General features: G+C 32.5%; 2 protein-coding genes and 1 long non-coding RNA gene across 3 annotated transcripts; 2 read left to right on the plus strand and 1 right to left on the minus strand.

Annotated features, from left to right (window-relative positions):
* Positions 1 to 13,370: 13,370 nt before the first annotated feature.
* Positions 13,371 to 15,005, minus strand: LOC121124351 (cornifelin). Its single transcript, XM_040719505.2, has 3 exons — positions 14,865 to 15,005; positions 13,791 to 14,009; positions 13,371 to 13,737 (listed from the first exon to the last, which is right to left on the minus strand). Exons 2-3 carry the CDS (start codon positions 13,998 to 14,000, stop codon positions 13,639 to 13,641), a joined length of 309 nt encoding a protein of 102 aa, XP_040575439.1. The 5' UTR covers positions 14,001 to 14,009; positions 14,865 to 15,005; the 3' UTR covers positions 13,371 to 13,638.
* A 16,217-nt stretch (positions 15,006 to 31,222) lies between these two features.
* LOC121124649 (uncharacterized) lies at positions 31,223 to 37,774 on the plus strand. Its single transcript, XM_040719829.2, has 5 exons — positions 31,223 to 31,375; positions 31,443 to 31,631; positions 33,879 to 34,054; positions 34,117 to 34,301; positions 35,328 to 37,774. The coding sequence occupies exons 1-5, from the start codon at positions 31,341 to 31,343 to the stop codon at positions 35,565 to 35,567; spliced, it is 825 nt and encodes a 274-aa protein (XP_040575763.1). The 5' UTR covers positions 31,223 to 31,340; the 3' UTR covers positions 35,568 to 37,774.
* A 4,605-nt stretch (positions 37,775 to 42,379) lies between these two features.
* Positions 42,380 to 43,855, plus strand: LOC139906412 (uncharacterized). Its single transcript, XR_011781906.1, has 3 exons — positions 42,380 to 42,945; positions 42,997 to 43,136; positions 43,199 to 43,855. It is a non-coding gene; the product is annotated as an uncharacterized lncRNA (long non-coding RNA).
* The last annotated feature ends 10,630 nt before the right edge of the window (positions 43,856 to 54,485 follow it).

Here is a 54,485-nt window from a genome sequence, read left to right on the forward strand (position 1 = left end):
AAAGACGTATGAAAGAACAAAGATTTGCAAATATTGAGGAGATAAAGACTGCATCACTGGAAAAGCTCCAGGCAATACCGAAAAGCGGCTTACGAAAAGTGCATCGAGGATTAGAAAAAGCGTTTGTACAAGTGTAGGTATTATATCTAAGGGGGACTACTGTAAAGGGATAACATGATTTTTTTGAATACACCTCGTATATTGGCCATTTTATTATTTATATGAATAAATTTTGGCTATCATCCAAAAATACAAATGTAGGACCACTCTTTTATTAAAATATTTCCAAGCAATATTACAATACAGTATCAAATAAAATGCGTTATAGATTTTAATATTACGAAATTAAATATATATTGAATTCATTTAAAAATGTTGGGAAATAATATGTCAGTAATAGATTGGGAATACATATGATACTGAGCCAAATAAGTAAGTCATGCCAACTACTCTTTATCTCATAAGATTTGTGGCCTTTTTTCTGTTTCTTTTTAGAGGAAAGGTTGTGTGATACAATACAGTTAACGACATGTGAACGGAACCAACACTATTTTCATAAATAAACGAATTAATAAGTTACACCGCACTTATTTTCCGTTTCTAAAGGACCAGGAATACAATTTATTGCTGATCCATCGTCCTTTATGTAATATATATATTAGCCATTTTATTATTTATATGATTAAATTTTGATAATCATATAGAAATATAAATGTATAGCTACGCTTTAAAAATTACTCAGTAATATTATTTATAAAACATTATCAAATAAAATACTATGTAGTATTTTAATCTTATGAAATATATATGTAATTCATTTTAAAAATTGTGAAGAAATAATATGACACTGATAGTCAGGGAGTACAAAAGAGATAAATAACAGTTGGTGTGACTGACTTATTCTAACTTACAAATGATTTCCGGCCCTTTTCCACATAGAGTTTTTAGGAGGAAAGGTTGCGGGATCCTATAAAAGCAACGACGTGTTGTATTGTTCCGCAATTTAGGGATGGATTGTCATTTTATTAAAAAATTTAAAACTAAAGGAAATAATATACTTTCTTCGATTAAAACCATAGATTATTACAAAAGACAATTATAGGAACAAGAATAAATGCTTTCCTGCTATTCACTAGTCGTCATATGATATGGATTATTTTCTATAATTTAGTATACACAATTACTCCCTTGAATGTACTATGATTGGATATGTCAATATGTTTATTATTTTGAAGAACTGCTTGACTCTTAAAGCATATTACGCCTTGGATTTTAATTTTTTGTGAGAATGTCAGATCATTGTATTGCCCTGTATGTACAGTAGATCATCCAGGTTATGAAAAAAAACGAAGAATATTGATTGGGGCGAACTTACTCGTCCATCTGATGTGATATCTTTACGTGACTTTTCAAAATATGTTCCAACAAATATTCATACAATTTTGTATGAAAATGCTAGCAAATGACCCTCATGGAATCAGAATTTGATAATGATCATCGCTTTTACCAAAACATTCCTCTTATTGGAGGTAAAATGTTTAATTGTATGTCCAAAAAGTTTGATTTAGAAGTTAATGTTAACACCAATCGGACAAAAATCCTTGTAGATGCATATTTTATAATATTTTTTTTTAAATTATACATTGAATATTTTTCTATAATATAACCTATGATATTTCTCATAACCATCACTATGTATTATGAACAAACTATAAAGAAGAATGTCGTTTTTCTTCATTTGCATCCTAAAAATGGAAATATATCGAATTCAGAACAAGATATATATACTCAATAAAATTATATAATCATTTAAAAACACTATTACACAAGGTTTATTAATCCTACTTTTAATTGAAGGATAACTTTAAGGGTAAAAAATGACTCAAAGATTTTTTGGGCTGGAATTTATTTGTACTAAATGAGTTTTCTCTTATGTAATCATGCATAGTATTAAAATAATTTATGTGCATGTCTGATGTTCGTCCTGCTTGGAAGAACAATGATTAAACTTTAAAAACGGAGACAGATACATACATTAAATAAAAGTTGTTTATAATTCTAAAGTTATGTTTCAGTCTGGATTTCAGATTCATGGGCTCTGGAGAGCAAGTTTGTTCCAAAAAAGTAAATATTGTACCTACAAAAAAGGGAGAACGTATACAGGTGTGCGCGTCTAAAACTGAACACTCATTTAAATTTTACGCCATGCACATATTCGTGATTTTATTGAGTTAAAACCAATTTATACTTCAAGGCAAGTGTCTTGACTAGTCATAAACAAAACTCCAGCAAAAACTAAAAAGCAACAGGTAAACAACAGCCGATAATATGGAGAGACACCGAGTTGCAATTTTTGAACTTTCCGCGAGGGGGAAAACTCCCATTGAAATTGCCAAAGTTCTGAACTGCAGCCGCACTACCGTTTACAGCGTGGTAGCCAAAGGGACTCCTGAGGCGACCATAAGATCTAAGTCAAGGCCTCGAAGGTCGGACGAAATGGTTGCTGCCGTGAAAAAGTCTGTCAAGGACAAGAGAGGCAAAGTCACCGTCAACGGCCTCTCCAGGGAGTTCAGCGTCAGCAGAAGGACAATGGACCGGCTAGTTAAGAAAGATATTGGCCTTAAGGTCTACAAGAGAACCCCTCGTCAAGCCCTCTGTTATGTATTTAATATGTCCTTTCTGGTTTTTATCTTCCTGTATATTCGTTTATGTATTTAAGTACTGAGTTTTATGTATTATAAATAGTGTCGTCTTATGTAAATAAATTTAGAGTATAATTAGAACACACATGATCTAGTGTAGTATCATTCCTCCACGTCCTTCTTCCTCTCATCTCTCCCGGTCATCCTGGATGTCTCCTATTATAAATAAGCTTGCGTCTCTCCCTCGTCAAGACGCAACACCCTCAAGCCTGTAGACAAGGAAAAACACCTTAAATTTAAAGGAGTGTTCAGTTTTAGACGCGCACACCTGTATTAAATATGAATAAAAAAAAGGAATTAGGTAAATGTAGGAAGGAGAGGATTAGCAAGTTAGTCTTAGCAGTTATTTTCCTTCTTCATTATGGTTAGAGAAGGAACATGTCAAGATAGCATTGGAAATAGCAATAAATAAAACACAAGGTCAAACATTTGAAAAAAGTTCCTTTATATTTACCAAAATCAGTATTTCCGCATCGTCGATTATATGTTAGATTTCCAAACTTGTCAAAAGGGGGTGAATGTTTGATTATATTTACATCAAATGGGCAGAAACCAACAAAAAATGTTGTTTAAAAGGAGTTATTACAATAGAAATTTACATATTATATATTTATAGTGTGGTTCATTATAGTTTAGAATTTTAATATTAACAAACTAAATATAAATAAAATCTTTTTAATTTTTCATTGGCTTTGTTTAAGATAGTGTGTTTGCGCTCGTATGCATCAAAATAAGAAGAAAATCAATCCCAAAATTATCGAAATCGAAGGAATCAAAAAGCATAAAAATATTAATTGAGGAATAAATTGTCAATAAGCAATTTATATTCAAAGGACAGAATATATTTAATGTTCTTCATTGTTAATTGTTTGGTCAAGAAATACTTGATCAATAATAACATATAATAATGAAATTTAAAAAAAAAAAAACTATTATGAGAAGCATTATTTAAAATCGGTCATTAATTTATTTGCGTGGAGATCCTAGGCCTTGACCTAAGATACAATATATTATCCTACATGCATGCATGTTATAATACAAATGAGTACTAGAGAGACAGATTACTAGTAATGTTTCAATCTCCTGCCGTGTTTTTCTCCATCCTTGACCTTAGGGAATACAAAATATGTTATATCTTGTTCCCGACAGAGTTATCTAAAACCTAAAGATCGTCGTCTCTATAAGTTATATTTAAAAGAAGACATTCCCCCAAAAAATGATTTTTTTTTGTAAATAGCTCTGGATTTTTAATGTTTACAAATTAATTGTCGTGGGTGTAGGGATTTGAGGGTTAGAAAATAATTACTTCAATTTCTCATATCTAATTTTAGACTCATGTACTATGAATTTTCTTTCAAATTCTACAAATAGAGGAATTCATTTTTAAAGTAATTTTACTAGAGTAAATCAGGTTTGACCATGAGTGGGGTCTATGCTAAGGATAAATGGGCGGAAACTTATTGTTTTTTCAGCCCGACACGGTGGAAGCACCCTCAACTGTCTCTCAACGAAATCCTCGAGTCCTGGTGTTTTTATTATTGAGCTTTTATTTCTGCTGAATTATAAGTGTCTGCTTCTTGGGGAGCCTGAGTCGTCGGGCGAATAGGCACCAACCAATTTTTTGTTTTGAGCTCTAATTCATGTTCATCCATAATTTTCTCTTCCAGTTATCACTTAATCACATTCATAGAATAAATGTTAGAAGGACTCTCTGTGATCCTTGCAGAAGGACCTCTCCGTTACATATTTTTTCGACTTTTTGGCGAATAATGCTGATTTAGTGAGATGATATCGTTACAATTTCTCTCTTGAATCGGTGAATGGATTTTGAATGACCAATGGACTGATTTCCATCGGTCATTATGGATCCCTTTTTCAGTTCTATGTAGAATCGGGGGATTTTGATCCTTGGATTTTCCTGAGCTCCTTTCGAACATAATGAGAGCCTCCAAGGAAATTCAATGCAGGACATGTGGTCGCATGGTTGTTTTCATATGTCGTATGGAATTCATACGCCTGACCCTGGGAAAATTTAAAGAAACATGCTTAGGAATGAATTTGTTTGCCTTGTGGAGTCAATTTTCTAGAAAATAAAGGGATAAAAGTAACACACTATTTTCCTTTATTTAGGACTGAAGACGGCAGTCTGGCTCAGTCCAGTCCTAAAACTGATAAAGTTCGGCCCTTGATTATGTCACTCCACTTTATTTCCTCTTTTTTTAATCAGTTATAGAACTGATAGTTCGAAGGACCGTCAGTCTTAAAGACCAGTCTTATGGACTGATAGGATCGGTCCTAAGAGGTGACTGACACAACACTAATTTCCCTCACAAAATACCGAACAAATCATGCATTTACAGAAGTGGGGACTCGAGACTAAGGAATCAACTGGGACTTGTGGGCATATTTCAAAGACTTGAAAGAGAGTTTTGTCTGCAAAAAAAAGCAATGAAGTTGACGATTAATCACTCTAAATAAGGCATATTTGAATATAAATTCAAGTGTATTATATTGAGTCACCATATTTGAACTGCTAGCCACGCTTATCGCAATTTCAATGTATTCATTTACAATGAGTCCTTGAATAAATGTAAATATTTACGTTGTATAAACTGTAATTAACAGAGATTTAACACAAATAAACTCCTTATCATATTAGATATATTCAACATAAAATGCTGGTAGAAGGAGGAAATAATTTGGAAAACGACATGTAGGGTAGTCTCAGGAATGGTGCATCATATTCCTGATGCCATTTTTCACTCGCTGCGCTTAAAATTTTGCAAAAGAAGTTTTACGACTATTACACGCCCGTTGAGCATCAGATGAATAAAAAAAACTATGAAAGTTAGTGATGATAGTCGATCAAGACATAATGTTGTTTATATGGTGCCTAATGGAGACTACCTTCATTGTCATGACCTGTCAATCTGTTCGCTGGCGTGTCAAGGCTGTTGTTGCTTATGAATGAGAACATATTGATTAAAAGATATAGCTAAATATAGTATCTAAACTTATCAGAAATTGGGTTTGAGATGTATTTTCTTGATTCCATAAAAATCAAGTTTTTCGTTATAAATTCAAGCTACTACAAGTTTAAGGTAATCACTCTATATATTCATTAATTAATCCTTATCATTAACAATTTGGTTGAGTCACAAATTGCTCTTAAAATAACTGAAATTGAAATTCACAATAAAGGAAGTCTATATGAAAGGGATCATAGTCAATAGTTCATTACAAAATGATTTCGGTACTTCTCTATCTCTCTCTCCTTGGAGGCTAATTTTGAGGATACAATAAATATAATCCTCATTGGCTTTCCTTCAAAAATGGAATATAAGAAAGGACACACATATTGGGTGTCCAGGGGGAGGAGCTGGAGGGTCTAACTTACTTGTTCTTAATCTTGTTGGAGGTACTGGAAGCCGAACCCTTCTTAATCAAGTGAAGATTGTCAGGACAAATCATGTGTGTTTTGAGCTCAACCGAACCCCTGACTCAAGGAACCCTTAGGGATTGATTGAATCCAAGTTAAGAATAACTGGTCTAGATCATAGACGTACTGGAGCTCAAACAACATTAAAGATATCTAAAGTACATGATATGTTCTAGAAAAAATGCTTTTATTAACATATACAATTATAAATCATTCAGAATCTTTCCATCCATAGATTGCAATATGAAATTATAACCATAAAACGAAAATGTATAACAATTTGAGATTAGATATGCTTTTAATTTAATAATTGATAAGGATTTCGATCACTCTAAATTCACTAAGACCAGATTTGATGGACTTTTGTATTCCCCAAGAGTGAGAATCAAAGGGAAATAAAGGGAATTAAAAGAATGCACTTTCAACATGAGTATCCATCTCAAGAGATGACCAAATTAGGAGCTCTGTATTCCAGGAGGGACAGCAGAGGGAAATTTTGTTCCACCTTATCTCTGTTTAAACTTTGTATGACGTTATCTTTTTGAGTGATTTTGCTGGTTCAAAATGAGATCCAAAGTTTTCTTTGGAGAAACCTCATGTGTACGCTTCATCTAGTTGTAATTTACTAGCAAAATGAATATAATGTTCTTTCTCACTTGTCATACACCAACGTCTCTGAGGATAATAAGTATGATGTGCATTTTGTGTACAAGGTTTTAGATATTATCCTCAATGATCTCAAGGCAAAAATTCCGTTGAGTATGATTCAAGTCTTTAGAGATGGGTGTGCTGCACAGTACAAAAATAGAAAAACGCTTTTTAATCTCTGCCAGAGTGAACAAGAATTCGGTTCGAAAGCTCATTGGAACTTATTTGCGACATCTTACCTGGAATTTCCATGTGACGACTCACTGCAGCATAAATTCTAACTAGACCATACAATAAACAGATTTTGACAGCAGAAGATATGTTTAAGTTTTGTGAAAGTCATATACCTAAGTTAATATTCAAACTTGCTCATCAGAAGGAAATGAATCAGATCCGCACTCTTCATGCTAATAGGTATGCAATCATTGAAGATTCCATTCCTTGGTGAAGATCTTATCATCATATCATTCCACTGAGTCGTGACAAAATTGGAGCGAAACAATGCCTTAAATATGTTGAATTTGCTTGCACTCACAACTTTAATAAAGTGTTATGTCTAGAAGAAGAGATTGTTGTGGGATCATATGTTTCTGTATACCAGTGTTGATGGATTGCCTTGATCCTTCAGAAAAATGATGCTGAATGTGATGTTCAAGTGAAATTTATGCACTCTAAAGGTCCATCCCAATTCTTTGATTGACCTCAACGTGACCAAATGATTGTGTGCTTAAGTTGATTGGAGTACAAAAATTTTAAACTCTCGATGAAACTATTCCATTAATGATAAAGAAAATAATCAATAAATTCAACCTATTTTTAAGAAAACAATAGCCACATTATATTTATGAAATGATAACTATTCTCTAATTTTTTATATGGTATTAAACAGTATGAAAAGATTTCATTCAACTTATACTACATATTCTTGAACTACTTCTTTAGTGTTTTGACTTGAACTTTTTCTTATGAAAACGAATCAAAGATTGCATTAAATGATAAGTTAAAACTTTCTAACCAACTGATATAATTACTAGGCATAATATATTCATTAAAATAGATAATTTAATATATTTATATCCTATAACAAGCTCTCAAATTAGTGCATGGCAAGTACATAATTTAGTTCTCAACTTCAATCTTGAATTATGCAATAACTACAATTGTCTCCTTCATAATATCTTCCAAATAGTTACTTTTGGCTTTGAAGATAAAAATTTCATTAAAAAAACTGAAATTTTTTTGGGTGTGTTTTGAGATAATGACCACAAAAAGGGGTGCAGTCAATAAATCCGAAATCTGTAATTATCGATCATTTCCATTCCTTTATAGGACTAATAATGTGTTTTTTTCGAAATCTGCATCAAAAACTGAGGAGACATGCTTATTTTTATTTCTTCATGACTATTCTTTGACATAATTACGTCACTTTTAGTTTTCGGCGTACGGTGTAGTCAGAACATAATATTGGCCCCCGGGCCTTAACAAAAACGTCAATATCCTTAGAACCGTTTGTGCAAATGAATTAAACATTTGGCTCAGTTATCAACGTATAGTACTCTAGCACAAAACCTATTAGAACGTTCCCGTCTCATGTTTTAGAGGAGTTTCATTCTAAAATTCACCCTTAAGTTCCTTAAGGAGGATTAATTGAGTTTAAACAATCAAGGGGCGGAATGAGGTTTGCTTCCTTTCCTTTGGGAATCGGTTTTTGTACGCCCAAAAAGAAGTATGGGGCGCTCTCCTACTCTTAAGAAACAAAGTCCTTTACAAGATCCTTTTCATTCTAATTTTCATACTGGCTGTTTCTCGGAAAAGACCTTGGGTATTATTAAGAAGGAAACATCCTCTCATTTGGCCTCAAACTTCAAGGCTTCATTTTTAAATCCTTCATAAAATAATTTGTTAGGGTTTCTCCGTAGGTGGATAAATTGATGGAAATTCCTGAAGTCGGAAGTTGTAACAGCTCAATACTAGTCTACAAAGAGAACTACAGGTGACAGATATTGATGGGACCTCCAAGTGGAGCCTACAAAAGAGGCAGTTATAGAACTCGGAATTTAATTATGTTTTTAGAGTTTATCTCAGATGAAGGATATATACCCATATTTAGTTCAAAGTATCATTCATGATTTTCTACGTTTTTATATTTTTCAATAATAGCTATAGAGGTGGCTAGAGCCGCAGGACTGAAGGACGGAGGTATCGGTCCTTAGGACCGTTGAATGGTAAAAAAGATCGGATCGATAAACAAAAGATTGAAAGGTTAAAAAAAGACGGATTAGACAATGTGTCTTAGGACTGATTCTATAAGTTTGTTCACACGTAATATTTTCTCTTTCGAAATTGGAGACACCGACAGTAGAAAGTCTTAATTCAATTATCACAACCTTTTCATAATCAGGGAAATAACCTTACAAAGCGAAGAATATATTATTGAAATAGTAATAAGTGATCTCGACTTAATCGATCATAATTCCTTGAATAAGTTTCCACGTAGGATTCGATAATCATTGGAGTTTGTATATTATATTTCTATTTATGTTTGTTGATAGTAATTTTCTGTTTTAGGAGCAAATTGATTTGATGACATAGAAGTTCCTCTCCATGATACCTTAGATTCATCCTGTAATTATATAATAATGCTTCATGGTGGATAAGAGAAGAAAAAGTTGTAGTGCTTTAATTAATGAGATGAGACCCCTTCCACTCAGTCCACAGATCAACTCCGGATCCCTCCCCCCATAATACTTCATAAGGGATCAACTCTCTACCCCCTTTACATAATGAGATATTCCTCTTCTACTTTCGTGATCCTCCAAAGGATCGAATAAGTCGAGATCCCTCTCCTCCAATAATTCATTCTTCGATTTGCAAAGATATTTAATTGTTATTAAAAGGTTGCAATATTTGAATTTCAACTATCCAGTGTAACAGTCTTCAATTTTTGAGATAGGATGAGAAAGTATGACGTACGTACACTAATCATACAAAAATGGAATAAACAATGTAATTAAGCTAATAAAGGTGTACCAATTACAATGAGTATAATGAGAGTATGATTTTTTTTGTTAGATATTTTTATTACATATTATCTGATAATATTTCCTCTTGGCATAAAACCCTATTGATATTTTAAGGGGATATTCAAGAATGGACAGTGCTAAGAACCGGTTCTAATACTGGATTGAAGAAATTTGACTGACACAACACCATTAATAAGTAATTGATAAAATAATTAGGGTTATGAGTGTTTCCCATTGACGGCAACAGCGTTGTTGTCCGCCATTTTGGGAGCCTTAGCAAACCACGTTTTATAACAATAATAACTCTTTTTTCATATATTTTAAGGAAAATATCAAATTATTGAATGTCGAAATAGGACCAACAAATAAAAGGACTTGAATCCTCTCTGTCTATTAAAAATTTATCCATATAATGCCAAGTTTAACTATTCAGAATAAGGAATAAAATATTTTCCTCTAATCATCATATTCGTTCCTAATCAATAAATAAATAAAAAAAAGTCATAATTAGGGATTTTCAGAACATATGTAATATTTCTTTTTAATTCAAACATCACAGTGTATCATAGGCATAAAGTATTATTGTAGGTTTTAACTCTAATTTGATTACTAAAGCCATTTATTGGAGTTGCTTCAAGATTTATTGCAAATTTGTCCATTTTATATATTAAAAATATTAACTTTGAGCCCCGCAGATGCTGATTCCTTAAATTATGATGTAATAATCTATAGAGAGATCAACAGAGATATATATAAACCTTTTTGATGTTTTGTCGGCATTTTATATTAGTATACTCTCTCGGGAAGCACAAGGCAATGAGTGTTTCTAATTTATAGGAAGAATTACGTCACGAGATTTCAGCGCCCCCTCGTGACAGATGCCAAATGGCCCAAAAAGAACTTAATACTATAAATGAATAGTAAAAAAAATAGTTTTATTTAGCCTAATTATAATCAAAAAATGGACCAATTACTTTAATAATAATTTCTCTAACTTACTTAATTTCGCATAAACATTCTTCGTCTTCCGAAAGTAGAAGAAGCTATTCCATTTTCTTTGATAATTGCAGTTTGCATTCGTAAATGTATGTGTGATTCTTTTACTAGCATATTTAGACGCAGTCAAAAATAAAATTTTTATGTCATTTGGCGACATTCATAGACGACTTAATTAATGGAACCGCTACTTCAGTTATTGAGTTTACAATTTTTTACATTTTGAATTGATTTACATAAGATTTGAATAAAGCCTCTATTTTATCAAATAGATCCAAACAGTTCTTGGCGTAATAAATTAATTGGACAACATATAGTTCCTCAACGAATCTTAACTGAAGTGAATTATCGATGGTTTTATTAGACCACCAAAGGCGGATTTTGGAATGTGAAGACTTGTACCTTAAAAATGTTATATGGTTTAAATTAAATACCGAAGGGAAGCACAATTTTAAAGACTTAAACTTTGATTCTGCGTCCCAAATTTTGACATCTTTCTCCTTCAACTTATTCTTTAATTCCTTTATTTCTGCTTCATACACTTCAAGTTGGATTTGTATGTTGGTATTTATTTCCTTAAGATGTTTTACCTCAGGAGAAATATCTGTAATACATACAATTATCATTTTCTAAGGATAAAGTAACAAATGCAATATATATATATCATTACATATGAGAAGTTTCAACTTCTATTGTTGATGAAATTAGATTCATGTCCACTAAGTCTATTTTCGGAAGTAGGAGGTTCCCTATAAGGATTAAAGTATGTATGATTCTGAAATTGTGGAGATCTTTTTCTACCGGAAATTAGAAATAAAAAAGTTGCTTGAGATTTCCTTAATTATTAAATTTTCTTAGTTTCAGCATTGTTTTCCTGAATGAAAATGGGTTTGTTGGAGTTTTTGGTGAGACTTGGAACTTTAGGTTTTAAATGTTTAAACATTGTTGTAATGACTTTAGAGTTGGAATTCCTAATTTCTTCAAAATTTTAAGAGCATAATCGAGAATTATACTATGGGTTCCAAAGATTTAATTTCATTTTTAGGACACATTGCTTTCCAAGGAATGTTTCCCTTGGAAATGAAAAAAGGGTCATCCCCTCAACTCTAGAACGGTTCCTGTAATCCACGGCACTCCACAAGAGGGCATACTTGGGGTATTTTAACAAAATATATCGCCTTTGTAGCGTTCTTCACCTAAAATATAGTATTAAATTTTCAATGTTTTGGCCGTGACTCAAACACACGGTGAAGTCAGCTATCGTCGAAGCGGATAACCCGGTGACGTGACTCTACTTATTGGGTTCTACTTTTAATATTTGTAGTGGGGCAAGGAACAATCACTTAACCTCTTGTAGAGAGAAGGGTATTTTTTATGCTTAAAAATCAAATGGCAAAACCTAATTCACTTCAGGGGCGTTCGTAACTTGGGTGTGGGCTGTAGAAGCTGTAGCCCCCCTCCCTCCCAATATAATCCTGCGGTATGTAGTATCAGTTTCATTCAAATGATATTATATTTACTTAATAAATATTAATATTGTAATGATAGAATAATTAATTCCCTATTCTTTGTTTTAAGTATCTTTTTATTTCGTAGAATCGTTTATTTATATAATTTCGTCATTCAAAATATAAATTATGATTTAGATTATGTGATTCCAAATCCATTCGATTCTGTGTGTAAATACTCTACTCCCTCCTACTCCCTCCAAGGTCACTTCCCAACCTGGGTTATTCCTTCATTAGAATTATATTATATATTACTTAAAATGACTTTATGTTTATCAATTTAGGATTAGCGAAATCGATATAGTCCGAGCTCTAGTTCGACACCCAACAGAAACACTTTTGTTTACCATAATGAATGAAATTGATACAGCATAATCTTGTACAAACACGAACTGAACTTGATACTTTATTCTTAAGGGGCAAATTTATCTGTTTAAATAATTAGTTCAATTATTTTTTATAATAATTTACTTTAGAAAACCTTTTTAAAATATCTATTTTGATTTACCCCCAAATAGAAGAGTTAAATAAAACATCACGTGATGTTGATATAACACTACAACAACGACAAACTATTACTCTTTTATTATTTAACAAAGGTCATATAAGTTCACCATTAGGAATTTGTCATAAAAAGTGATGTTTATCACCAGAATAAGTTGCACGATTAGAACTAGTGTTCCCCCAGATAGTATTTGCACTCAATATAGATTCTCTACCCAAGTATGAAGGGAGTAATATTGTAACGTCTTTAAGGTTTTTCCCCATTTGATTTTTAACCATAACAAATACTCATTCCCTTCATGAGGTTAAGTGATTGACGTTTTGTCGGTTGTAGATATTAGTAAAACTCCTTGCACAAGGGCTCAGAGTATCCTTAGTTGTGAATCACTTGTATTTGATGTCATTAGATATACATTAATTATCGTGGAATTCAATCAAAAGTGTTGAAGAATAAAAGAATGTAATATATACTTTTCTAATGGGTATGACTCCCCCGAAGGACTATAAATCCTGTAGTTTTTGAAATATAGAGACATCCCTTCCACATTGATTAACATTATTTTTTAACTTTATTTATTAAAAGCAATATTTTTATCATAGATTAAAAACCAATTCTTGAGAAGGAAAGAAGTACATAAATTTTGTACATTGGACCATAATTGTAGGTTTCTAAGAGTTCAGTTAAAAACAACTTGGTTTCATAAAATATGTACACATTAATAAAAAATAATTAACAGGCACGCATCTACAAAAATATTTAAGCGCATATGCATAGATGTACATATAAAATCAAGGAGATTAATACTAAGTAATCCTCATTAATTACTATCTCCTCTTTCTTTAATCTCAGTCCCAGTTTGGCATTGTACACAAGGTCCACAGCAAAAGGCAGTCATGGCATCCTCACCAGTTGAGCCCTGAAGATATATATGAATAAATGGTTAAATGAATATAATTAGAGTAAACTTACTTCAATGCCATATTTCTCACGGGCCTCTCCTCTTAGAAGGAAAATAGGAATACAGGGAAAGATACAAGAGAGGAGACAGTAGAGGATCCCGGGTTTTCCAAGATTCTCCGCCTGTTGATATGTGAAACAAAGGCCGCAGAATGTTCCACAGCAGCATGTTTCCATGTCACCGCAGCATCCACAAAGGCTTTGTTTCCATGTAGTAGTCATTTTCTAACACTAAAATAGAATGATGATGTTTCAATAGTAGACGAGAAAAGCAGAAACAAGTGCGGAAGTGTATAATATAAAATATTGAATATGATAAGGTTTAATAATTCCTTGTGATTCATACCCCATGACATTCATTAAAAAAAAACCTCATCTCTGACTACTAATGTAGGTTTGGCCTATTAAGTGTATTGTATCCATTAATAGGGATGGAAATAATTGTTGTAATTGCGGTGAGTGTACAAAATATAAGTTTTAAAGACGGCATATCTGCTGCTCACAGAGTTAGTAGCCTAACAACACACACACACACAAAAACAACAACACTCTATTCAGTTGTTAGCCGTCGGTGTCTGGTTCTTTGCTCCTAATCAATGTTCTGATTGGTTGAATTAGAATTTGCTCCCTTTAAGCTCTGAACAGTTCCCCGCATTTATTATTTATTAGATAATAATTCCATAGTTAGAAAGAATTGGAGCCACAAACTGATTTTTGGCCTATTTTTATGTTTCTTTTCGGAGGGGGGAGGTTGCATGCAACAATAAAAATAACGATATGAGATATCCCTCCAACTATTGTGGTGCTCGCCGACACGTTGAATGTTCAAAATAAGAGCATTCATAGCCCTGCTCTTACCAGCATATACTTTTTCTAAATATACGCCCACCGCAATTTAGCCAATATTCACATCACTATTACTTGACTAGACAAGTGATGCATTTAATTGTTTTTAAACAAAGATTTTTGAAATAGAATCAAAGGCATGTTGCATCAATTGTAAAATAATAATATGAATAATTCAATGCGAATCCTAATAAATCTTCAATAATTACACATTAATAGATAGAATAATCAAATACTTACGTATTAACAACGTATCCCGTCCGTCCTCAAGGAAAAAATATCTGCAAGTGAGTCGACTTTCAGTTAGTTGTATATAAAAGCTTTTAAATATAAACTATAGTTGTCTATATACCTTAGGCTTACAGGCTGTATGCGTAATTTTAGTAGAAGTGGCTGATCTGCACTACGCTAAGGGAAAAAGAAGGGGGAACGAGGGTAAACTCCGTGTAGTAACTAGTAGCTCCACTCGTATAATGAAGGGAGTAATTACGTAATGAGCCAAAGGATTTTCCTTCATTACTCTAGCTCTACTCTAATCAACATCAACTTTTATTGGAACAAGATGTATAGTATGGTCATATTATTTGGGGAATCCTAACGTTGATCATTGTTATATATTACTACGAAAATAGGAGTTTTGTGGTAGATTTTGTGTTACTCGATCGTGTTTGTAACGTTTGAGCATTTGAGAAGAAAGGGAAGAGAGAAGGAGTGGTTCTTCTTCTTCTTCCTCTATTTTTTTATTATTACTCCTACGAAAAGGAAGAACATGTAGGGGTAGTCGTCTACTCTACAGGCTACAATTGAGCGAATTTACTACTTATTTTAAGGCATTTGCTTATTTTTTCACGTAACAAATATTTGAGTAGGGGAGTCCGGGACATTTGCAATACTTTGGAGTCGGAACTAGGATTGGATTAGTCTAAAATGATTGCAGTCCTAGGACTCATCCAATATGTGTTATACTTAATGTAATGAAGGTGTACGTATAACGAGTACTAGAGAAGTTGTTTGGACCGGGACATTAAGAAATTAAAATTAATTATGAACTCTTCTGCTTGACATAAAACAAAAAAATAAAGATCGTAAAATTTTACGACTTATTCTTGCTGTATGTTGGTATGTATATCTTTGCACCCATTTTTTTAAAAGGAGATCGAGTAGTTTTGCCCGGCATTGCACGGTACAATACAAAATTTAAAACTAATTTTGAACTCTTCAAGGGGCGTCTGCATATATATATTTTTTTGGGGGGGAGGGAGGGGCTTGGTTTTTGGTGGGTTTGTTTAAAAAACAAAACCAAAAATTAAATTTTTTTGAAAAAAATATAAAAATTAAAATTTTTTCAAAAAAATATAAAAATTAAAATTATTTAAAGAAAATTTAAGGATCCATCGCTCTTCACAAAAAGTTAATTTTTTGGTAAAAAAATTCAAAAATTAAATTTAAAAAAAAAATTCAAAGATCTATAAGTACTCAAAGAAAATTAACTTTTTCGGAAAAAAAATTAGAAAAATCATGTTTTTTTAAAAACATTTCAAAAATTTAATTTCAATTATCACATTTTGTTATATTAATCAACAGCAATTTACAGAAAATTAATTTTGTTCGGAAAAAAATTTGATAAAAATTAATTTTCAAATATGAAATTTTTCAAAAAAAATTTAATAAATTAACATCAATTTACAATAAATTAAATGAATTTATAAAAAAAATTCAAAAATCAACAGTCATTAACAAAAAATTTCAAACATGAACAGCAATTAATAAAAAATGTCAAAAAGTCTAAAGCTATTCACAATAATTTTTGATTTGCCTGAAAGACGAACATTTTTATTTAAGAGTAAAAAATCTCAATTTTTTTTACAGTCCCTCCAGTCGTATGTATTTTTGCACAATTTTTCTTCAAAGAGGTCATATGGTTTAGAGAAGAAAATATATCAAGTTCAACCATCGTTCGCTCTTTTTTCATATTATTGTCAAAAATTCTTTTGTCTTAATCTCTTTTCTTTTTTTACAGTATTTATCTTTACTTGTATGAAAAAGTCATTTTTTAGTCAAGAAAATAGTTTTTAGAAAAATGCAAAAAAAGGTACCAGAACCTTAAGAGCCTATATAAATATTTCTACAAAACACCTTCAATTAGTTTAGGCGTCATTAAATGACAAACATTTTTGGGGAAACCCAAGAATGTACAGTACCATGAGCCGGTTCTAACACTGGACAGAAGAAATATGGACTGACACAACACTATTAATAAGTAATTGAATGGATACAATAATAAGGGGTAAGAGTGTTTCCATGGTACGGCAACATTGTTTTTGTCAGCCATTTTGGGAACCATAGCAACCAAGTTTTATAGCAATAATCACTTTTCTTCCATTCATATTTTATTTAAGGAAAATATCGAATTTTGAATGTCAAAATAGGACCAACAAATAAAAGTACTTGGATCCTTTTTGTCTATTAAAAGGATACCCATAAATTGCCCAGTTTAACTATTAAGAAATAAAATTTTTGTCTCTAATTATTCGTTCCTAATCAATCAAAAAAATAAATCAATGTAGGTACTAACTGCCATTTGTTGGAGTTGTTTCAAGATTTATTGCAAATTTGTCAATTTTACGTAGTAAAAATATTTTCATTTACCAGCAATAATGGGTGGTTCATTGACGGCTATAATTTCTTATTAAGTACCCATTTTTTACTACTGTATTTAATCCCAGTGGGCGGGTAAATTTGAATCTAGCCTGTTTGTATGAGTACTTACTTTGTACACATGAGATGAGTCATCACTCATCAGTCCTTACATGACATCATACTTGAAACGCACAATATTCTTCCTCACATGACATCATCACTCTTCACTGGTGTTGTGTCGGTCCTTATTTATGATCATGGTCCAGACTTGTCCGGTCTTATCCAGTACATTCCAACTTGTCAGTCCTTAAAGAAGATGAAATTGATCCCTCGTGACGTCAATGAGGGTTTTTCCTTTTTTAATTAGTCTGTTATGTAGTTAAGGAATTCATTATATGAATCAGTAACAATACAATATGTTCACCTTATGTAAATAGTATTATCTACAAGAATATGATAAAATACTACGAATCTGTCCGTCCGTATGGTAATAAAAAGGGATTAACTAGGGTATTTATTTTACAAAGGGAGACAAATTCAGCCCAATAAACATGAAATACAAGTTGTTAAGAATTCTGAGTTATGTAACCAAGGTTATGTTTTATTCTGTTCAGAAGAGATTCCTGGGTTCTGGAGGGCAAATTTGTCTTTTTGTCTAATAAGTTGATTTTTTCATAAACAAAATGAATTCCCAATCTCTCAAAGTGTTTTTAAAGTATAGAATTCTAGATTTGAAAATTCCCCCCCAAAAATATAAATAAAAACAATAAAAAGGGAGAATGTACATATTAGTGTTGGATTTCGGTCTGAAATCCTAGACCGGTCAGTGAGCGTTAATTTTTTTGTTGGATCGATTAAATCGGTCAAAAAAAAAATCGGTCTGGACCGATTTAAAGGAAAAGTTCGGTCTAGATCGGCCCAAAGGTAAAGTTCGGTCGAGTTCGGTCTAAAAAGAAGAAAAAAATAGGATCTAGACCTACATATGTCATAGATAAATTGTTTTATAACATATGTATTTGCAACTACAATGACGTCATACGAAGTTTAAAACAAAGTGCGAGGAAATTGATTCTTAGTTGACTTATACGACGGATTACGTATTACTCAACTGATTTGGTTGAAAAATCGAATGAATAAGTAGATGTTATATGTATATTTGTACTAGAAACTATCGTGTACTTTAGCGATTTTTTTGAAAAAATCAATAACAGTTGATCTAGAAAAAAATAAATATTTGGGCCTCTCATAATATATGAGAACAAAAATATCGGTCCATAAAGTTAGATCAAAAAAATATCAGGGTATGAAACCCCGGTCTGGACCGAAATATTGGTCCAAATCGGTCTAGAAAAAAACTCTTAAGACCCAAGCGAAAAAAAAAAATTCGTTACTGGACCGGGTTTCAACTGTAGAACATATATTAACTACGAATGGAAAAAAAGGAATTAGGAAGATGATTAGCGAGTTTGTCTTAGTATGTATTAATAAAATAATTCGAAATATAATCTACATATAATACGGGCACATACTAGTATTGTATAAAAATATTTTTCGCAAGATATGTGCAATAATCTTAATATATGTTGTCATTATCATAAAATTGTCATCAGCTCCTTTTTTTGAACAGTTTCCCAGCACCCCTGTTGATAATATCGGTCCTTGAGACTATACTGGACCGAATAAATAAATACACAACACTGCTCATCAACAGGGGTGCGTGGAAACTGTTCAAAAAAAGGAGCTGATGACAATTTTATGATAATGACAACATATATTTATGCCACTTTATATCGCAACTTTATATAGTTATTGTTTAAAAAAAAAATGGATTGCCAATGACCTCTTGGCTCCCTTGGTCTGGTGTTCTACTGCTCATTTGTAAATTAGATTAATTAATTAGTTGTATAAGTAGATTATTCTCTATTTCTAAAAGGTTATTTTTAATGAAACTGTATATGTATGCAGCTGCGAAGGACAAAAAATATTCAGGTAAAAATACTCTGTTCTACCCGAGCAAAAAGTTCAATTACCCGTATCTACTCTGCTCTACAAAAAATACTCGAAACTCATCCCTATTGCATAGTATAACTAGGAATAGGCAACACGTAGAGAAAAATAACAGTTATGAGATTAGAAAATAAAACACGGTGAGTGGTGTTTTAACGTCCGGTACGACTTGCTTGTAGATGTAGGGCTTTAGTATTGTAGCAAGATTCAATAGGATTTACAGTGATGATTATGACTGTTCAAATATTATGAAATGTGGAAAATCTAGACTCAAAACAAAGGAGTTGTATGATTTTTTTCTGCAAAAACTCAATTTCCTTTTAGAGTTTAAAATTGGAGATCCTGTCAGGTTTTGACTTGATAGAGGGAGCCCTAATTGCTATTCTTGTATATCAAACAGTCCCTTCATTTTTTAATAGATTGCCATTCTCTTAAAATACTTTTGATGAATAACCGCCCCGTTTGGGGGTAATTAATACAAAAACTAATAAATAATAATATATAACCTATACAGGGCGAGGAGTCCAAAATTGAAATCCCCTTTGAAGCCGTCTAGCCTCAGTTTTAAAAGTCTGACAATTTTGTACTTTGCGCCATTCAAAAGAACTCACTACAAGCTATAATTTAATGTTGGTTTTGTGTTTGTGCATTGAAAAACGTCCGAGCAATAAGCAAAACGACAGAGGGGATGCGATCTCCTATACGGACAAGATTTTTCCCGAAAAGAAAATCTTCTCAGTGGACGCTATTCTGAACACGACAAATGATCGCTTCTTAGCTGAATCAAGAGCTCAGATCGAGGTAACCTTTAGTACGAAACATCCAGCTCAGGTCAAGGTTGTCAGCGTCGTCGGGTTCAAAGATACAAATATACTACTGCTTTAAGGCTTACGAGGAAGTCAACACGGACGTCTACTACAAGGTACTTGCCGTGGTTGAAGACTACGTTCCCCAGAGACATCTATGCGTTTACCCAAGAAGGTGCAGGGCACATATGTCCAAGAAGGTGCAGCATTTCTGCAGGGAGAATGACATTCTGGTCTTGGTCCTCACCCGACGTGAATCCCCCTGGACTACGTCGTTAAGTACATGGAGGGCCAAACGAACAAGAATCCTCACCCTGAAGCCCATGATCACGGAAGAGTGGAACAACTTGTCAAAAGGACTTCACCAAGGCCGGCTGTGCTTCTGTTTCTCCCATTATTGAAACCATCATTCAGAATGGAGGGGAGGCATATTGTATAAAAAGTGTTGAAAATTGTTGAATTTCCAACTTTTGGTTCAAAAGTTTGCCATAAAATGGCACAAAATAAAAATATGTATTAGTAAAAACAGCTTTTCATATATTTCAGCTTCCCAAAACCATATAACGTACAGCTGATGTTAACGATTTTCTTAATTCATTAGTCTCGCTCCCACCTTCTCCCCATGCTCTACGAAATGCCCATGCCAAGTCACACCTAGGGTTGTAAATCAATTTGCCTCTTTTATGTGTAAGTTGTTTAGTTGTTGGCAACCTGAGCTGTCTGTTTTATTTTCTATAACCTTTATTATTATTCTTGCCGAGGGAACATCTAAGCTTACAGTGTAAACCCAAAAAGTTTGTGTTGGTCCCTATTTATTAAGTCAAGTCCAGGAACGATCTTTAGGACTGTCAGCAATTCTTCTGATTAAAAAAGGATGACATAAAGTTGAGTGACGTCATCAAGGAAATAACTCTAAAAGTTTTTAGGACTGAAATGTAGTACAGAGCTTGAAAGAACTGCAGTCTGAAATAAAGACCAACACATCACTAACCATGGTCTGTATTCTTATGAAAGGTAGAGAGTAACCTTGAAAATTTATTGCGTGTATTTGTTAAAAATGAAATTTGGACTCATAATGGAATGGAGGATCGACATCGGAGTGATTCCTGCCTATGTCCTTGTTATTAGATGCAGAGTGAGATTTGTGTTTATTTCCTTCCTTCTCACAGCTAGTTAGTTATATCTGATCAAATGAAACGTCAAGAGCATTATTCTACCTCTCCTCCGAAACATTCTTCAAATTGTCAGGGTTACCAGGTAGATTTTCACTATTTTTTTTTTTATCATGCCCAAAATACACTCAATTTTCATCACTAATTGTTTTATACAACTGTAATTTTAGGTTATTTTATGTTCCAGAAAAGTCCTCCCTGTCTCCCCTACTTTGTCTACTTCTGCAACTAACACTTGTTCTTTCAGAAAATATAACTTAGTCATGCTAAAAAATCATTAAATGTTTTAACAAAATGGGCAGTATTGATAGTATACATACTATGTGGAGAAAAGGGTTTAAATTAATACACAGGTCATTGACAAGGAAGAACTATGACGTCATTCTTTCAAGTCTTCCTTTTTGTAAGCATATTTTGTATACAAAGGAGAAGGAAGCGTTATTTACAAAGAACTCATTTGACTGGAGCCATTGCAAGTCGTTGTCTTTGACTGCATCTCGCAACCTTTCTCAGGAAAAGAGAAAGGAAAAATGCTTAGAATCAGTTAATAATTTGTAGTGTTGAGACTCGGTGAATAGATATATATTTTTTCCCTGTCTCGATCTTAGATATATAGAGCTATTTTATGCTCACCCCTTATTTATCAATTATAGAAAATATGATTTATCCAACACATTTCACTTCATGTCACGCTATTGTAGGTCCATGTTCTCCATTTTACAACTTTAATGACGTCATTAACGGTTCCTCTATAGAAACCTTAAATCTCATTTAGGAAAACCCAATCAATTCAATGTTAAATCAACTTAAAGATTTTAGAGTCTCTCAATCTAAAGTTAATAAAGCAGTCGCAATGCTTGGTGGATGACTCTTTGGTAATTTTTGAAATCAGGGCGTCCACAGAGGGTGGACTAGAGTGGATCTAGCCCAACCCCAATTAAGGAATTTTTGCTTTATTCTAAAAAATGTAATATTTGAAATTCAATTTTTGACGTTTATTCAAAAACGAATTTTAAGAAGTCGATTTTAAAATTATAAGAGCTATTAAAAAAAAAAAAAAAAAATGGAAAAAACACAATCGGTTCATAAAGAATAGTTCTCTGAACATGGGACATAAACCGATCTTATATATTTATATATTATCTGTAAGCTACGTGAATGATTCAATCAGTTTTAAATTATTATCCAGAAGTAAAGTAATAAATGACTTTCTCAATTCATGTTTGTATAGTTAATTTCATATAAATTGAATGAAAAAAAACAAAAAAAACATACAAGGGTGTGTGGAGTAAATTGTCATATTGAGGATCAAATGTCATTGAATGAATTTTATTAATAGTTTTCCTATTGGGTAATAATTATAAGTATTACAATATTTTTGAAATGTATTGTTCTGTTGTTTGAGGAAAATATCCAAGAAGAAATTTAAAAAAGAAGAGATTGATCCATAAAAAAACACACTTACATTATATTTTAATATTCAAATATAAACATTGACTAGTATTACATTTCATTACTTAATTACTGTGTATATCTAGACACCTCAAAAAAAAATAAACAAAAAATAATACAAATAAGAAAATAATTCAATGGACAACGTCCTTTGGAGAAATTATTCTATTGAGACCAATGAGCGTAGGTTCGTGCTCCGGTTGTTCGGTTGTAATTTATGTGCATATATGGACTTCTTCCTAAGTCAGGTAGAGTAAGTGTATTACTATACATATAACTGATCAGTGCAACTCTATCTGAACAATTAAAGCAAAAAAACAATAACAAAATATTTTGTTATCAGCCTCTCGATAGTTCTGCTTCTTTTCTTCTAATCATTAGTAATGAAAATCTTGTGTATAATGGTCATGTTAAAAAAGAAACCGGAAAATGTTTTAGAGGAGATCAGCTACAACCATTTATGAGAAGGGAGGAAGGAGAAAAAGAAATAAAACAGGTCATTTGCTGGAAATACTCCTCCGATGTCAATTACCAATTCTACTCTGAGTACAACAAGGTCTTACAATCATAAGCCCGCAACAAATGCACAAGTTAACTCTCCATCTTTTGAGCCTACACGAATGCTCCTTCAGGTTTTTAATGTAAATGGGTCCATGTTCACTACTCAGTAACTAAATAATAATGACCGTTAATTTGGTCGAATTTGTTACCATGGATCCAAACCAACTACCCGGACATGAACCTGTTGTTCTATCAAGATGTTGTGCCTGCAAAAAGGCCCAGGGGTAGTTGGAAGACAACTTGCCTTTCTGGCCCTTCTACTCACCAGATTCCAACCCATTGGACTTCACTGTTTGGGTGCATGTTGAGTCCAAGACATGCACCCTCCGTTACCAAAGTTTCCGTAGGCAAAGTCAGTATTTTTGTCGACCCCTAATATCTCCGAGCAATATCGGGTTCTACTCCCTAGTAAGTAATATAAGTGTAGATTTTTTTTATATACCACGAGAAAAAGGCGAAATAGAGACATATAGTAGATCTGAATTGAGACTCTTGTTAATATCAGCTGCCTGTTTTAGTATTTTTGAGGGATAACTACTATAAAAGGGAGAACTTTCTACATTTAAGATATCATTAGGAAAATAATAAATATGATTAATATTTAATTTCATAAATATTTATTGTATTATGTACATTTCAATCAATGTACACGAAAGATTGGCGATAATTGTTCTTTTAAACGGAGATGTTAACACACCCACGACCTATAAAATAATGAAAAAAAGGAGAAAAAGCACCCGCATCAACTGCTTTTGCTTTTCTAATCCGTAAACTTAATTTTTTCCTTTACATTAATCCCCTTTTTGAATATAACTAACATAGGATAAGGGTGGAAATATTTACAACTGACAAGAAGAAGACATCATATACTAGATATAATGTTTGTGTTTTGATAACGAGATGAAACTTGATTCAATTTGTAATTGATTCGTTGAGCGTTTATATTCAATTAAAAAGAGTTATAATAATTTAATATTCTTCAATTAAAGACTGAGACGTGTCTAATCCATTTGAATACTTTGAAGAACATCAGAGTCATCAGAAGATCTCAAAAAGGGGTTTTCAATGCTTAGTCAATGAAAAAGTGTTATGAACTGCCAACTTTTAGTTAGGTATTTAAACCCTTGTTGAGTTTAATTTGTTTAACTTCTTACAACAATCAACACAAACAAGATTTTAACAGATTTAGAAAATATATAATCATGTTAGATTTCTAAATAGAAAAAACCACTCCTGTTTTCTAGGACATGTTTTATACACCTCCAGTGATGATACCCAGACTAGTTAGGCGTTCTTGTGACATGGTTGACCAAAGATAAGTTTTAATATACTTTATTTATGAAATGCTCCTCTTTGCGTCAGCAAGAGACTGGAAAGGTGAGACGATTGTTGAAAACAGTCTACATTCTCTTGGTCAAATTTCCGAAGCTTAAGCAAGGTTGTAAATCAGGAAAGTTCTTCAACTCCTGTACAAACTCTCTGCAATACAAATCAGATTGCCCTCACAATCTGAAGTGACGTACTAAGTGTAAGACATTGTCTTGCCAGCACGTAATCTCGGAGACTTTGGAAATGTGTTTCCACTCAAAACATCTATCCCATCTTTTTCACTATGAAATAACTAACCCTGAATAACTAATGTTGAAGCATCAACAAGAGAATTAAAAATTATCAACTTCAGTTTTTTCAGATCCTCAGTCATTAAATACCCTATAGGTATAGTGCACAATTATGAATCTCAACCCTTTTTGTTTTAAAAGAGTCTTCTCAATTAAAATGAACAATTTTTAAGTTGTCAACATTTCACAATAATTATTGAATAATAATTTATTAGTTGTGAAGAATTGGCAACCCAAGCACAGCATTTTGGGGTTTTTATTTCTTTGTTTTCGTCGTAACAAAGTTGTGTAATACATCGTGGTGGATTGGTCTAAGAAAATTTAAAAGACTGCTCTCCTATCTATCTGGTCCTAATCAAATTTTTCAGTCGTTATACTGGTCATTATCTACCTTTTGTAGAAACTACAACAACTGAATTTACGTGCTTACTACAAACTACGTCATTTGAGTCGCTGAAGTTGTATCATAATTCGTAAAGAGTAGTTATTTTTGCGTTTGCGTATCCCTTCTTCTATATTATTAACTAGGTGGTTCCGTATCCGTGCCTAAATACCATTTTTTTACATTATGGTTCTGTACTGCAATTATCCGTACCTTACAAAATTATTTATTACGAATCAAAGATATTCTAGTAATAAATATTTAAAAAGATCTCAAATATCAAGTATAATAATAGAAAATACAATTTTACTTAATGCATTATCTTCTAATAAATAAAATTATACCTTTATAATAATAAATACTTCATAATAATATTAAACAAAATATAAATAAAATATAACATTCAAGAGATATATTATAGTGAGAAAGGAATAATAAAAAAATCATATACACAATTTACAATTTTTCAAAAGCAAGTCAAATTTTCCCCATCATAAAGACTAGATTTTCAAAATAGCAGGAGGTAAAGGAAGACCCTTAGGATTGCAAAATATCTGAGTCCACACTAAAGAGCCTCTTCACGCCTGTAGATAAGGGCAAGGGTGTATTACACATACTGAACAAACAAGTCCATCCAGGCTACCATAAACTCCCCTGAAAAGTGGGGAAAAATTCGGGGAACTAATATGAACAGAGGAAACATTTTTCCTCTTATCTTCCAAGTACTTTTGAAGTAAATATATATTGATCATTAGAATTATGATTTGTAAGGAATCCCTCCAAAAATTGCTCATTTTTCTAAACCGGGGTTAAATCTGAATAGAAAATTTGGATTCTAGTTAGATTACACAACAGCTTTTGATGATTCTTTGATTACATGTTTGATGAAAAATCCACTTCCAAAAACTCTCCCTCATTAGGCTACCTTCTTTTGGAGTTAAAACTATCTATATAATGCAATCAGGGATTTTTTTCCATAATTGTATCTGATAAGGAGTTAGATACTGACAACAGCTAATAAAAAGAACGAGAGATACGACCCAAAATTGGATTTTGAATAATCCTCCTTGAATCTTGGAGTAAAAAAGAAATACTTTTGTACCAAATAGTAAAATCCTGATCTTCCATTTATATAAAAGGTTGGACGTATAGTCAGTAGTGATGATGATCAAATGCCCCCTTCTTACAAGATCCTTGAAGGCCTCACCAAGTTCAAACTTGCTTCAACTACTAATCTAGACTTTAATCGGTGTTTTAGTATGTTTAAAAATACTAATACTGATCGAAAACAAAAATGATCAGAACAAAATCTTTCTGAAATCTTGATTTAAAAAAAAAAAAATGTAAATAGCTCAATGTTTCTTTTTTAAAATGTACTTTTGTCACTTATTTTGGCAAAAAAAACTGCTCAAATATCCTAAGTCTATTGATCAACATAAAATCACTGAGCTACAAAGTCTATAAACTTTTAAAAAAGTATCCAGTACTGACTAAATTTGGATGAAGCCCGTACTGTAAGTCTATACCATTTCTTGCAGAAGGTTCTGTACACGTATCATTTTATGGTTTCGTACTGGTACTGAAGTAAAAAGGCACAGTTGTGATTTGACTAGCCCAACTCTGATTAATGCTAAACTAAAACATACTTTTATACGTTATACCCAGAGAGAATTCTTTATGCTTAATCCAATGAATTCATAGATAATTCATTGGTTATACAGTAAGTGGTTCAGTGACTTATTTTCAATAAAATGTTGCGTACGATTTGGGGTTGAATTATGCATTGACTAATATATACATTAATTAATTTACGCTATATATTAGTCATTTAATTATGGTTGGCTAAAAAAATTTCATTCTAAAAAAGCATTCTTCTCATTTTTGGAGAAATTTGTCAAAAAAAAAAAAAAATATTTCTTCACAAATAGAGCAAAATTCCATATGGTAAAACCTAAACGTAATATACGTTAAAAAACGAACATTGGTTTAATTGGTGAATCAGCATAAAAACTATCATGACCAAAAATAAAGGACAGGAAAAAATTTCAACTTACGGGTTTTCTTCATATATACGTAAATCCCAATATTTCATTAGCATATTTGAGTCAATTATAGACTTTGTATTCAAACTGTTGGATGAGTTGCGATAGATTTTTAGCTATAGATTAAAGTTTTTATTTGATTAGTAAGACTTACTTCATATGGTCTTTCAAAATGTATCATTATTTTATTGTGACAATCAATTTTGGCTAGTTTATCTGTAGTTTAAGACTCACTCAGAGGGTTAGGAATAATAATTTGTTGTTGGAAATTGAGGATAATTCGTATAAAAATGTAATTTACGTTCAATTTTGATATATCATTCTAGCTTACTTTTGTGTTGAGCTATATAAATGATAAATGATGATAAACTCTTTATAAACATTTTTTCTCTGTGATGCTCATATCTCTGAAAATCAGTCTCGTCTGAGACTATGCTGAAAAATTTAAATTATAAAAATCAAGACAAAAAAAAATAACACTCACATCAACTCAGTCAAACATAACAACTGTGCATCCAAAATAGGTGAAACTTTACTGAGTAACTACTGTCAACAGATGCTAGATAGATGCTGTGACTTGCTATTATTTGCCAGTGCTGCCATCTTCATGTTGAGGTTGTACAATTTCAAACCAACCTTGTAGTTACAGGATGAACGTAAGAAGTATAATTGAGATGAATTTCTATGTCATCAAATATCTTCACTCCTGAAACCAAAAATTAATATGAACATATATAAATATACCGTACACACTCAAATGATTGTCTAATCCAACAGGAAACTGATTACATTAATTGTAATCAAACAAAATCATAACACAATTAAATAATAATTAACTGTTAGAATACTGCCGTTATACTCTATGACGTCATATCTGTCTGTCCTACCTGGTTAACAGTCGGTACCGTACATCCAAATGTAAATTCTTGCAACCCTCATTACATAATGGTCTATTCTTGTATTTCTGTTAACCTTGGATGTGAGCAAGGTTAATAGAAATACAAGGTTATACCATAAGCCGTATGCAAAAAATGTTTTACTTCCACCACACTTACATAAATATAATTATAATATTTTCCCTTCCCTAGTCCTAAATTAAATTAAGAAGGTTCTCCTCTTTATAGCTGTAATTCATTTTCTCCCCCAAAATCATCCAAGAAGCAAAGGTACCTTAGTCGATAGCACCAAAGTTAATAAAAATACAAGGTTGTAACATAACACGTGTACAACTGTTGTTTGGCTTCCATCACACTTTTTAACATTGACGTCATAGTGTATGAGTGGTTGCTTTAAAAAAAAAATGAAAATCTGTCTGTCTTGCCTTGCAGTCGGTGCAATACATCAAATAGAAAATTCTAGCAAGCCCGATTACATAATGGTTTAACCTTTTATTCTACTAATTTTTAATAGTATCATAATTCACACTCCCGCCTTCTCCTCGCACCCCCCTCCCCAAATCATATCCCTACTGAGAAGTACTTTATATTTATTAATTATGGACGATTAATTGTAATAAGAGAATCGGAAGTATTTTCTGGAATAGGTATCAGGAAAATAATGTTTAATTTGATATTCTGATTCATATATATTATTATTTATTACTGGCATTTAACTATTTATTACTTTTCTAAGTTATAAAAAAAAATTCAATATATTCGTCAAGATCTAAAAAAACTACTATGTGAATTCGTTATTTGAGTTCATATAATCTTATAAACATTGCAATAAAAAAAATATATGATACAAAATGGTGGAAAAGTGGGAAGAAACAAATTGAACGTAAACAAAAGAGGTTTAAACACATGCGGTTGTTGTAGATACTGTTATTTTAGGGAAATAATTTTTCTAAAGGGATTTGGGAAAGCTCATCTTTACAAAATTTGCCTTTGGTAAGTTTGCCGTGAGACTACTCGCCCCAGGAAAATTCGGTTCCGAATAAGCTCGCCTAGCATAAAAATCGTCTTTCTTTATTTTATCAATTGTAATTCCTAAAAATTTATAACAAAATGGTATTAATTAACTACTATTTAAAATATTAAAGAATCGGAATAGGTATCGTGAATTTCTACGAGAGTCGCATTGGAATGGGCATATGGACATAACTATTATTTAATTCCTCTACTTTTTTTTTAATATGACACGCTGAGCTTGAACTACAAATGTATTTTGTTGCTACATAGTTGATTATGGTCACGCAGTTCTATGATAACAACCACGTACTTAAAAATGAATAATTCAAGGAAACAACTATATATTGTAATCAGTAAACATCATCAACTCTCCCGTCAGAGATAATATGCCACGTTCGTTATTCTGGTGCTCCTAAAATGTAATTTATCGTTACAGTTTGACTCTTACAAACAAGGCACAATTGATGTTACAAAACCTCTTTATTTTTAAATAGAGAGTTGAAGAGGTTTGATGATTATAATATGATACGTTGTTAGATATAAATTATATGAACACGTATGCACTTCCTCTCAACATGCATGATAGATGTGGTATCTTAACTTAAGTAGTATAATAATCTGTCATAATAAATAAAAGATGGTCTGTCTGTCTGTCATTTGTATGTCAGATGATGGTTCAGTTTTAACAAGGAGCTCATATTCAAAAGAGAGAGAGAGAAAAAAAGAAGCACACATATAAATATCATAAATTGAATTTGACTTGGAATGATATTGTGCAAGGAGCGTGTGTAGCTAAGGCTCAACCCATCTCTAGACTTAAGTACACTCTTGCTTATGACGTCATATTAAAAAAAAAAGAAATGAGGAGTAGAGGGGGTGGGAAGAAGTATCCGGACATATTTCTTGATTTTCCAATTTAGTGATTATATCCAAGCTAAACTTTAACTTCACCTGAATGTACTCTCCATAGACAACAACCTTTCTTTTGTATACTTAATCTGCTCAGTTTAAACCATGAATCAACTGCGTTGAGAAACATAAAGTCATTGAAAAATTGTTTGATGCCAGAATGGATGTGTAGCTAATGCTTTTATTTAAAAAAGGAAAAAAAGGGAAGTACATTATATAGTATAAAAATAATTAATGTGACATTGAATGAGTTTTATCAACTAACGAATTTCTTAAGCTATTACTATTTCATTATTGAGGAGAGAACATCCGAGTATTGAGTGACTACGTGTGAGTGTAGTCATGAAACGCAGAGTTTTTTTATTTTTTGGTTGTTTTTTGACATTTGCATGTCTAATTAAAATGAGATTTATGACAAAAAAAGGATGAAGGAAAATTGGCAAATCCAGGGACCTGATAACTAATTCTTTAGGGTTAAAAATAACAATTTATCTCTTTAGGATCTGCCCGGTCCTTGTTTGATAAAAGACAAGACGTTCTTAGATTGTACCTCAACCATTTTTGACGTGTATCAGTGAATGTGTTCGTCAAAATGACGTTTGGATCCGCATGTTTCAAGCCATCTCATTGCCCAAGTTTGTCGAACCTTTGCCTTACGATAGATGATGTGTCCGTCTCTTGACGACCAATACTAGTACTCGAAGCTTGCTTAATAATTTAGTTTGGAGTGATTTCTAAGACAATGAAAAGCAGGCATTAATACAGGCAATGAATTAATGATGACGGATTACTCAATTGTTTTGATACTTTTTGTTAAATAAAAATAAATTCGGCCATTATTATGAAGCCAATAAAATAAAATTGATTAAAAAAGGAGGCTGAACGTAATATAACCTCAATTCCAAAGGGTCTATAAGCAATCCCTTGAAGACTCAGAGGAAAATTAGTCACGTAGTGCGTCTTAATAATTATAAAAGTAGTTAAAGTCGATTTATTAGTAATATTTAATCGATTTTTTTTTGTTCAGTCGAGTAGTGGTGTGAATGCGTCATCGCCAATGATGATTACTTTGAACTTGGTTGTCTATTGATTACACACGCAGTACCAACATGAGGGGGAAAGAGTCTGTAGAAAAATAATAATTCAATAATTTATACGTCTTGCATTCTTTGCTCACTACTCCGTCAGTAGTGATTGTATAACTCTTTAAGACAGAATGCCAAGATCAGGAGGAAGTTCATCCAAGTCCACGTAATCCCTCAATATGAATCAATCTTTTACATTTCATCATTATTTTACTCAATAATTGTTACAATAGGTTTCATGGAATGGACAATACATTCATGTCCAGGAATAAGTCCAGTAATACTGATAATCAATACTACCAGGATGTTGTTAAGAAAGTGGAGCGGCAGCGCTGTATACAAGAATTTGAGAATGGGAATGAAAAAAGGATGCTAAACCGCAAAACACATGGAAGGAATGAGGAGTCACATACAAAGTCAACGTGAGTCATTTATATACATTGTTTAGGCTTTTAAAAGTCGTTTTCTTATCACATCCTGTCCGAGGAATTGTTAAAAATGTGGTCCATATATGCTATACAGGGTGTCCACGATAAATGGGAACTATCTTAAAATTCACCTGCATGATAAAAATGGAATTAGGAGTGTATTTGTTAATATGAAAAAGTTACACATGATATTAAAATCTAAATTTATTCAACATGTCCTCCCTCAGCAGCCACGTTCTTCTCCATCCTGCCCCTAAAGGATTTGCATGCCCTGATGACTTCCGCAGAATCGACAGCATTCCACTCCTTCATAATGGAGCCCTTCAGGGCCGCGATGCTCTTGTAGCTGACCTGGCACACCTCCCTCTCCAACATCCCCTACCAGTAGTAATAACACGGATTGAGGTGCCGTGAGTTGGAGGGCCAGGTGTTGCGATCCCAGAAAGGTATGTCGTGGGAGTTGAAGAGGTTAGTGGCCCTCATGGCGATGTGTGCGAGCACTAAGTCTTGTTGGAATATGAACTCTCTCCCAGCTGCCGTATCCTTCATCCAGAGGATGACGAACTCCTCCATGACTTCGCAGTACCTTATCGCGTTAACCCTTTCCTTGGGATTGAAGAAGAAAGGAGGCATCACCTCACCGGTGCAGCAGATGACACCCAGGGTCATCACGGAGGCCGGGAACTTTGTGGTGAAGACTCCAGGGACCTCTTCTCTCTGCTAGGCAAGCCACCTGTCATTCTGGACGTTGTAGCTTCTGTCGAAGCGGAGAAGAAGATAATTCTTCCTCCATGGCTCTTCAGGTCATTGAGAAGACACTTTTGGTGAGCCTGATGGCCTTCATGGATGCCGTGAGGATGTGTTGTTTGGTCATTCGGTATGACCTGTATCTGAGGTCCTCCTTCACAGCCTTGGAGACCAACTGCTTACTCACTTAACGGTTCTGGGACAACCTGGACAAGGAAGTCCCCGGCAAAGCCTTGATGGACTTCTGCAGGCCTTCAAGGAAGCGGGGAGTGCGGATTCAGTCGCTTCTCATGTTGTGGGCCTTGCGGCAGAACTTCCCCTCAACCTCCCAGGCATTGAAGGCCCGGTACACCGTCTTGGTCTTGTGGTAGTTAAGAAGCCTGTAGATAGCAGAGGGCTTGTGTCCCGCGCGAGCCAATTCGAGGATGGCGTCCCTCCTTGTTTGTTCCATGATGACTATTGTTTGTTGTCAAAACAATTGGGGTGAAGTTATAGTGTATTGTTCACGCAACCTTTTATATTAGTATGATTTAACCCCGAATATCCACATTATGGATCGGGATGAAGTTTAAAGTAGTTCCACTTTATCGTGGACACCCGTATGCGTAAAAACAATTTTGAACAAAAATCAGGAAATTAAGAAAATCACAATTTGTTTCTGTGCTTGCCCAATATTTCATAGACATATTTGAGTCAATTATAGGCTTTTTATTCAAATTACTGGGATGGCTTAGGATAACCAAGAACTTTTATTTAAAAATAACATATTTCGGGTTAAGTTGACCCTTTTCAAATAAGATCCATTATCCATTCTTTTATTATGACCATCAATTTTCGCTATCTAAGTGCTATTTACTACGACTCCAAAGGGTTATGAATATGAATAATTTGTTCATACAATTAAACGATAATTCCTGAAGGAATACAAATGTAATCCACGCTCCACTTTGATAAAAAATAATCTAGCTTGTTTTTTTGTTAAATGACCACATATACCAATTCATGAAACAAATAACAGAATCTCGATATCAAAAAAAAAAATAATAATAATACATTTACAATCTTGGGTTGACTCGGACGATGATGATTTTTACAATCTGCTTAAACTGTGAGTCCATTTTGAATTACAAAAGAAAAACCAAACATCAGTCGACTTTGTATTTTATTGATAAAATAGGAAGTCGACTTATGAAGTCGGTTTGGTTGCAATCACTAAACCTCATCAAGTTTTTTGTTTCTAAAAAAAATTCGAACAAATCAAATCCCAATCTCTGAAGTGACAGAAAGATATAGATTAGATTATTGTTTCGAATTTTGATTACAACTAGTTTGGAAAAGTTGTCTTGTGGTAAGAAAATAAACTAAGCAAAATTTTTGGGGTATACCTATTTACTTAGTAAAGAGTTTTTGACTTATCCCAAAATTTGATTGAGATGTACAACTTAAATGTAAATATTGTACCCTAAACTACATATATTTTTTATTATATCATAGATATTATTCAGGGAGTTCAAAGTATACTAGCCGTCCACCCACAGGAGTAGATTTGGCCCTGGGCCTGAATGGTTTTAAAGATCTTACTCCCCTTCCTAGAGCACGTGTTCCATCATCTCTTCAGAATGATAGGCTTGAAAAGTATGACTTTATAAAAAGCTATCGAGACAGAACGGGTAAGTAGTCCTCATTATATATACTCGAATGAAAGTTGACTATTTATCATTATCAATCTAAGATGAATCTGAAAAGTGGAGCAACTTCAAATCTGAAGTAGAGGAAAGGAAGACACGAGAGGAAATGGAAAAAAAGAAAATTTTGGAAGAATCTCGATATCAACAATTGGAGAATGACAGTATATTATTACGGGAGGAAAGGACAAAGGAATTGGAGAATAAACTACCAAATGATTGGGACTATCAAGTACTTTTAACTTTTAATATATTTATATTACAAATGACTAGTGATGAAAATCGTGTTTATAATGGGCATGTGAAAAAATGAAACCGTAAATCAGCACTGTAATAATGTTTTGGAGGAGATCAGCTACAATCAGCTGTTAACAAGGGAGTTGGGGGAGAAGGAAATAAACAAGGTTATTGGCAAGAAGGTGTCGAATGTCAATCCTCTATTCCAATCACAGTCCAACAAGGACTCACAATTATAATTCCCTCAACAAATCCTCGGGGTTAATCTCCGTCTTTTATAAACACACACAAATAATCAATCAGGTTTTGAATATAATTGAATCTATTTAGGAAAGGATGTTCCACTACGTTCAGGAACTTAATAAAAATAATGACAACTGCTAGGGAAAAGAAAATTTTTTCTTTATATTTTCAATTTAAAAAAAAAAAACCGGAATGGCTAAAATATTCAGACAGTTTACATAACCCTCTATGAAAATGTATTCTGCAAGCTAAGAAGCGCATTTTGGTGCTTTGTTTTAAAGCTTTAGGTAGGAGGGTTTTTGAAAATGTGGGCTATAGTATTTTCTTTAAAAAAGGTCACTCAGGCAAATTACACAGCAGAGCTAAAAAAAAAATCATATTTTTAATTTTTTTGTGAATGCTATGGATTTTTGAAATGTTTCTCAAAACTTTAAAATTTAAAATTTAATTTTCGAAAATTTTCCAAAAAGTTTAATATTTAAAATTTAATTTTCGAAAATTTTCCAAAAAAGTTTAATATTTAAAATTTAATTTTCGAAAATTTTCCAAAAAAGTTTAATATTTAAAAAAAAAATTCCAAAAAATTATAATTTTTTGCAAACAACTGTGGATTATGATTTTTTTTTTTTAAAAAGTATATTTTTTATAAAGTGATACGGATTTTTCAAAAAAAGTCAAAAACCCAAAATATATACCTCCAGACGCCCCAAATTTATGTTGCACGTCCAAGTTATTGATAATAGTTGCTATTTAATCTACGTTAAATATCTAATTACAGATCCAACTTAAAAACCACGTGTCCCAAACGACGGATCTTGAATCTGAGAAAGAAGCAACAGCTCAAAGACTCCTTGCAGAAGAAAAAGTAATACAAGATGATGATACACTGACAGATATGAAACACAAATCCAGGATCCTGGCCCAAAACTCCTTGCAGAGCATCACGAGAGGAAATTCCAGGAAGATATCGAAAGGAATGAAGAATCTCAAGAAGATGCAATTGAGGCCTCTAAAGTGACTGCTCATGAAAATTTTGTGGATGAAGAGATGCAAAGGAATGGGATCTTAAAGGCTCAAGGATACCAAAATAGGAACAAGGAAATGATGAGTCATGTGAATCCAACGGAAAAATGCAAAATATCTGAGGGGTATGATAATAACACTTCTTCCAAATATAAAGAAGAGGAGCAGACCTTCTTGAGAGAACGGAAGAAGAATGAGAATGAAAGGATTCTAGGCTATCGTGACAACTTGGCTGCCATTGAGAAACGCCGGCAATTAGAGTCAGGCGTACTAGCGGATTTACTCCATGGACAATCGTCAAATAGTAATCCTTCTAATGTTAAAAGAAAGGATCATTCCTCCTCCTCGGCCCAAATGAATGAACTTTTACGTAATCAAATCCATGAAAGAAGACAACAAGTCAAGGAAATCAAAATGAAAAGGCAAGAAGAGGAAGAAGCTCGACTCGAGACTGAAGCTCTTTATAAAGCCTCTGAATTGGCTCAAAAAGAAAGACGAGTTAAAGAGCAGAATACTTACCGTGAGTTTCTACAGATGCAAATGGAAGAAAAGCGAAATATATCATCAAAAAGAGAGGCGGAGGATAGAGACTTTTATAAATTAAATGAAAGAGAAGAGGCTGACAATGAGAGGGATGAAAGAGGAAGGGTATCCGAAATGCTGCAAGCCCATTAAAATGTACTTGGCGATCCTGGATGGATATGATCATTTTTATTAATATTTAGATTTGAGGATCGCCAAAAAACAAATATGTATTTTGTATATCTCTAGGTAATTCTGTCTCCTACGTTTTTGCTTATGGTACATTCCCCACTTGGATATCTTTCTGCATATACATATTCGTCACCTTTTTATATTTTTATGTCATAGTGGACCTGGGCTCTGAGTGTCTACTTTCTTTCGCGTGATGCACGAATCTTGTGGCCTTTTTAGATCTACTTTCCCTTTATCCCACCTTCCTCATCCTTCTAGAGTAATCTGTTTCATTTCTAGGCTTTTGTTTTGTTTCAACAACACAACAGAGGTCATTGTGGATGGAAATATCTGATTTACGTTGTACCTCTAGTCTTTACTGTTTAAACAGGCTTTTCTTTCTATCTATGGAGTTTCTTACATTTCTTCAAGCATTACCTAAGAACATGCCTATGACTAAGGAGCAACCTTTTCAATGAGTTCTTTCGGAAAAGATTCACCATTCCGGATACATGAATCATTTATCCCTAGGTTAATAGATATACAAGTATATACCATAATACCATTTTCCGAATGATTTTCACTCCCACTAAGCTTTTTAAGTGTGACATCATAGGTTATAACTGTTACCAAGGGTAGCAGCCTATAACCTTCCTTGACTGTTACTGGTAGAGTACCACTGTTATAGTCTATGATGCCAAAATCTGTCGGTCTTGCCCAGCAGTCGGTATGGTACATCAAATCGAAAATTCCAGCAAGCCCAACTACACGATGGGATACTCTTGCATTTCAATTACCCTTACTTTGTCCTTATAGACCCTATGTCCCTTTTTCTTCTGATCTACAAATGAGATGTAATGGTAAAGTTTGAGCATAGCAGGACTGTTTGATGCAAATGTATAGCCACTAGAATGCCCTCTATCTAGTCAAAACTTGAGAGGATTGTAACGACAAAGTCGAATTTCTGTCGAATAATTCAAATTATTACTCCGTGGCATTGGTTTCTTGCTATAGAATCTTTGATTTTTTTGAGAATGGATTTATCATGATTCATAATATTATCAGTCATTATTATCCTTTAAATCCTATTGAGTTTTACTTCGAAACTAGTGCCGTGCATCTCCAGACAAGATGTTCAAAAGCCCCTATAATATAACATCTTAAGAAGGCAGGGAATATGTCATGCGAAAAAATCTCCTCGTGGCTAATAACCAGTGCCAAAAATATTTTCTACCAAATTACCGTTCACTTTTTTGTAAATAATTTATTCCATGTATTCCTCCAAATGCAATAATCCTGTTCAAAAAGGAAATTAATTCTTAATTAAGTTGTAATATGCTATATTATGAGCCTTCTATTGTATACACTTTCCTATCAACAAAAATATCTTTTTTTATCCGATATGTATAAATAATAATTATTTATAATTTTTAATAACTTGTAGTTAATTTTTTTTTCGGTGCAAACCATGACGGATAGATTAATAATTATAAAAAAAGTTTTGCGAAATAATGGAGTGTTGTTTAAATCAACTATTCATACATACAAGTATCAATTATTTATGATTGATCTATCCTCATATTTTGTAATACGAAGGAAACATGGTTAGGGAAGAAAAAGGGTATCGTTGACGCAATTTCTACAAGTTTCTACGGGCTCTACAATAAGAAATTCTTGGAATGAAATGGGATGGGATTTTTTGAGAGTGTAAAGAGGAAGTTGAGGCAAAGAATTAATGTTTATAGTAAAAAAATGGTCGCAAATTTAATTTTCAAATTATAGGGATTCGCTAGCCACACATTTTCCCCATCCTTCAGGCAATTTATGGATGCCTTACCAAAAAAATTGTTCGTCTTATGCTGAAAACCAGCGATCCATACATTTTTTGGCTTCAGCGAGAGAATCGAGCCTTAAACCATTGAGTGCATGACCCATCGATGCAAACAAGTGATAATCGGAAGGCAACTGGTATGGTGAGTTAGCTGCATGAGCAAGATGTTCCCAGTTGAACAATACAGGCGGGTGGCTATAGAGCGACGCGGTAGTGCGTTGTAATGAAGGAAAATTACCATGTATTGCCTGGCTTCATATTTTGGGCGTTTTTGGCGTATACCATGGTTCAAATCGGCCAATTGTTGTTGGTAGCCATCACAATTAACGGTTTGACGGGCTTGTAGAAAGTTCGACGTCCGTAAACTTTTTTGGTTGCCGGCCGCGCTCCTAATTTCTCATGTCAAAATCACCACTTTAGAATTTTTCATACCCCTGAAGCACTGTGCTCTACTTAGAACATGTCCATTGTAAGCTTCCACATGCATTTGATGGACTTGAGAAGCATTTTTCTTCAATTGGTAACAGAAAATCAATGATCAAGTCAAAAAATTACACTTGAACGTGATCGACAAATTTACATTTGAGCAATCCAAGCAGTTGGGTGTCTCTAGGACCACCTTCTACGCCATCAGTAAGCACAAAATCATGGAGAGGAAGACATTTTCTGTCAAAAAGGGCAACTGCACGCGGAGGAGTTAAAGGATACATCCCAGGCCAATCCCTCCAAGTCCATGAGGGCCCATGCAAGAGATATCGTTGCTTTACACCATAATGTCCAGAGAGCAATCAAAAAAGTGCCTAATGGGTTGGAGAGGTCACTTTTGACACCAGCAATGAAAAAAAACCATCTTCTCCGTTGCAAGACTTTTCAGTTCTTTTGAACTCTTTTTTGACAGTTTTAAATACTACCTTATCTGATATCTACACCTTTTGAGTGCACTCGAGCGGAAGGCCCTCAATGCCACTGTTAGCCTGCACTGGTTCTCCATGACAGTGAACTAAATATGCAGTGGTTGCTTGGCTTCCACCGCCGCCTGGAAGCCATCATTGCCGCTAAGGGCGGCTACATTAATGATAAAGAGAGCTCAGACACACATCTATTTATAGTATTAATTTTGTTGAAATTGTTTTATTGTTGATTAATAAATTATATCTTGTTGAATTTTAAAATTCAAAGGGTTCAGATTTTAATGGACCACTCGGTACATATGAGTGAGTCACACTTTGTGGTAAACTTAATTCTAAAATCTCAAGGGTAAAATATTTTCAGGGATTTCCAATATTATATTCTTAGCATCATAAAAACAATTTAATTTGAAATACAGGATTTCTGTTGATCTTACTATAAACATGCGGTGGTGCGTCCACATAAAAACAATTTTTAACAAAACTAAAGAAAATGTGCAAATCCCAATTTCTTTATTTACTTACATTACCCCCGATATGGCGTAATATATATAAAAAGGTATATATATGTATATATTTCTTTCTTTCATTGCAGCCATCAATTTAAGATACTTAAAGTGCAATTTGCGGTGCACCCCCAGGGGTAATAAGAATAATTTGTAGATACAAATTGAAGATAATTTGTCGTTGAAGAACACTCAAATTTTGAGAAAAATCATTCTAGCCTGCTTTTGTGTTGACGGGTCACACACTTACTATGCACAAAGACATTGACAAAATTGTACAAGCTACATGTCATTTGTTATTATCAATTGTCTACATCGATTTTCTTTAGTTATGGGCTATAACACGTTGTAAGAAATGTGAAAGTGATTGGTTTGATGGTGATATTTTCATTGAATAGAAATAAAATATACATATTATGTAAATCATAATTCTTCGTCCTTAAATGGATCATGTCTAATCATGCCTTGATTATATATTTTTGTTTTTCATATTTTCATATCTGAATTTTATTACCTACCTTGTCTCTGGTTCGAACTCATTAAATAGTGAGATTTTTTCGGTATATGGAATAAAAGCATTTGAAGCATTATTGCAGCCTTTTTCCAACAAAACACATATTACATATTATTTTGATTAAAAAATCCATCAGAACATCAATTTTAACCCAAAATATAAACACAAACATTATGTATAGTCCTATATAAAATAATACAATACATTTCTTACAATAATTTTTAATAACCTAAAATAGATACAAATTATAGGATAAATCTTTCAAGTATAAAATGTAATCATCAAAAACAAAGTAGGGGCAATTTTCCTAATTGGCCCATTTTTATTCAATGCCAATTTTCTGCAGGGCAGTTTTCCACTCACATAAAGCGAAATATACTTCAGGCCAAGTGATTTTAAAGCAAAATATTTTCGTGTAAAATGCCCTCAGGCAAAATATTTTATGGCAAAATTACCTAGAGCCATTTCTGCTTATATCTACATTTGTTTGATAATGACCAGGATTAGTGGAAAAGATTCCTTTTGGTCAAACTTGGTACAAGATTATAAAAAATCACGGTAAGAATCCATTAAATTTTGAGATGTCAAGGCATCACAAAACGTTAATTAAAAATGCATAATCCACCATAACTTTGGAACAAACTGAGATACACAATTCAATTTGATTTTGGACGGAAGTTTATCAGTCTACCAAGTGCCCATTCTAGTTAGATACTTTATTTGTTAGTTAGTTTTTTATTCGTCAACAGGGTTAGGGTAAAAGTTAGAGATCGATTTTGTTCAAATCTTGTACAAGAATATATATGTTCATAGGTAAAGGTCATTAAATTTTGAACAGTCCGAATAAAACAAAATGTAAAATAGTTAAAATTGAGATATATTACTCAACGATTAGAATTATTATTTATTTGTTTTTCTTTGGGGGGAGGCGTTGAATTCCAAATTAGTACCCATTACAGTACTAAAAACTAGTGTTGGGTTTCGGTTTGGAATTCCTAGAACGGTCTGAGACTGTTACTCTTTTTTTTGACCGAACTAATTCTGCCCAACATAAAAGCTCGTTCTAGACTCGTCTCATAGAAAATTTGGTCTAGATCCGTCCAAAGAAAAACTGTAGCCTAGTTTGTACCTAAAAAAATTAGTATAGACGGATTTTCATGGCTAAATTGTTTTTTTAACATGATATCATATGTATTTACAAGTACAATGAGGTCAATTAACGTTTAAACAGATATAGTTTGGATGAACTTGGATCTCGTTGTCTCTCGTGGAATACAGAATTCTGAATTTGAGCATCTATTGAGATGGATGATCAAGTTAGAAATGCCTTCCTTAAGTACTAACTCTTGGAGAACATAGAAGTCCACTGAATAATAAAATAATAAAACAAACTAATATGCAAGGAAACGGATTCTTATGTAGTACACAACTGATTTGCTTGAATAATCAAAATGAATAAATTTATACAGTATACAGTATTTGTTCTAGAGAATATCTTGTACTTTTGATATTTTTTTGAAAAAATCAATTGCAGTTCCAGATCCAGAAAAAGAAAAGAAAAATTGGTCTCTCATAATATAAGAGTCCGAAAAAAATCAGTCCATAAAGTTAGACTGAAAAAAAATTGGTCCATAAAGTGAGACTCAGAAAAAATTTGTCAACAAAGTGAAACAAATAAATGGTCTAAAACCGCGGTTTGGACCGAAATATCTGGAGAAATTGTCTTAGAAATAATTGTAGTGAAAAATGAAAAAAAAAAAAAAGTGGAAAAAATGGCAAAATTATTTTAAGCTGATAAAATATCTATATCCAATATGTGAAGATAAAAGAAAAATAAATAAACTCGACAGCAGATCGAATGGAAGAAGTGTTAACCAATTAATTATACGTTATTAATTATAATATCATTAGACATGATTTATATTGGACAAAACTCATCCATTAGGATTTACTTATCTACCTAATACACTAATGATTTGGATGATTTAAAAGTACTTTTTTTTTAAATTCCTGCTTAAGGGCTTTAATTCCTAAACAAACATGAAATGAGATTAAAATTGAACGACGATATTTTTTATATACACCTCGAAGGTATACATAGCTAGAGTTTCATAAAATATGACCTAAACGTATATAATCAATATTATTTATTGTTGAAGAGAGAAAATATTAGTATTAAGTAACCATTAGGGTGTGTGCTCATGACGGAAAGTCATCCTACATATTTGTTGTAGAGTTATAAGTAAGGGTGATGATTTTGGTAAGAATAGAAAAGCGTGCAAGGAGAAGAGAAGAAATATTGATGATCTCATTGATTAAATAATATACATCTTCTTCTATCAATCAAGAACATTATCATTCCCGTCTTTACTATTCAATATTAATATAATATTAGATGGTGATAGTCGATAGAGAACTGAATAAAATGCCTAAAATAACGTCACCTTCTGTCTGGATTTATGAAAATGGAGGCCCAGGAATTTGGAAAATACTTACCGGATGAGAAGTAGATGGCTTGTCGGATTTGTTGATATAAATATGCCTTTAGTCCCCTGTCTAGAATTACACGCCACACATTATCCTCGTCTCATATCAAGAGCATGGATATTCATCTAAAAAATCAAGTTAATGATGAATACATCAAGTCAGACTTTAACTCTGATCTCACAAAGATGCTTATTGCATGTAATATAACCTTATCCATTGCTAATCATCCTACGTTCAAAAAATTTATGGAGAAATACATGGGTAAATTCTTCTCTTCCCGAGGAACCATCATTAATTAATGGAGGATGTTGGTAATGATGTCATTTATAGAAATACCCCCATTGTAAATTGTGAAGTTAAGATAATTTTCAGCATGTTTAGAGTCATCCACACCAAATGACGAAATGGAACTCTGAATTTTGTACCATCTAACGGTAAGTATTCATTTTTTTTAAATCTAATCATAATTATGATTCTATTTTTAGCTAAAATTATCAAGAATTATGATACACAACTCATTAAATGGCAAAAACAAGTTCTTAAATGGTCACAACAACGGGAGTAGTAGTTTTTGATGGTTCGCAACTAATTTGTCTGACATTAGTTTCTTCACTTAAAGACTTGGGTATGATCATTAGGTTTTCCAATATTACAGAGTCAATAAATATTACTTTTTTATCACTTAAGGCTTAGCTATGGTTGATAAGCTCCAAGAAATGGTGTTGAAAAAAAGGCAAAAACAACTGCTTAAATGGTCACAACAACGGGGGTAGTTACATTGGGTGTAGCATTATAATTAGCAAATGTGTATATATGTTGTTATATAAGCATAAATAATGGGGGAAAAATCTTTTTTGATGCTCTTAATAAGGAGTAATATCGCCGGACATTACTACATAATTAGCTTTTGCTCTAAATCTTTACGATGTCATGTTAGAAAACTACATTAAGTCAAGAATGGTTGCCTGAATTGTCTTATCAGTTATAAAGGAGTCTTATTTTTATATCCTAGATAAGTAATTAAGGTTTAAAATTTGACTGCATGGATTAATTTTTTTTTTTTTTTTTTTAGATGAACATGAAATAAATGAAAGTGGGATTCTAAAAGCTGTTCTTACTAAGATTGGAAGAAGACATGGATTTAAATCTAATATTATTTTATTATTTTGACATTTACTTTATTATTAATAATTTATTGTTATTATTAGTTATATGATTCTAATGGTTTAATTCTGTATATTTATCTTAAATGTATGATGGTTTATTTTTTAGTATGTAGATTATAATTAATTTAAGCCCTCTATTTTAAACTTGGAACTTCAAATATATTTCGAAATACTCTTACTTTGTCGTTTTATGAGTTATTATTCTGAGAATATGCTTCACAATGAATTACAATTTCATGGAGTGCGACGTTTTCAAATCTACTGTAACGGATAAAAACCGTCTAAGTCAATTATACGTAGTATATCTTTATTAAACATTTTGCTAATAAATACTTTCGTTATACCCTCAAAAATCATAATAAAGCAGGCAACTGATAAATACTGATTTTAAACAATGATACCATATGTCTTTCTCCCCCCTGTCTCCTTGCGCGCGTTTTTCTCTACAATATTGTCAACGTTAGTTATAAGTAGTGTTATATCGCTCCATATTTAGGGCTGTCTCGGTCCAGTCATGTACATCAGATCAATGACTTATATGGTTTGGTCCTTGATGACGTCAATTAACATTATTTATTTTTGTTAAAATCAGTTCTAGTACTGACAGTGCGAAGGACCGAACCCAAGGACTGATAGGATTGGTCCGAAGACTGGAGTGGACCGAATAAATAAGGACTGACATGATACTAGTTATGAGTGTAATTCCTTGTTGGACGCGGAGTAGACTTTAGTATCGATATTGGAGGAACTGTGGCCTATATGCTCTAGCTAGACGGAGTGGGATTTGTGTATACACACTTTCCTCTGATGGCTACTTCCAGGTGATCTAATAGAAACGTGATACAGCGGCGACGGAAGGTATTTGTAAAGGGAAGATCAAGTTATTTAATAGTGACGTCATTAGGGGCTCTACATGATTTTTGGGGGCACAGGGGACTTCTTGAGGATTTTTTTCCCCAATGTAATTGACAAATTTGAAAAATAAATATTTTTCTATAAGGGTTTAGACTTTTTGAAAAATTTTAGAGTTCAACTTTTGTAGGAACATTTTGACAAATTTTGTAGAATGAAGATGATAAAATGATTTCCCAAAAGTGGAAGAACAATGGCCTTTTGCCCACAGTTTACGAGTAAGAATACCTTATTTAGCAAGTATATAGCCAGGAAGTAATCATCCTTAATGCTACTTATAACTACACCACAAATCCTTAATGTAACTAAACGTCTTTCATGCACAAGTGATGACTTGTTACTTAGATGTTCTCTCTTCAAGAATAAAAGAGTAATTATAACATCTATGGAGAATAAAATAAATCCTCTGCAGTTTAAAACTATAAAAAAATCTTGCACTTATCAATCATGACGGAGTCTGGGTGGAAAACGTTTTTCTGACGGACATCTAACCCTAGTATTAATAATCCAATAGCCGAAAATGTATCATCCCAAAATTTATAAAGTTCATATATTTCTAAATCTATATTTCTATTAATTAATTATAGAGAATCAGGCAGGGACTAGTATTTTTCATTGGGAGGGGCCCGGATTAACTCAACCAAAAACCAAGGTTGGTATTTTTAGCTCACTTTTAATTATTAAAAAAAAAAAGTTCGAATAACTTTTCCTTAAATACAAAATTTGAGAACCAACATAGACTTTTTGACAAAAGGACAATTTTGCCGAATATATATATTTGTCATATGGGCCCTGGTACTTTTGCCTTAAACTATTTTGCCCCAAGACATTTTACGTTAGAACATTTTCCCTCAAGGATATTTCGTCTTAAAATAAAATAAATGAGGTTTCTGCGTCCTTACTATTTATTTGTGGTTGAAATGGTTGTTCCCTTTAGATTTTTCAAATGTCTAATATTATAAAACGCATTAAATGTTTGGTTTCTTTTGTATTAATGATGAAATAATGCTGTTTCCTCGTATTAGGATTGTTCGTCAATCCATGAGTTTTTTCTACCATGAAAAATCTATCATGTCTAATCATAATTAATAACAAAGTCCTCTTTATTATTTTTATTTTTCTGATTACATTAACTTTATAAAGTATTTTGTCTATGGTTTGAGAACATTGCAGACTGAACTTTCGAATATTTGCATACATTGATATTTTGGGCATAATTATACATTTATATTTTAAGGCGAAATATTTCTGAGCCAAAATGGAATTAAGGCAGAATATTTTAGGGCAAAATTTCTGGAGGCAAAATAACTAAGGCAAAAGTACCAAATGCATGTTCATATAATGTAAATTATTCAGTGTTATTTTGTAATAAATAATTATTTATTAATTATATTCATTAATCATCATTATATAAACACAACAATGTGGTTCAAATGTAGTTTAGCCAATCAAATGTGGAACTGTGGGATAGCACGACAAAATGAGAAACGTAAACGAAGAAAACTATAAACCACAGCAGAGTTGAAGCAGTCAAGAATCGGGGAAAAAAATTAAACGATGGTTTTCATCTCTTCTTGAACTTTATGTATTGTCCAACGAGTACAAAAGAGTCTGTATTACTCAAAGGACTCGAATCTTTGGAGATTTATAGATTAGGTCAGCAAAACGTGGACTGATGACCCATTTATTCCGGAAAATATTTTACTTCGAAATGTCATACTGATTATTAAAATGCTATAAATAAATCCATACTTCCATAATTGCAATTTATATATAGAATAAACAAATGAACACAACCATTGCCATATCGGTCCTTTTGTGTGTTGTGTCCACGCAACGAAGTGCACCAGAATGATATGAGTATGTAGTTATTGTTTTCTTTTTTGTTTTGTAAATATATATATATAGAAGAAAAAATTTAATAATAATTATTAAAAAAAAAGAATAACAGAAATTTTTAAATTATTTTCAGTGATATTCTTGAGAATATTTTTCATGTAAATGGTTGGTCTTCCTCAGCCATAATAAACAGCATTCAGTTGATCCAATGGTAACTATGTTATTGTCGTTCCATCTCATAACTATTATATCGGAATTTGCGTCTTAAAGATGTCGTTCGTTCCCCCTAGGTGACTTTTTGAACGCCTTGTCAGTGTTAAATTGTCAAAAATCTACTCTATTCTTTCTTATAGTTCCAGAACCATCATCCTCCATATTTTTGATTTTTCCAAAACTTACATCGAAGTGAAAAAATTATTAAAATCAAATGAAAACTTTTAGTTAGTGTGGGTTTTTTGAATTTCTTCCAAAGCTTGAAGAATAACTCCTCCTTTTAATACATATTAATTGTGGCTTTCGATGTATGCTCTATGTTTTCCTTGGTGCAGTGATGTATCAAAGTCCCTTTAGAACAGCAACAACCCAAGCCGTGTATCTCTACTGGATGGGCTTGTTTCTGGCGAATTGCTTTGATAGGTGACGCCCAAAAACGGGAATCATAGCTTGGTTACATGTCGGTTGGGCTTAAAACTTCAACAAATTTAGATCATCGGGTCCTTTGTTTAAAATTAATTGTGGAAAGTATTTGTTACAAAGACCCTTCAATAAAATTTTAACAGCAAGAAATCCAGTAGTTCAATGCCAATCCTTGCGTTCATGCAACAATTAAAATTTTAGAAATTGAAATTACTAAAGGGAAGCAATATTTTTAATAAATCCATTTTCCAAAAGATAAAGTGTTACTACATTGAAAAAAAAAAAAAAAAAAAAATACCACAAAGTATTTTTTTAATATTATGATATAAAATTACTAATTATTTGATTGCAAGGACATCTCTTGATAAAGTATGCCTCGTCTTCTCACGCTCTCTGGACAATAAATGATAATCATTTTTTTTTTAAATAATAAAGAAGAAACAAAAATTAAGACAAAGTACTTTCATATTGTTGCGCTGTAATAATTAGTACACTCATTCGTTTTACAAGAACAAAGGTTTGAAGTTAGTCATTATTTACGTTCTGCTACTGCAATGAGCGGCTTAAATGGGTTAATTAATATTTATTTCTTATTACTATGAATAGGTTTAGTGATTATTTTTTTACATTCTGTTTCCACCGTTCTTAAAACATAAATAAACAATGCAAATTATTTATTCGTTTCCTCATCATGAGCGAGCAACCAGCAAAAAGGTAGCCCATCTCAAATCTCTTAGACTTTAGAATGGATGTGATGACGATTATGAACATTGATAAGTGTTCTAGGAACCTGGTTTTTAAGTTGGCCAAGATTCTGGTCCAAGAAATATGCCTCCCTTCCTCACCAGATTTGAACCAACTGGACTTTTCCATATGAGGCACTTTGGAGAGGGAAACTAACAGTACCTCACACACAAATGTGGACTCACGGAAGTCCTCCATAGTGGTTGCATGGGACAACTTGTCAGAGGAGTTTATCATCAACTCCTGCGTGGCCTTCAGGCCACGTGTAAAGGCTGTGATTCATACTGAAGGGGGCCATTTTGAGTGGTTTTTTTTATTTTTGCAAAAACCTTGTTTACAATTTTCATGAACATATTTTTGCCTATTATTGAAAATATAAAATTATTGATGTATCTCTAAGTCCATCTTTCGAGCCCACGTTTTTCTGCCCTACCTTGTATTTCTAGGACACTGTCTTGACCTTTCAATTATTGATCAATCAGACTTATTATTTCTTTATATCATAAGGGGCATTATTTCATTTTTGGGGATTTTGAACAAGCTTATAATTGTTCAAATGCCCGTAAAAATAATTTAATCAAGTTAGCAATTTTAATCAAAATTTTCTGCATGTGAATGTTGATATTATTTTTTAAATTATAAATTGGGCAATGTTCCCCTTTAATTAATTAAACCTATATACTATATCTCATTCAAAAGAACACAATTCAAGCTTTAAGTTTGTTTGGTTTTCAGTATATTCATCATATTTTTGCAAAATGTAGCAAATGGTCCATCAACAAAATGTTCGTATAGCATAATGTACAGTGAAAAATTTTCGCCCAATTATACGGCCAACATAATTTACAGCCTAATTTTTACTTTGTGTTAAATAAATTTCAAATTTGACAGCAATCATTTCTACAAAATACTTTGAAATATGACCCAAAAATATTTTGAGGTATAAAAACCCCAAAATTATGGCATACTAGCATAAAAAAATATTTTTGAAAATATAATTCAATAATTACCTGTGAATAATTCATCTTTACAATTTTACTGTGATCAAATTTATGGCTCAAGTACATTTCCATATAATTTAATAATTCAATGTGTTTCGTTAAATTAAATTTAAATAGTAAGTACAGACTAATGATGGTACGATTAATCGAAATCCAATAATCGGTTGTTTTTTGAATTGGAATCAGCATTTGGAAAATAATGATTAATTAGCAATTCCAATTTTTATGTATTATTATTTATTACTGGTATTTAACTATTTATTGCTTTTTCTTAGTTATGAAGAAAAATTATAAAAGGTTTTTGTCAAAATATAAAAAACTAACATTTGAATATGATACATGAGTCTTATAATTTTATAGATACTTTGACAAAAAAATTTATTATAAAAAAGGGTTTAAAACTGAGAAAAAAACAAATTGAACACAAACTAAGCGTAAACAATTTTGATTGGTGCAAATATTGATATATAAGGGGAAGATTTAGTAAAACTATCTACGAAAGTTAGCCGTAGGATTACTCACCCTGGGAAAAACCTTGCTCGCCAGGCAGAAGAATCCCCTTTTTTTATTTAATGTAAATTAATTACATTAAATTTAGGAATGCGAATTGCTATTTTTCAAAACTATTTCTCAATCAAAAAGCATGAAAGGTTTCTCTTAAATTCATTCCATGTATTTGCATTTCCTATAAATGCGTTCCCAGATTTTTCATTCCCATTTTTATGAGGGATATTTTGTGACGTCATATTCATAACTTATGTTTCTAAAGTACTTCTTAGAGGATAGATAGATATATTTTATTGATAATTATATCTTATAGTCGACCCTTCTAGGGGCCGTAACAACCAAGTTTATTAAGAATGAAAACCCTTTTTCTATTCATATTAATGAAAATACTCAACTGTTAATTGTTAAAATGGGATCAACCAATAAAAGGACTTAAACTTTACCGTTTATTAACAACATATATACGAGGATCGTTTGAAAAGTCCAAGAGACGGCATAACTGACGTGTATTGAAGTTATGTTTCGTTTGCTTCATCTCTAGGAAGAACACTCAACAATTTTCAGCTAGATCCGTCTATTTCTTTGCGTTTGGCTTTCGTTTGAAACGAAGAATCAGCTGAAAAGATTATGGAGACTGTCTTTTAGATTGGCAAGGAATAATCCTCAATAACTATCCGGACAAAAATATTACAGGTGCATATTATTCATCGATGTTCAAACGTTTGAAACCCGAGCTGCAAGAAAAAACCCTCGATTGGCCCACAAAAAGTCATTTTCCATAACGACAATGCAACTATTCACACTTCAGCACTGATGGAACAAAATTATTGGATATAAGGTCCACATTGAGATTCCCAAAGTAGTAGGCAATCTCAAACACCTTTATTCTTCTGTCATCCATCCCATATCATGGATTTTATCAATGATTTCTGGAGTGGTAACCTCAACAGGGCGTTCAAAACGTTCAACGTCACTTATGCCCATATGTCCACTCTGAAAATTTTGAAACCACTCATAAATGGTTTTATTCGAAGGTGCAGAGTCCCCCCAATGTTTATCAAGCTTTTTTTTAGTGTCCTGAGGCGTTTTGTTTTTCAAAAAAGAAATGCTTAATCAACACACCAAATTCTTTTTGTCCGTTTATTGAAAAGCCCTCCACTTCCTTGACTCAAACGAATGCCAAACAGACAGAAATTGACCAATCTGGCTGAAAGATGGTGTCTGTTTTACAAAAAGATGCAACTAACTAAAGATAACCTCGACATACGCAAGTAGTACCATCTCTTGGAACTTGCACTAACTTTTCAAACAACCCTCGTATCTAATGCTTAGTTTTATCGGATATCTGACCCTTATAATATCAGAATATGGAAGAAAATCGGTCCATAGATTAATATTGAAAAGATTTGGTCCACGATTTGACAAGGATTAAATATTGATCTATGGTCTGAAATCGTCATCTGGTCCCAAATATTTGTCGAAATCAGTCTATAAAAACCTAGTGATTACCTACATTTTATGTATTTATATTTTCAATCAATTTAATGGTAAGCTTCTACGAGAGTGATCTGAAAAGTTTTTGACCTAACAAAGATACACTACATCTTTTCTGAATTTTTATTTTCCAACATAGTCTCTTTGTAAAGGATGCTCCCATCTCTTTTACCTGTTCAAATAGTACTCGGTGTTTCTTTCTGCAAAATAGTTGTGCACGAGAATTTTTTTGGCTTTTTGGGTCAATTAGACCGAGTTGCATTCACAAAGAAGTGGTCAATTTTAACACAACAAACCCTTATGTGTCTCCTATTGCTTGAATCTATCGGACAATTCCACGCAAATCTAACATCCGTCAAATTTATAACGCTGGGCGTTTTGTGACTTCCCTCAAAATCCAAAGGGTCTAAACATTTCATATTGTGGGCTTACCTTTAAGTTACACCAATAAGTCAATTTTGTAATTTAAATTAATGCCTTGCCAATGTTAAGCTTTGTGTCACAATTTCTCTCTTAATTTAACATCAACTCACTCAAACGACGCGTTCAAAATGGCTGAAACTTTGGTGAGTAACTGTCTAAAGATGCTAGATAAATGTGACTAGCTTTTATTCACGAGTGGTGACATCTTCACGTTGAGGTGGGAAACTTTTCTGAGCACCCTCTTGTAATCTACTTTGAATAATAAAAGAGATCATGAAGTCATGGAGTATCAAGTCAAATACCCTTCTCTTTCATTTCAATATGAAATCCTTTTCTGACATGAAAAATAAAAATAGTATACTCATTTAGTGTGTAGAATGTTGTCAGTGATATGAAGCACTCATGACCTGGAAATAGATATTACCTATATATTACTTTTTTAAATTCTTAAGGAAAAATAATAAGAAAAAGTAAAAAAATATATAAGACAGTGTGGGTAAAGAAGCACACAGGTGTTTTTTGGTTGTCTACGTTTTTTAACGTTTTAAAACCTTTTATGAATGTACAGATTATATGTATTAATGTGCGTGAATATGGAAATCTACATATATTGTCTGTTGTAAGGGAAAACAGTTAATCGTCCTCTGTTCACCTTTACTGTGTATTCTTGCATAGAACTCTGACATTAGGACGTCATAGTCTATTTTAAGCCCGACAATACATACGCAGGGTGATTAAAAACTTGTTTTATTAATCACCCGGTATATGTGTTCAAATTACAAATACCAGTTAACAGAGGCGTCTGTAGGATTATATTCGGGGTTGAAGGGGCTTGGTTTTTTGAATTTTTTGAAAAAAAATCAAAATTATATGAAAATAAGTTCAAAAATCCACAGTTATTCACAAAAAAAAATTAAAATTCATAGCTATTTACAGAATAATCAATTTTTTTGGAAAAAAAAAAATTAAAATTAAATTTTTTGAAAAATTATTAAAAATCCACAGCTTTTTATAAAAAAAATTTAATTTGTTGAAAAAAATTCCAGTAAAAAGCTAAAAGACCTTAATTTGGGTGGAGCAACTCTTCATTAGTATTTCTTTGTGGGTTTGTATGTAGGACTGAAGACGTCAGTTCCGTTTAGTTCAATCTTGGTCCGGTTCTGTTCATTCCTGCATATCCAGGGGCGTCTGCAGGGGTGGTATAGAGGAGCTGTAGCCTTCCTCCTAAAAAATTATGGAATTTTTGCTTTTTACTATAAATTTCATATTTTAAATATAATTTTTGAATTTTTTTGTCCAAAAAAATTAATTTTATGTGAAAAGATATGATTTTTTTTTTTTTTCAAAAAGTAATTTTTTGAGCTTTTTATCAAAATATCAGTAGTCCTAAAACTTGTAAAGCTCGGTCTTCGGTCGATGTCACTCAACTTTGTTTTCTTCAATTTTTAATTAGTTCTACTACTGACAGTCCGAAAGACCGGTCATAAGACTGGATTGTACTGAATAAATAAGGTCTGATACTATATTACTTTTGACAATTTAACTATAATTATAATTCGACTAATCTACGCTCATAACATGGATCAGGGGAAAAAAAGCAGGATCATCGACATTTGACAATAAAATACACTCTATGTTTTTGTGTTAGTGAAGTATTTGCAAACAATTATTTTATCAAAATTCCAAAGTTGGAAAAAATTGGCTTTCTATCAAATGATTTTAGTTTCTATTATTGTCGATTTTTTTTAGGTGGGAAAGGCTTCGAGATACAATTAAAGTAACGACTCTCCCACATTGTTGAAATTACCAAGAGCCTATTAGAATTCAATAAATCAACGTTCAAAACGTTGATTGACGTAGCCCATCACTCTATCTGAATGACACGCTACAATTTAACTTACAATGTTATCTCAATCAACAATATTGCTCATTGATGCCCTCATCAATCAATCTCCTTCATCAAGTATCAATTATTATAAACCCTATCAAAAATTAAATTATCAAGCTATAAGGATACTTAAATTTTTATACAACTAATTCAGCTGATAAACTGAGGGTCCCTTACGTATAATATTAGTGAAAATTAGACTATTAGACGGACGGAATTGAACAGATCAAGGGATGGAACGAATTTTAAGTCATATATGACGGATCGGGTACATCCCTATTTTGAACACGGAAAAATCGACAGCTGACAAAATAATTCATTATTTTTGTATTGTAATATAGGCACCAGTTTGGATTGTTTGTCGTGGGGTCCTTTTTATTGATCCAGATCAAGATTGATGCCCTCTAATGGTTTCTTAGTTCTTCATTTAACTATGTTCATGTATTATTGCTAATTAGCCCGGATATCTATCAATATAATACCTGTTGCATCAACAAAAACAAATAACAACTGACCTTAAAGAAAGTGAAATAAATAAGTTAATTTTTTGGTTTACCATCCTATTTGACACACACATACGCCCCTAAGGATAAGATCATCCCTCTCAAGGCCATCTTTGTTGTTCCATTTTTATTTTCTTCTTCATTTTTTGGAAGATAAATGAAAGAAGGTAGTAAAATTATAAGTACACAGAGGGAGGGATAGGTTATCACTAGTGATGGGACGATTCTAAAAGTATCACGATGTTGATTCTAGTATAAATTCACGAAGATAAGTTTGATTCTTTAATATTTTAAACCATTGTTACAAAATACCAATTTACTATCAGGGACGTCCGATTAAATATATATGTATATAAATATTTTTAGAGGGGGGGGTGATTTTTTTTTCGTAAAAAAAAATTCAAAAATTAAATTGCAAATGATAATTTTTTTGAAACAAAAAAATCAAATATACGATTTGATATATATATTTAAAAAAAAAATCACCAGCTATTCACAAAAAAGTTCAATTTCTTGGAGAAAAATTTCAAAAATCCTCAGCTATTTATGAAATAAAAAATTTTTGCGAAAAAATTCCATAATCAACTGCTCTTTCAGACAAAATGAATTCTTAAAACTCAAGCAAAAAATTAATTGGCTTTGGTTTTTTGATTTTTTTTTTTTGAAAAAATCGAAAATTAACATTTTTTTGGAAAAAATTTCACAAATTTAATTGTAAATATTCTTGCAAACAAAAAAAAAATCAAGTATACAATTTAATATCTAACTTTTTAAGCTACATCTATTCACAAAAAAATTAAATTTTTTGGAAAAAATTTCAAAGATTCACAGCTATTCCCCAAAAAACTTAATTTTTTTGGA

The sequence above is a fragment of the Lepeophtheirus salmonis genome, chromosome 9, assembly GCF_016086655.4.
Source record: "Lepeophtheirus salmonis chromosome 9, UVic_Lsal_1.4, whole genome shotgun sequence".
Classification (NCBI taxonomy): domain Eukaryota; kingdom Metazoa; phylum Arthropoda; class Copepoda; order Siphonostomatoida; family Caligidae; genus Lepeophtheirus; species Lepeophtheirus salmonis.

Bases quoted from the DNA above. Each gene is read 5' to 3' on its own strand.
- LOC121124351 (XM_040719505.2), bottom strand. From the start codon at position 14,000: ATGACTACTACATGGAAACAAAGCCTTTGTGGATGCTGCGGTGACATG. The intron at 13,738-13,790 runs GTAAGTTTACTC...ATATATCTTCAG, and splicing joins GTGAGAAATATGGCATTGAA to GGCTCAACTGGTGAGGATGC.
- LOC121124649 (XM_040719829.2), top strand. From the start codon at position 31,341: ATGCCAAGATCAGGAGGAAGTTCATCCAAGTCCAC. The intron at 31,632-33,878 runs GTGAGTCATTTA...ATTATATCATAG, and splicing joins GAGTCACATACAAAGTCAAC to ATATTATTCAGGGAGTTCAA. The intron at 34,302-35,327 runs GTACTTTTAACT...ATCTAATTACAG, and splicing joins CAAATGATTGGGACTATCAA to ATCCAACTTAAAAACCACGT.